Consider the following 65230-nt stretch of genomic DNA (forward strand, 5'->3'; position numbering starts at 1 on the left):
AAGTTCCGATGAACTCCAAAGCCAGTGAGCTCCCAAAAGATCTCGTGCTAGGTAGAGATGAGAATATATATATATATAAGGCTTATAGAATCCACTTCCCTGGACGATGTGAGATGTCACACATCATCTTTAGTAATACCACTCATTTTCCTTCACATATATGGAAATTCCACAATTTAATAAAAAGTAAATAACAACTTTTTAAGAAATCTAACTAATAAATACAACAATTATCACTAAGTAAAAACAATATTGATTTCGTCTTAAGATTGTTAGTAAACATGTGGTGATAATTGCTATATTTATAAAACTTTGAAAACAAAATACAAAATAAATTTGAAATTGTATAAAGAAAATGACAACATAAAAGTAAGATAAACTTTACAGATGATCAAGTTTAGAACGGGGTTTTATCTCCTTAAGACAAAACAGCCTCTTCACATGTGCTCAAGGATTTGCTTGACAAACATCTCCCAGGATATAACGATCAACTTCTTGTGGAAGTAGCACTTCAATATCCGAAAAAAATGAACTCAAAATTGTGTTTGAACTCTTCCTTGAAAAACACTAAAACTATTGTATGAATGCTATATAGAACTAGAAATCTGTGTGAATTGAATGAATGAATATGGCAGAGGATTCTTTATTTATAGGCATTAATACCTCTAATCAGAAAAGGCACACCTGATATGGGAAAGGAATCCTCTCCGGATCCCTTTCTTTTAATCCATTAAATTCGAAAATCCGAACCATTAAAATTTAATTCGACAACTCACTTTAAAAGTTATAATAATTTTAGCAGTTTAATTAAATTTCAATAATTTAAATTCTCAAACTTGATGAATTAGAAGGAAGGGATCCGGAGAAGATTCCTTTCCCCCAATAATGTTGTCTTTTCAAAACCAACCATTGCTTCTTTTCACTTTAGACAGTTTCAACCTTTCACGTTGAACAGATACCATGCTTTTTACATGTGTGTCCAATGCATCTTTTCAAATATAATATATTCAAATGATTTTTTCTAGCAGCCAAGATGCTTTCCAATTTGGTTTTGGTACTGCAAACTGCAAAGGTTGCATTTTTGAAAGTATAATATTTGGGTACTTACTTATGAGTATTGATTATACTCATTGTGTATGCGGTCCAATAATGTAATAACATATCATTATATAACAATCTCATAATTAGGGATGGGCAACAGTTATGGTGGGCAGGTAACCATAGCTATTTACTCATAACCGTTTAAGCTCTTACCCCATAACCGTTTAGCCATTGAGTATTTGCATAAATATGTATACTCATACTTATAACCGTTTCCAAATGGTAAAACATACTTGTAACCGTATACCCGTTTAATCATAACCACGTACCCGTTTATCCGTTTTTAACCCGTTTACTCTTTTTTTTACCCGTCTACCTATTATTTTTAACAACTTGAAAATTACAAAAGAAATTTGTCATAATTTTCTTTTTTTAACAATTAAACACCGTTATAAGGGCATTTAACATGCATTTTTGTATTAATGGCAATATTATTTATGAATGAGTAATGCTATTTTTACCTTGTAATTGTACCATACCATCTTAAATGCCATCTAATGTAGACATCCAAATCATTTAAATTAATCAGTTTATTCAATTAAAATCAATTCAAAAAACTAACAATTAAATGACTGATTTAAAAAACAATCAAAGAGAAGGAGAAGGCAGTCGTGAAAGAGACGGGGAAGGAAGGAGCAGACTCCTTGGAGCTCCAACCGATGGGCTATCTGGGTTGTGCTCCTCCTCTTTGACCCTCTCGTCCTCCCCATTCCAATTTGTGATCCGCCTGAGAACCCCTGAGAAACTCCATCAGTACCTCTCTGTCTCTCTCTCTCTCTCATATTTTTTGTTCATTTAATTGCTTAGTGTTGTTTAGCTAGAAATAATTAAGCTATTTCGATTTAATTTCTACGTCCTCGATTGCATTGTGCGAGAATTTTGTTAGTTGCACTGCATCTACTGAAATTGTTTTGTGCAAAAAAATCATAAATCTTTCACTTTAAAGACTATAACTTTACTTTAATTAGCTTCTGTAATCACTACCCAAGTTCTAAAATCTGAGTACCCATGCTTACATTCGGTCAAAATTTTCCCGAGATTCAAAGAAACAATTGGGTCTGTTGTAATATAAAATTTGAAACAAAGTGGAATTTTGTTATATTAGAGATTGTAGTAAGTTACATCTTTTGGATCAATTCCGAAAGTTTTGGTGTTGAATTACAGAGGTGCAAGCAGCTGAAAAAATTACACATGAAATTTTCCATCATTTAAAAAACCAAGTTGATTTAGATTGTGGTGGTGAAGAATTGAAAGCAGACTCCTCGTAATACCCATAGGGATCGTGGAACTAAACTCCTCGTAAACTCAAGTCATAATTTAAGCAGTTCTTTTATTTATTTTCTTTTATTTTATTTTTTTAATTATTGGTTTTTTAAACTGATTTTAATTGAATAAAAGTTCTGATTAATTGAAATGACGTGGACACCACCTAAGAATAGCATTATTGTTCATTCATTCAATTCATTCAGATTTCTAGTTATATATAGCCTTCATACAATAGTTTTAGGATTTTTCAAGAAAGAGTTCAAACATAATTTTGAGTTCAGTTTTTTTGGAGATTGAAGTGTTACTTCTACAAAAAGTCGATCGTTATATCTTGGGAGATATTTGTCAAGCAAATCCTTGAGCACCTGTGAAGAGGCAGTTTTGTCTTAACGAGATAGAACCCCGTTCTGAACTCGATCATTCATAAAGTTTATCTTACTTTTATGTTGTCATTTTCTTTGTACAATTTCAAATTTATTTTGTATTTTGTTTTCAAAGTTTTATAAATATAGCAATTATCACTACATGTTTACTAACAATCTTAAGACGAAATCAATATTGTTTTTGCTTAGTGACAATTGTTGTATTTATTAGTTAGATTTCTCAAAAAGTTGTTATTTGCTTTTTATTAAATTGTGGAATTTTCATATATGTGAAGGAAAATGAGTGGTATTACTAAAGATGATGACATTAACGATAAGGGAAAATGTGTGGCTCATGCTCTACCTATGGTGATCCCTGCTTCAAGAGAAATCTGAAAAGTTTAATAGAACTAATTTCAAAAGGTGGCAACAAAAGATGTTATTTTATTTGACTACTCTCAATTTGACCCATATTTTGAAACTAGAACATCTAGCCCCTGACAGAACAACCGAATTTGTGGCTGCTGCTGAGACTTGGCACCAATTAGATTTCTTGTGTAGGAATTATATTCTCAATGGCTTAAGTGATGCATTATACAATGTGTATAGCTTATTTAAGACTGCTAGTGTGGAGACTAAAATAATCCTACAAATTCTAGAGGCGACACGTGGACTTTTATTCAAGAATGACAAGATTGCCCTCAATAAATGGGCAGGCTTCTCAGATGCACCCACTCGCAACTCACATCCTTGAAAGATTCAGCAGCTGAACACAACTGCCCACAGCTCACCTGCCATTGACAAGGAATTAAAGATAAGGATTTATTATCCAAATCCTATATTTAATACATACCTAATTGAAGATTGACTCTAATCAAGTAAGTAATCCTAATTTAATTCAATTAAGGATTATTATCCTATTATCTCAAGATATTATCTCCTATTAAATATCTTGGGAATATTTAGAGAATATTTCTCCATTAAACCCTGTATGGCCGGCCCTAGCCCTATAAATACCCCATATTTTACCAAATTGAAAAGGCTTTTGCAACCCTAAAAAGCCTTAAACACTTTACTCTCTCAGAGAAACTAACTTAGGTATCAGAGATTCGTTGACCTAACCCCCCCAACCTCGTGGGCGTGTAAGGCTTAGGTCTTTGATCAAATGTGTTGATTGTTTTGTAGGTGCATTTTCTTCAAGACTGAAGACGGCGGAAATTTGCACCCACAAATTGGTGCTTCCATTGAGAGCTGATTCAAAATACTCGAAGAAGCCTTTCGCATTAGTATCTTGAATTTTCTATTACGTTAAATTTCTCACACGTCATATCAATTAATTTTTCCTAGAAAATTTCTTGATCAATCTCTGGAGAAATGATACAATGGTAAGAAATTCAAAAACTACAACGAACAGAACTTTATACGTGGAAGGATTTGGACCAAAGAGTGGAGACGAGGACATAGCCCCACGATGAAGATCCTCAAGGCTCAAAACGACGGCAGAAGGAACCCTACCACCACGGAGCACCACCTTTGCCGTAACCCAACAGCCGCGACAAGGCCACCAGGCCACGACACCACTCCCACCAAACCCAAGGCAGGAGGCCTAGGTCTACTTCCAAACCCCTGGGCAGGAGGCCTCAAACTTAGTAGCTACCACAACAAGCCCTGGGTAGGAGGCCCAGCCCAATGTAGCAACAGGCCCGAATTTGAGCCCAGAATTCTACAGCCGCTGCTAGCTAAGCAGCTCGGCAAGCCCAAGCCCAAGCCACTCAACTAACAGGCCAAGATGTGGCAGCCCAACAACCAGGAAGGCCCACGGTCATGCAGATCCAAGGTGAGCAAGTGCCAGTCCAACGCACCCTGCGACCCAACCCATTCCGAGCCCATCTTCAACAGTCCAGATTCCAACCATAGGTTCTACGATCGACTCAGGGTTACTTACACCCCACTTTTCTGCAAGAATGCCCGCTCTGGGCTCAAGCTTTGTACCTGCAGTTCACTATACTTCCACCATGCATAGAGACACCCATTATCCGGACTCTTCCAACCTAAATGGTGAGCACCACCCGCCTTAGCAAGTCGCCAATTTGACGAACGCTTTCACGTAGCAGACCACTTTGGTGAGCCAACTCCTTGAGTGTATCGAGATGCAGGTGCCTCAAATGAGGTGCCCTGAAGCAGGACAAGGGTGGAAGAACGTGACTTATTTCAATGACGTCCCGGCAAAGAACCGCTCAGCCTGCCACGAACCTAGCGTTCGGGTAATGCACACTCTAGTTTGGGCTCTCGAGGAAACGTTTTCTCTCGCCTAGATGCACAAAGAAGCGTTCATTCCTGACTCGGCTCACGAGTCAATGTGTATTCAAGGTTGGGTCCACACTTCGATAAGCACTCAAGACCTTCCGGGAGAAGCGTCCATACGAGGCTAGGCCCATAAGGAAATTCTTCTACGAGGCAATGGAGTAGGCAACCGCATGATGCACAGAGAAGAGTACGTTAGCAGTCCAGCTTAAGTTCCATTGGCAGCCCTTGCTAGGCGCGACGGTGAGCAGTATAGCTAGAACCACGTGGACCGCGACCATGGTACAGACGAACATGATATGCCAAAGAGCAACATGGACCAGTAGGTCAACACCGGGGATAGCTGGAGGCTCCGCTACCCCACCAGGCAGAAATCCAGAAGAAAGTACAAAGGCTCGTAGCAGAGCAGCTGCGCAGATTCTAACGTATTGACACTACCGACGATGCCCTCCATATAGACGTGGCCAACTTGAACAGGTCATCCTTTATAGATAAGATCGAGCGGACAGAGCCACTGCAGAAGTTCAACCCGCCACATTTCACCTGGTTTAGGAGAGATGAAGATCCAGACAGACACTTGATACACTACTGAAGTGCCGTGACCCTCAACGCCAACAATGACATTCTCATGTGCAAGATCTTTGCCACGCCGCTACAAGGCGAGGTGCAAGATTGGTTCCACACCTTGCCGCCGCGTTCAATCCAAAACTTTAATGAACTTTCCTTGGTTTTCACTAAGGAATATTCGTATTACTGATCGATCAAGAAGAGGTTTGGCCACCCTTTTAGCGTGAAAAAGGATCCGAATGAGTCACTCTGCACCTATGTCATGAGATTCAAGGTGGAAAGGCAAACATCGTCGGATGCGATAATAACATCTCATATTCAACTTTCCGAAAATGACTCCCAGCAGATCACCCACTTTTTAAAGAATTGATTGTGGGCAAGAACTTGTCCCTAGCAAACTCTTATGCTTTAGCAGAAAAGCACTCCTAATGGGATGAAGAAAAACACTCCCAAAAGCCGCTTGAGCAGCCGCGCAAAGACGCAGAATCGACTTAAAAGAAGCTTAGCAACAAACTACTTGATAACAAAAGCAAGCTAGGTGACAAACGTAGGGACTGAACCCCAGCTAAGGGGGGCGCAGTACCCAAGATGTACACCAAGTTCTCAGTCCCAGTCAACCAAATCCTTTGCGACCTCAAAGATAAGCCATGGTTCAAGCTACCGCCACCTTTAAAAGGCAACACCTCTAAGATGGACCAGACCAAATATTGTGCATTCTATAGAGGTCCTGAACACACAACCAATGATTGCACCACATGGAGGAAGTACCTTGAGGAAATCATGAAGGAAGGCAAGTGCGACCATTATGTCGATAGACTAGCTGCCCGGCCAAGGCAAGAAGCAGATGCCGATGTCGAACCCTCAACCAAGACAATCCGAATCAATAGCCGAATTCGAGCATCTGGGGGCCACCAATAACTCAAAGAATAAGAAGATCCAGTAAGCAAGATCGGTCAATCAGGTTCAAGCCATAGATGTTGTACCTGGACTAATCATCGACTTTACCGAACAGGACGTTGAGGGAGTAGACTTTCCCCACGACAACACCCTGGTGATTTCTGTACAACTGGTTTATGCCATCGTTGACAAAGTCATGGTAGAGAACAACTCAATCAACCTTCTACAACTTGTCAGTCATCCAGAAGATGGGCCTAGAAAGCACGATCCAACGTAAAATAGAGGTCTTAACCGGATTCAACAGACTTACCTCAACTGCCATTGGCACCATCACACTCGATGTAACCAGCCCACCGATTGTTTCATCGCAGACCTTCAAGATCGTCAGCGACCCATCTCCCCATAATGGGATATTGGGCTGACCATGGCTAGTGAAGATTAGAGCTGTAACCTCGATTGAGTACCAGAAAATCCAATTTCGCATCCCAGGAGAAACAGTAGGAGAAATCAAAGGCGACCAGGCCATGTCCAAGTGATGCCACTGTACAAGTTCTCAAGGAGTCGCAAAAGAAGTCTTTCCCCCCAGTAATAGCAATTGAAGTGTAAAAAGACAACTTCACCTCCGCCAAATAGCAATAACAGCAGGCAAGTCAAGAAGATGGCTTCAAGGTCGACAATGCCCTAGAAGATGAATCAGGATGGAAACCCAAAGAAGACATCGAGGACATCGAGGACATCATTCTTGACCTCGACTAGCCTGAAAAGACGGCTAGAATCGGCTCACGTCTAAGCTTAGCAGATAAGGAAGAGCTCACAGCTTTCCTTAGGGAAAATTACGATGTCTTCGCATGGTTACCCTCTAACATGCCCGGCATTGATCGAGCGATAGCTTGTCATAAGTTGCACGTCGATCTCGCTGCCAAACCTCTGATCCAAAAAATGTGACATTTCGTATCCAAGCGAGTAGCAATCATTGAGGCGGAGATCAACAAGTTACTAGAGGCTGGATTTATTAAGGAAGTGGCACACTCAGCATGGCTGGCTAACGTTGTGCTAGTAAAGAAAAAAGAAAAGGGCAAATGGAGAATGTGCGTGGATTACACTGACCTGAACAAGACATCCCCTAAAGACAATTATCTGGTTCCCCAAATCGACCTGCTCGTTGACTTAACATCCGGGAACCAGCTGCTCAGCTTCTTGGATGCATACTCAGGCTACAACCAGATTGCCATGCACAAGCCTGATAAAGAAAATACCGCATTTGTGATCGAGCGAGGCACATACTGCTATAAGGTCATGCCTTTTGGCCTTAAGAACGCAGAAGCAACCTACAAGCGACTCGTAAACACAATGTTCAAGAAGCAAATCAAAGTCACCATGGAAGTCTATGTCAACGGCATCATGGTAAAGGGCAAGCAATGGTTAAACCACATTTGCAACTTGGCATAAACTTCTGCTATTCTCCAAGAATACAACATGAAGCGCAACCCAGCCAAGTGCACATTTAGCATCTCCTCAAGCCGATTCTTAGGGTACCTTGTAGCCCAACGAGGAATTGAGGCTCATCCAAGGCAGATCAAAGAAATCTTGGACATGAAATCACCCACAACTCTGAAGGAAATCAAAGATTTGACCGGACGAGCAGCCGCACTCAATTGTTTCTTTTTGTGATCTACTGACTGATGCAAGCGTTTCTTCAAAGCAATCAAAAAGACACAGAATGACAAGTGGGACGATGAGTGCGAGAAAGCATTTCAGAACCTAAAGCAATACCTGACATCACCTCCACTACTATCTAAACCGAAAGCAACGAAGAACCTATACATTTATCTGGCGGTATCAGAAGTAACAATGAGCTTTGCCCTCATACGAGAAGAGTTGGGGGCCTAATTGCTTGTATTCTACACATCCAAAGTTCTCTTCGATGCAGAAACCAGATACCCGAAGATTGAAAAACTAATTTTGGCGCTAGTTGTTGCAGCTCGGAAGCTCAGACCTTACTTTCAAGGGCATTCGATCATCATCATGACCCAGTACCTACTGCGATCAGTCTTGCACAACCTAGATGCTTCTCAACGAGTTATGAAGTAGGCGTTGGAACTTGGTCGATATGGCTTAGCATACCAACCCCGCACATCGATAAAAGCCCAAGCATTGGTGGACTTCATAGCAAAATTCACCCCAAGCTTGAAAGATGCAGCAACACAGCCCGAAAACACCCCAGAGGTAGCCAAGCATGCCATAGTTGTACTTGCCCCACCAGATAGAGATTTTTGATGTTTGCAAGTTGATGGATCATCTAACCATCAAGGATCGGGAGCAAGTCTAGTTCCACTACCCAAACTACTTGATGCTGGAGCAGGCAATCACTCTGAGCTTCAAAGCATCAAACAATAAGACAGAGTATGAAGCCCTACTAGCAGGTCTCCAATTGGCAAAAGACCTAGTGGTGAAGAAGCATACGATATATTCCGATTCCCAGCAGATCACCAATCAAACCTAAAGGAGGTATGCAGCAAAGCATCAAAGGATGGCCCAATACCTCGAAAAGGTATAAGAGTAGCTAGAGACGTTCTAGACATACACACTTAATCAGGTTCCACGAGCAGAAAATGCCCACGCCGACACACTGGCAAGTCTAGGCTCTGCGCTAGACCATCAGCTAAGGCGCTCCATCCCGGTCGAGTACTTGGAAAAGCCAAGCATAAATGAGGAACTGGTAGTCGAGGTGGCACAGATTAGCACAACCCTGAGTTGGCAAGATCTCATCATCGACTACATAGTTAATGGAACACTCCCCGCATATAAATGAGACTCTAGAAAGCTCAAAATGAAGGCAGAATGCTACTACATGTGGAATGGCAGGCTCGTTCAAAGATCCTTTTTAGGACCACATCTTCGTTGCTTATTGTCTCCCGACGACCTGAAGATTCTTAGCTCAATCCATGAAGGCATCTGTGGAAACCACTCTAAAGGCCATTCATTGGCGTAAAAAGGTCTCAACGTTGGCTATTATTGGCCGACTATGCATCAAAACGCCAAAGAGTATGCACAAATGTGCGATAGCTACTAGTGTTTCAAGCCCATGCCCACACTACCTGCCAACGAACTCCACCCATAGACGAACTCATGGCCATTCATGCAGTGGGTGATTGCCTTAGTAGGACCAATGCCACCTGCTACTGGGGCCAGAGGTATGATGATCGTAGCAATTGACTACTTCACAAAATGGGTCGAATCCGAACCCATGACCACAACTACCCAGACGGACATAGAGCACTTCATATGAACCAACATCATCTGTTGTTTCGGCATCCTACACTCCATCGTCACCGATAGTGGTCCATATTTTGTGGGCAAAGACTTGGTGAAGTTCTTCAAAAAGTATGGCATCAAGCAGCACATGTCCACTTCCCGATATCCATATGGCAATGGGCAAGCCGAGGCATCTAACAAGATCATCCTCGATTGCCTCAAGAAGACCCTCTCAGACAAAAAGGGCAAATGGCCAAACGAGCTCCCTGGTGCTCTATGGGCATATCGCACCACCAAAAGGAGAGCAATCGGCGAAACTTCATTCTCCCTGGCATATGGTTCTGAGGCAATCATTCCTCCCAACATCATAGTGCCAAGCATTAGCATTGTACTACCGAACTTCGAGCAAAATGAAAAGGAGATGGCCACTAATTTAAACCTGGCAGAGGAGGAGCGTGAAAAGGTTATCACCCGCATTGCGGCCTATTAGCAACATTTCCTTTCCAACTACAACAAAATGGCAAAAATCCGGCAGTTCTAACCATGAGACTTAGTCCTAAAAAAAACTTTCATCACCGCCCAACGGGAAGGCTCCAAAAAGATGGATCCTATCTGGGAAGGTCCGTACAAAATCAACTGAGTAGGCAAAAGAGGCAGTTACACCCTCACCACTATGAACGACAAAGAAATCGACAAGCAGTGGAATGCCTACAACCTGAGAAGGTACTACGTGTGACCTTCTACCACTCCTTGGACTCTGTTCAAGATGAAAAGGTTCGAAGAATTAAGCAGTTCGACGGACAAAGACCTCGCATGCTGAGGATTATCAGTTGTTATGGCATTATTGCCTATGAGTAAAATCAATAAGAGACTCTATTTTTCAATGAATATCGAATGAACTATTCACAAACTTTGGCCAAATGCATAAACAAACTGACCATCTCCTGCGATAAGCTAAAACACCCATTGCCCTACAGACATGGTGTAGGACACCCTCTGCTCGGCGAACATGGTGTAAGACATCCACTGCCCAACAAACATGGTGTAAAATGCCCGCTGCCTGGTAAACATGGCGTGAAAACGCCCGCTGCCCAACAGACATGGTGTAAGATGCCCTCTGTCCTACAGACATGGCATGACCACCCTTGTGACAAGTAGAAGACGCCCTCTGCACATTCAGACATGGCATATCCGGAAAATCCAGACGAGGATGGGTAGTATGACTGCTCAGTTTCCCTTTATGTCAGTAACTACCTGAGCCAGACGATTCCCAGAATTGGCCAAAATAGTCTTTCCACGAGAATAGACTTAGCCAACTGAAGGATTCAATTTCGCGGGACCAGGGTCTCTAACATGAAGAGACAATTAAGTGCAGGACCCCTACCAATGAAAGATGTCACATGAACAAGATTTTCCGTCCTCGACATGCAAATCTTTATGAAGTGGCTTGATTTTAAAGTGTTACAATACTAATTAAGTGACCTGCGAAATCAAAGCTGCGACTCGGAAGGATATGTTCTCTGATGAGCGACTTCGCCTATACCTCACGCCAAAAAATGCCTCTGAGAGCCAGGAATCACGCCTAAAGTGGTCATACGGGACATCTACTTCTGTAAGTAAGACGCCTAGCCGACGACCCTACAGCTACAAGCCTAAGGTAACCCGTAAGCCAAGACCTACACCTGTTATTACTACGCGGACTTGCCTGCTTACTTGCAAGTAGCACTTCCAGGCGACAGTCTATGGTTTAAGTTTTAGTGGGACAAAGTCGAATGTCACAACTACAGTAGCTATTCAGACCTCATCTGCTTTCAAAGAGAAGCACGAGTCTGGCCGACGACTTTATAAGTAAAAAATCTTGCAATATGCCTCGGGAGAGCCAAGGCTCAAGAAGCCACAAAGTTGAGTGTCACGACTATAGCAGCTACGTGGACCTTCTCTACTTCCAAAGAGAAGCACGAGTCCGGCTGACGACTCTATAAGTCAAAAATCTTGCAACATGCCCCGGGAGAGCCAAGGCTTAAGAAGCCACAAAGTCAAGTGTCACGACTATAGTAGCTACGCGAACCTCCTCTGCTTCCAAAGAGAAGCACAAGTCCTGCCGATGGTTCTATAAGTTAAAAATCTTGCATCATGCCCCGAGAGGGCCAAGGCTCAAGAAGCCACCAAGTCTAGTGTCACGACTATAGCAACTACGCAGACCTCAGCTGTTTCTAAAGAGAAGCACGAGTCTGGCCGACGGCTCTATAAGTCAAAAATCTAACAACATGCCCCGGGAGGGCCAAGGCTCAAGAAGCCACAAAGTCGAATGTCACGACTATAGCAGCTACGTGGACCTCATCTGCTTCCAACGAGAGGCACGAGTCCGGCCGATGGCTCTATGAGTCAAAAATCTCACAACATACCCCAGGAGGGCTAGAAGCCTAAGAAGCCTAAGAAGCCACTGAGGTCAAGAGTCATGACTATAACAGCTACGTGGTCCTCCTCTGCTTCCTAAGAGAAGCACAAGTCCGACCGATGGCTCTATAACTCAAAAATCTCGCAACATGCCCCGGGATGGCTAAAGCTCACAAAGCTACCTAAAGCCGAGATTCACAGGTATAGTAGCTACGTGAACTCACCTACCTCCTTTGGAGACAACGCGTTCGGCCGCTAACTCTATTAGTTGGAAATCTTGCATTTCTTCCTTTTGCAGGTAAAGCTCTAGAAGCCCCAAAGAGAAAACTGAAGCCTAAAGTGACCGCGCAAGTCAACTGCTCCATCGGAGTAGCCCACTCGGCTGCCCATCCTACGGCAAAATTTTGCAAAATGCCTCAAGCAGGCAAGGCGCCCGAAGCCCCGAAGTCGAAACTAAAACCTAAGTGATGACGTGCGATAAACTACTTCATTGAAGTAAGTTCGCCTAGCTGCACGTCCTATGGTAAAGTTTTGCAAAAGACATGGTGAAATAGGAGGATAAAGCAAAAACAAGGAAAGTTGTTTATTAAATTTCTAACAAATTGATAAACCAACTTGAAGGCCAACAAAGTCCAAGCAAAACAGAACAAAAAGGGAAATTAGAAAACTCCTAAGTATAAGCAAAAAGACTACTTCTTAGTAGCCTGTGCAACCACTGGTTCCTTGACTGCCACGCATTCGGCAGCCATACCATTCCTAGCAGCTAAAGCTTCCATCAGCTCATCCTCAACCGCCCCTGCCTGGATTGCCTGACCTTCAGCTGCTCCACCAAAGGCAGCCTCAAACGAGAAATCAAGCAGATCAACTGGAGAAATGGAGAAAGTCTTAAAGCCATTCTCAAAAAACTCATCATTCGACGGCCTACCCTGAAAATGGTCTACATAGCCAAGCTTGTAAAAATCGACCTGACAAGAAGCAAACGCCACTTTGTTACCAACTTTCTCATTATTTAGCTGCGCATTCTCCTCAACAAGCCCAGTATAAGCACCCTGCAACTCATCTAGCTCTTTTTTCAGGTTCACGCTAGCAAACAGCTCACTTTGTAGATCCACTTCCTTGGACTCAAGCTTACTGGCAATCTCCTTAAGATGAAACACTTCAGCATGAATGAAGATAAACTCCTCGTCCTTGGCAAAACAAGTAGATTGTAGCTCCGAATTGACATGTTCAAGGTCCTTGACCACTAGAGAAACACGACTGATTTCCTTCTCTACAGCTTCCAACATTGCCCAAGTTGCACTAAACCTAGCATTCAAATGAGCGACATCCTTACGAGCAATCTCCAACTGCAAAGAAGTATGGGTAAAGACATCAGACCCCTCTAAAGCGGCGAGTTCAGATTTGAACTTCTCTATCTTTTCAGCAACCGAGTAAAACTGAGCCACGAACGCCACTTCGGCCTCCTTAGCACATTTGACAACATCCTGATCAACGCACATAAACTCAGCTACCAGGATCAAAGTTTTATGCATTGGAGCAATTAGGGAGGACCTCATCGAGTAGGCAAGACGCTTCACAAAAGAGTCTGAACGGACGACAACTTTCCCAACACTATCAACAAACTTAGCACATGCATTAACGTCCTTAAGCAGGTCAGCTTTCAGCAGCGCACAAACTTCAGGAAACTCTTCAGCCTCAAACATTGGCAGCAAGCTTTACAACAGCGATCAGGCAAGCCAACGCCTCGTCCTTTATCCGCTTTATTTCTTCCCTTGGGGGCAAGCCACCTTTCTCACGGCGAAGAGGGCTGAGCAGCCAGTGCCACTCATGGTACTCAACTGGAATGCCCAAGGCAACGTGCACTTTCTTCATATCCGCCAAAGTCCTTGGAGTTGAGCCAAACTTTGAATCTACACAAAGTAAGAAATAAGATTAATAAATTAAAGTGATGGAGCAGCTCAACGAAAATTCAAGCAGAACAGGAATGAAGTAGTTCACTTACCATTGATAAAGGTAGTCGGGATACGCAACTCAGGAAAAGAGTCAGACTCCCACTCTCCACTCACCTCTAAGGTATCTCTCACCTACTCATGGTCACCTTTGCTAGACGCATCGAACAACCTATGGCGAGATCTCAGCTGCCCCACACCCTCCTTATGGCTGATCTGAAAGAAGTACCAAAACTCATTTATGGTCAAGCCAAGCTCAAAGAACCTGCTCAAGTTTGACAATCCCACCATCGCACGAACTACATTTGGGGAGCACTGAGCAAACGCGCATTTCATGGAGCAAATCACCTCTTGGAAAAGACGCAGCTTTGGAAAAGTAAATTCCAACACAAAGTAATATGGATGGAATATGATAGCTCTCTTCCTAGCAGAGGCACCCTCTCTACATGGTTCATAAACACTATCATCCTTCACCCGTTCGACGCCCCCAGACAGAATCGCATGCTTGTATGCCTCAAGAAAATCCCGAAACAGCTCGTCGAAATTAATCTCGACATGCGCAGCCTTAAAGTAACCCACCTTGTCGGAAGAACCACCTTGACAATACAAAGGTGGAGGAAAAATATTTATATAGAAGGTAGTTCGGAAAAAAAAAAATGAATGCATATATATATATGGGTAAATGACAAAAAACTACCTCAACTATTGGTCTGACGACATTTTCATACCTTATCTTTTAAAAGTGACAATGTCATACCTCATCTTACGAATCTGTGACAATGTCAGACCTCCATCAGTTTTTCTGTTAATTTTTCTATTAAATGCTGACGTGGCTTGAGACGGGACCCACTTCCTAGCCAAGTGGATAAAAATATTAATATTTTATTTAAGTATCAAATAAATTATTTTAATATTTTTATTTTAAAACATGTGGGACCCACCCCCCCCAATAATTCTCTCTATTTCTCTTCTTTTCTTCCTGATCCGTACCTATCTCTCCCTTTCTTCCCATTCTCCCATGTGTTTTATCTCTCTCTCTCTCTCTCTCTCCTATCTTTCTCACATCCAATCTCTCTCTCTTATCTCTCTCACCTTCACCTTCACCTTCATCCATTCTTCACCTTCTTCCTTCGTCCATTCTTCACCTTTTTATTTAAAAACAATTTGGACCAAAAAAATCCAGATTTTGTTTTTTTTTTTTTTTTTTTTTTTTTTTGCAGTGGGTTTGTCGGGCCTAAGACAAGATCTGCAAGGCAACGAGGATGCAGGGTCTGAATCGATGGGGCCCGGCACGGAGGATTGACGGATGGGGAGACGGGGTGTGTCCAATTTGGGAGTGGGCTCGGGTAGGGAGAAGGGGGTAGGGAAAACGAACTTGGTTTTTTTTTTTTTTTTTTTTTTTACACTTTTCTGATCAGGTCAAGGGCCGATTTCGACTCCAACATCATCATCAGCGCCTGAGAAAAGAAAGAGGTGAGAGAGAGAGGAGAGAGAGGGTGGTGGGGGAAGGTTGGGGGGAAGGGCGGGTGGGAAGGTTTCTGGGTTTTGGGGATGTAGGTGTGCAGAGAGGGATGAGAGAGAGAGGCAAGAGAGGTCCCACAATTTTATATAAAAAAATTATTTTATTTTTTAATATTTAATTATTAAAAATATATTTAATTATTTTTTAATCCAATTGAATTTGTGAGTGGATCCCGTCTTTAGCCACATCAGCACATAACAGAGAAATTAACCGAAAAACTAACGGAGGTCTGACATTGGCACAAATTGGTAAGATGAGGTATGACATTGTCATTTTTAAAAGATGAGGTATGAAAGTGTCGTTCGACCCATAGTTGAGGTAGTTTTTTGTAATTTATCCTATATATATATATATATATATATATATATATATATGCCCAAGAAAAGTAGCACAAATGCAGCCCAACAAGAAGGGAGGCCCGCGCCTCCTTCCTCTCCTCTCCTTCTCTTCCCACTGCCCAAGCACCAGCACAGCAGACATGGAGACCCAGCCCAAGCCGGTCTCCCCACTGCCAACCAACACCCTTGCCGCACCACCTGCAACCCGTGGCCTCTCTGCCACGCCATTCATGCATCCTTGGCACCCACCAAGCCAATTTTTCAAGCCCCAAGGCTCCCAAAAATTCAAGAAGAAGAAAAAATTCAAATTTTTGTTACCTTGGTATGGCATGGAAAAGAAGAAGAAGAACAACAAGAAAATATTATCTGGCTTTTCTTTCTTGTTGGAATAATAATTATTCTCCAAATTTATTTAATCCCCTGCTTAAGGTAAAATTAAATAGGTATTAGGGGCAATTATTTTCCTTTTCCTAGAATAAATCTATCTCCAAATCAAGGAAGAATATCAAGTTCAAATTGGATAACAACTCAACAAACCCAAGCAGCTTGGGATTTCTACACCTATTACCCTTTCCATGCGAGCAGCACAGTAGGTATGGGGGCATTTGTGGAGCCTAAAATAATCCCAAAAATTCTAGAGGCGACACGTGGACTTTTATTCAAGAAGGACAAGATTGCCTCAATAAATGGGCAGGCTTCTCAGATGCACCCACGCGTAGTACACATTCCTAAAAGATTCAGTAGTTGAACACAACTGCCCACAGTTTACCTGCCCTTGGCAAGGAATTAAAGACAAGGATTAGTTATCCAAATTCTATCTTTAATACATTCCTAATTGAAGATTGACTCCAATCAAGAAATCCTAATTTAATTCAATTAAGGATTATTACCCTATTATCTCAAGATATTATCTCCTATTAAATATCTTGGGAATATTTAGAGAATATTTCTCCATTAAACCCTATATGGCCAGCCCTAGCCCTATAAATACCCCACATTCTACCAAATTGAAAAGGCTTTTGCAACCCTAAAAAGCCTTAAACACTTTACTCTCTCAGAGAAACTAACTTAGGCATCAGAGATTTGTTGACCTAACCCCCCTAACCTTGTGGGCACGTGAGGCTTAGGTCTTTGATCAAAGGTGTTGATTGCTTTGTAGGTGCATTTTCATCAAGGCTAAAGACAGCGGAAATTTGCATCCACAGCTAGTGCTTTGTGGGAGTCATTAGACAAGAAATATCGCACTGAAGATGATGGAATGAAGAAATTCATTACCGGTCTTTTTCTTGACTACATTTTGGTGGACTACAAAACAGTCAAGTCCAAGAACTCCAACTTATTTTGCATGAAATTCATGCAGAAAAGATGTAGTTGAGTGAATCATCCCAAGTGGCTGCTATAATTGAAAAATTACCACCTTCTGGGAAAGATTTCAAGACTTATCTCAAGCACAAGCGTAAAGAGATGAGACTTGAGGATTTGATTGTCAAGCTAAGAATCGAGGACGACAACATGATTCTGAAGAAAAAAAAACAAACTGGTGGAAACTCCATGGGTCAAGAAACAAGAAAAAAAAGGAAGCATAAAGCCAAGGGAATTCAAAGAAAAATAGTGAATTCAAAGGCAAGTACTTTAGTTGCAACAAACCTAGTAACAGAGCAACAGATCGTTAAAAACATAAAAACCAAGGAAGTTTCAAGAAAAACAATAGGAAAACCACACTTTGGGAAACTATTGGTTGGAGCTTCAGCAAAACAATTGCTTGTCATACAAGTAAATATTAAATCAAAAAGAATCATAAAAATTACTACTTTTTTGTCATTGTATATTATTTATTCCCAAGAGAGTTTAGCATAAATAATCGAGTAAAGAAAGGGTCCATACAAAGATTTATTTATAGCACAAACTCAGTTCCCTAAACAGAAACCGAAAAATGGAGGAAAATGAATTATAAGCTTGTAAATAACGCGCATGGAAGAATATAATAGCTTAATTGGCCTGATAAATATGTTTTCCGTTTGTCTATTCAATCTTAGTCCAGTCCGATCCATACTGTACTAGTTATCACATCTTGTCCAGATAAATATGCGAATGAGATATGCGGAACTAAGACAGTGCACTGCCTTCAGTATGGTTGATGATATCTTTTATCGAGGCCTGCAAGAGCGCGAAGTTGTTGATATTCTTAAGAATATCAGGATTGATGTTCTTCAAAGCATTAGGGTGACCTTCGGTGGTTGGGAATCATTATTGGAGAAAGAGATGCATACAAGTTGTCATATATGTTGTTGCTTCTTTTGCTTGTGTTGAAAGTATAGGAGGAAGTGTTGCTGCTTGCACTGTTGCCTGTCTCTTGGTCTTGATTTTAATTGAATTAAAGTTCTAATTAATTGAAATGACGTGGACAGCTAAATCAGATGCCACCTAAGGTGGTATATAATTGTGGTACAATTACATGATAAGAGTAGCATTATCGTTTATGAATATATGTGATGTCTCCCAATTATTTGATGGTCAATCTATTACAAGAATCATGCATGGTTCTAGGTTAATTAATATTCTTCTATATATAGAACTATGCATCAGTCTGCTAATAAGCTAACTTGATAAATATTTGGATTTCTATTTAGAAAGATACGTTCATCGATCCAGGCCATTTAATCAATTTCTAATCTTTGGGTCAAATATTTATTGAAAACTCAAGATCAATTAAATTAATATATACATATATATATATATATATATTTAGGTACGCATTAGCCGGCAATAGCATGCTTTTAAAGGCTCAAGGTAATCATTATCTTGAATACTAGATTATTCGAAGCTCCAAAACAAAACTTTTGAACACTCTTAATGCTTTAGCACGTTCAATCACATTTATTAATCATAGGCCCATTTATATCAACTATATTTTTCTCTCAAGTGAGGCATATATAGATAGATAAAGAGAGAGAGAGAGAGAGAGAGAGAGAGAGAGAGAGAGAAAGATATATATATATATATATATATACACAAGCCCCTTAAGGGTAGGGATCCCCATTTTTCAAAAAAAGTGGGAACACCCTCTTGACCATTAGATTTGACTTTAATGAAATTCTGTGGCTGAAATTAAATCACAGGCCACAAAATCTCAATCACAGGATTTCATTAAAGTCAAATCTAACGATTAAGATGATGTCCCCATTTTTAAAAAAAATAGGGATCCCTTCCCTTAAAGGCTTCCTCTATATATATATATATATATATATATATATATATATATCAAATAGAGCGGAAACTAGTGGAAATAATAATGATGAGGACAATTATACTAAGGGCAATGATGATCAGGATTGAATGAACTGCTAAATGAATTATTCATGGAATTATATGAAATTTGACAAGGAGGATACCCTAGATTAAAGATGCCATAGAACCAACTGTTATAAACAAATAGAAAGAATTGGACAAATGATTGGTCGGTGTTTACCTTAAACTTGAGATACTCAATGAATTGACTGTGAGTAAAAATTTTATGCCAATTAAAATCAATTATTATGAAAATATTCTTCATAATGAAAATAATGAATTCAAAGTAATGATGCGGATATATTTGAAAATAAGTTTTATTGAAAACTTACTTAGAAACTTACAATTGATTTACTGACGATTGGGTCAGTAAATGAGAGACTGACTAATGAAAAGGATATTGGTGCACGCAGGCATCCTTAACATTTGAAAATTAAAAAGTGTTTACAAATTTCATGCTAAGAAATTGATAGCTGAATATTGCTTTTGTTCTGATATGAGAATGTGCAGAAGTTTCAGCCTTCTCTTCCTAAGACCCGAGCTTTGCTTTTGTAGACTTGGAGAATTATTGAATGAGATGATTGAGGCCAGGAATCCTGCTTTCTTATGAGATGGAGGATAATGATGAAAGCTGATGACTGTTCAATCACACAGCTCATGTTGGGAAGCAGAATGATGATTTGCTTTTACTGCTGATGAATAGTGAAAAATGTGATTTTACCATTCATGAATAGTGTTTTGTCTGTAATGATTGTTAATAATTGCTACTGCTTTCGGTGTTGAGATTGACATATTCTGTTTAATCACATAGGTTGATTACAATTCAAATGGGTCTTGGGAATCCTGATAATCTGCCCACTTGGTAGGTTGTTGCGATGATGCATCTAAAGATTCCGAGTTTGAGTCTTCTATGTGGAGCATCACTGCTTCTGCAAGTAATTATTGGGCTAGGTCTTTGAGCTGGGTGGATTTTTCTTTCTTTTCAAACTTGCTGATTTGGATGACTTGGTTATTCCTTTGAGGGATGAGGACGAACTAATGTCTGATAAAGATTGTTCTGGAATGATTGGCAATGCCATTTTTTATTGAACCAGAATAACTAGAACTGGGGTTGCTGGGATAGCTGGAGATGGAGTGATAGGAAACTTCGAGATGACCAAATTGATGATTTTTTTATGGTTGAACTTATCCCACCATTTGACTGATCTTGAACGGTAGACTTCACATGTTTCAACTTCATAATTCCACTTCAAAATCCACGGAACTTTGTACTTGGCCATGAATCATGTAGTTGAATCGGCTTCTGTCAAATTTTTTTTTTGGAAACCAGCTGAGAGGACTTGCCTAAGTTTTTCTGGTAGAAGACTGGTTGTTGGGCCGTGAACTGACCACCATTTTGGGAACCATGCAGGAAAATTGAGTCTGAAACTTTTGTCAAAATTAATAAACCATGAATGACTAAAGTCTTCTATTTGATGGAGGAAAATGTTAGTCCAAGCTTGAATATAATCAAAATAATTCTAATGGTTATTGGGAATGAGAACATGTTGGGTATGAAGGGGTTTAGTCTGATAAAGGGGGAGTCCCCAATCTGATTAAGTTAAAAACTTTCCAATGTACAAAGAATGATAAAGAATTTTGTTTTCATGAGTTTTGCTATAAAGTGGGTTAATTGAAATAGATTCAGTCTCACTGAGAATGGTTTGGTAGTATTTGAGGTTTTATATGATTCAGTAGGCTAATAATGAAAATTAGGAAGGAAAACTGTTTTGGCTATTTTCTCTAGTGCTTGTTCTTGATGAATGTTGAAAGAGATGTTGATATTCACTGGGGTTTTTCTTGACATATGGTGATGTTTTAGTGTAACTAGCTAATTAGGATGATCAAGATGGGTGAGTTGAAATTGAATATGGATCATATTGACTGACTAATGCCGTTTGGTAGTTTGGACGGGGTGTTTGGTAATTTGGTCTGAGGTTTCCTATTGTGGAACAAAGGGAGTGAATCTGTTGGTACTGGCTAAGGCCGATGAAGAATCTGGGCTTGATTCTTATTTGACTGGTAGTGGTAGAGTGGCTGGAAGCCTTCTCTATTCAGTTATTTTGTCTGTCATTCTTCCCATGCAAAAATTCGCTGGTTAGAAAATTAGGGATGCAATTTTGGCTGTCTTTAATGTATTCAATTTCAAAATAAAAAATATTTAATATGGCTTGCCATCGTGCAAAAATCTGTTTTGATATAATGTTTTGAACATCTTTTTGTAAAGCATATTTTGCAGATTTACAATCGACTCTGACTAAAAACTTCTGATTTAATAAATCATCTTGAAATTTGCTAATGCATAATACAATAGATAATATTTCCTTTTTAATAGTACTATAATTACTTTGTGCTGAATTCCATATTCCTGAATGGAAACGAACAATTTGTTTAGGAGATCCGGAAGAAATAGACTGTTTGAGAATACCTCCGTAATATATTTCAGAGACATCAGTTTCAACAATTTTGAATGAATTGGGGGTTGGAATGCCAAGACAAGATAAAGTCTTAACATGTGATTTGATTTGCTTGACTATGGACATATGAGTGTTGGACATGGCGAGGGATTTTCTTTGAGACGATCAAACAAAGGTTTGCATTGCTGTCTAAGATGGGGATAGAATTCGGCAACATAGTTTAATGGCCCTAGAAATCTCTATAATTGGGTTTTGTCAGTGATTTCATCTGGAAACTTATAAGCAAATTGAATTATTTTATCGATTGGTTGAATGGTTAATTGGTGGATATTGTATCCTAAAAACCTAATCTTGGTTTGGAACAACTTGATTTTGGTTGCTGAGACAACTAATCCATTTGACTTAATTATCCTAACAAACATGTTTAAGTGTTTCCAATGCTTATCTATCGATTTGGAATAAATGAGAACACCATAAATAATTGAGAAATGACTGTATTGATTAAATATTTCATTCATGATATTTTGAAATTCACTACAGAAAGGCATTACATTTCATTCATAATGATCAAAAGGAGTGACAAATGCTGTTTTGTATTTATCATCCTCATGAATTTGAATTTTCCAAAATCCAGACTTCATATCAAATTTTGAGAAAATTACAGCTTGACTGAGTCTCTTACTTAAATCTCTTTTGTTAGGAATTGGATATCGTATCCATTTCAGGACTTCATTAAGAGGTTTGCAATTGATAACTAACCTAGGGGTTCCTCGTTCTAATTCTGCATTCCCTTGAACATAGAAAGCAGGACATGACCATGGTGATTTACTTTTTCTAATTATTCAAGAAGCTCTTGAATTTCTATTTTGTAGAATTCCATAACTTCTTGACTCATTTGGATCGGTCTGGCTTTAGTGGGTATTTTCTTTTCATCAAAATCCTTATTGTAAGGAAGTTTGACAATGTGTTGTTTTCTGTGCCAAAAGGCGTTGGGAAAATCCGAACAAATTTCATTAACAAGTTTCTTTTGAAAGTTGTCAATGCTTTGTAACAAAGATTTGTTTGTTAATTGTTCTTCAATTATTTTGTAATTAACTTCTTCCTTTAAGAAATTAATTTGTTGTGATTTTTTGGTAACTAGATTGATGGTTTTTGAGATGTTATCTTTTTGTATTGTCTTAATTTTTTGAGGTCTGTTTCCATGCGGAATTCAAATGTGATTTTTTGTCCTAACATTCTGGTAGTTATCCTATTATGGTGTACCTTAAAGGGATATATGAGAGCTATGAAAGGGAGACCTAGAATGATTGGATCTAAAATGTTTTTTTTATTAAAACGAATGGGGTTTTAAAACAGACATCGTTTTGACAAACATGGGCTTTTGGAATTTCGTATTTTAATTGCATTGGTGATTGGTTTGTAGCACTAAGTATCTCTGTTGATTTATGAAAATACTTAGTAGGAATTAATCATTCTTGAATACAATTCAAGTCTACTCCTAAATCAATCAAAGCAATTGTTTCTAAGTGAAAATCTTCAATTATTACTTTGATTTTAGAATACCATTTCTGAATTCTTATCTTGTCTAATAATCCTAATATTAAACCTTTTGATGATTTTTCTTCAGATTGAGAATCTAAATTGTGACTTGAGGAAGAACTAGTGTGTTCTTCGTCATTATTGTTGACAAGTGTTTGTGTATGCACTCTACTGAGATATGTACGAATTTTTAGGTTTTCTGATTTTAGAAACCTAATTTCATCTTTGATTTTATTGACTTCTCTTTGTAAGTCCTTAACTGTAATCTCTTTCTTAGACTTATTGAATCTCTCTAGGGTTGTGCTAAGGCTAATTTTTTGGGATACTTGCGATTGACTAGTACTGGTCTCTTCCTAGGAGACTAGTTTCTTAAGTTTCTTTAAATAAAATGACTTTAATTCAGGGTCTTCTACTTCGCTAATTAATTTGATAAGAAGATCTTCTTGTTCTTCTTATTTATTGAGTATTGAAATCATTTTACAACAAGTGCCAGTGCATCCTATTTTGATGTTGGGGGATGAAAGACTACTTGATGAATTGTTGGAAGAAGATGAATTAGAACTTAAATCATCTTCGGATTGACTATGGTCTGTGTCTCTTAATTCTAGGACTTGAATTAACTAGGTTTTCTCTTCCTCAAAGATTTTCAATTGGTTGATTGTTCTCTTAACTCGACATTTATTTGCATACTGACCAAATTTGCCACATTTGTAACAATTTCCTTTTTGTTCTTGTTTTTTGGAGTGGAATTTTCCTGAGGGTTTCCTCTTCCACTTGCTGGACTTGGGTTTTTCATAAAATTTATTTGTTTCAAAAGTGTTATTTTTGAATTTGTTATGTTTGGGATATCTCCTATTAGGATACCTATTTGAATACCTATTGTAGGCTTCTGATTTTTTCTTTTTGTTGGAAGGAGCAATATGAGGTAATCCATATTGTTCACAGAATCTTCCTAATTCGTATTTGGCTATTGACTTGTCTTTATTAACTTGTTTTGAGATTTTCATATCTATACACATTTTCAATCCTTCCTTATAGATAATATTAATGATATTTCCATAAGTAAGGGTATGATATGGTATGATACCTTCTTCATTAACTAAAACATTTCTAATTTTATGGGCAAAAAGGTTTGGTAATCCATTGATGAATTTTTGTTTCCAAAATGGTTGATTACTATCTTCTCTAAGCATGACTCTAGACATAAAAACATCTTTGTACCATCTAAAATCATTGAGGGTTGGACATCTTAAGTACTAAGTTGGTCATGAATTCTGGAGGTGACATTACTGGGAATACCTATGAAATGTTCTATGATGGTAAAAAGTAGGGTATTGACTGCATCTGGGACTCCTTGTCCAATGTGTTCATCAAAGATGGGTGTTCCATCTTCATCTTTTTTTACCGCATGCTTAATTTCATTTCTAGACTATTCAGTGAGATGTTTTTCCCACCAAGAATGAAGCATTCATGTGAATGCAGTGACCAAAAGGTCGACAACTTGTGTTTGACTAAGGTTATGATTGGTAATATAATTCTTAGCAACCATAGAGATGTGTTGTAGTTTGTTCAAGAGTTCTTTTTCTAATAAACCATCTGTATTCCATTCATAAAGTTTATCAGTTGAGATTTTGGATGTTTCTTTCCTCAAACTGAATATCCAGAGGTGTTGACCTTGGATACCAATTTTTGGTAAGAGTTGTTGGATTGACTCTTTTGTTTGTGATTCGTTTTAGTTCAAAATTTTGAAAAGCTTGTTCTACTTTCCTAATGGAATCGGTTTCAGTTTCATTTTCTGAATCCCATACTGTAGAAATTGTTTCTACATGAGACTCATCTGGATGTTGTTGTAAAACATTGACTGTTTTTTCTTGTTTTAATTCATGTAACATTTGATCTATTTTTTGGCTTGTGGACATTGTTTTCAAGGCAATGGTGCTGGATGAAGATTCTCGGAAGTTCACCAATGGCTTTTCTCTTCATGTGGGTTTTGGTTGGGAAAGCTTATCTATTTTGTTTTCAATTTTGTCTAATTGTTTTCCTATGGTATGTAGGCTTTGGTTTGTAAAATTGTTTTGTTCAATGATTGGCTTGACTCCTGCATCCTCTTTTGGAAGTTTGAAAGGAGTAGCTAGTACTTATGTATTGGCGATTGAGATTAAAATGGTTTCTTATGGAGGGTGGCTAGAAGAAATTAAGGTTTTGTCTTCTTTAATCCAGTTTTCTTTGGTAATGACTTCTAATTTCTTTTTAGACTCATAATATTTTTCAACAAAATCGAAGAAAAATACTTCAAATCTGTGTGTTTGCATGAAATGGGTCCATTTATCGTAAATGTCTAATTTTTGTTCTTTGGTATAGTTATTTCGGAAAATGTCTGATTCAATGTTAGTATTGAGTTTCTTCCATCGAATTTTGAATGGTTTGTTTAGGATGAGTAATTGGTGGTTGACTTGACTTGCGTCAAAGTCCGAAGCTGTTGGAGAAGTTTGTTCTCCTTGGTCTTGAGTGTTAGGTTGGTAAAATGGATGGGTAACTTGAGAAGTTGTTTCTATTGATTTCAATTTGATATTAATCAAGTCATTGATTAATTCTTGTTGAGTGACAGTCGAACTTGTTTCTACTGCCTTTAATTTTTTGTTGATTAAAGAATTGATTAAGTCTTGATATTGATCTGCTATACTAGCAGATGTAGATCCTGAAAAAGAATTCCTACTAGGTGCTAAGGATTTATGCAACTGAGGAAATTCTTGTGAATGAACATTTGATTTTCTGGCTGAACGGTCAAAGTTTATTTTACTTGTTTCGTCAAAATACTATTCTATGTTATCTAGATTGATCAAACTATTTTGAATACTAAATGGTTTGCTTTCATTAATCAAACATCAATCTGAAGGTCGACTGATATCTGACCACCTAATGGTTCTGGGTATTTTGATGTTGGCATTTTCTTGGTTTGTTTGAATGATGAGTGTGTGATCTGTAGGGCTTTTAACTAAGGCTTGGAAATTCATGTTTGTTTTGGTGACTTTGTAATAGAATCTAAAAATTAAAGCTAATGGTTGGACTCCTTCAAGGACTTGGTACCCTGAGGGGTATATATGGAAGATTAAATAGTAGGCTACCAATTAAGTATTAAAAAATAGGGAAAGGTGTGGGAAAAGTAGTTAAGGGTGTGTGAAAATCACAACCCTTTATATTTAATGTGAGTGCTTTCAGCATGTGGGGGTCTGAAAAACTTATTGTGAGATCTGGGAAACAATCAAAATGAATTAGTCCATTGTAAAGACTTGACTCAATCATTCCTAAAATGTTATCACTAAAGTCAGTGAATCTTGCATCTCGGAGACATAACAAAATAGAGGTATTAAGGCCTCTTCTTGTTAAGGGCTTAACTGCTATTTGGACTAAGCTTATGTGAATGTAATTGTAACCATCTTTTTTATGAGTTCCGATTTGTTCTGGTGTGAATAATTGACAAGTTTCATGTTCTTTGCTAAGAGCATATGCTTTTTCAACTGTTTTGACATAATGTTCGCTTCTAAAAGAGGTTACTGACCATTTCTTTTTATAAATGTTTTTACTAGAAACCTTGGGGATATTCCAATCTCTAAAGTCGACACTATCATCTGTTTGAAATTCTAACTTTTGTTCTTCATTTACCATATCTGGAATTGTTCCTAGGCTGGATCTAGAGTTAGTGTTGGCCATTGAATTAGATCTAAATAATCTACTCATATTATTCAAAACACAGACTTACAAAACAGAAATCCTACTGACTTACCTTCCTCGAGTATTTGCTAAACTCTCTCACCGCTCATGCCAATCCTATGGACTTATTGTTTAGACCATGCCTTACTATTTGGTTTTAGAGTGAAACAAGACAGCTTAGAAGATGAATGAACAGGATATACCGAATGGAAAGTTGTGTAATGAACAATTAAGATGATTAAATAAATAACAACTCAATAACCACTCACTTGGCTCTGATACCAAATGGGGTGGAAACTAGTGGAAATAATAACGATGAGGACAATTATACCAAGGGCAATGATGATCAGGATTGAATGAACTGTTAAATGAATTATTCATGGAATGAACTGTTTTACATATATATATATATATATATATATATATATATTATATGGCCTATTTATAACCATTTATGTCTCGAGATACTAACTTAGCTAGATACTAATGTTTTTTTTTAATCTTACATATATTAAAATAAAGGGAGTTTTAACGAAGCACTCTCGGTACTGTTCACTTTAAACGAAAAGGGTATTTTTACTCTAAAGAGTCACTCCTGATACTATTCACTTACAACACCTTTTTGTCCTTTTGATTAAAACTTAAAGTTTTCAAGCTCTTTTCATTAGTTTTCCTTAAAATAAAAGGTTAAATGGGTACCCGTTTATAACCGTGAGTAATACCCATAACCGTCCATTTAAATTTCACGGGTAAACGGTTATATCCATAACTGTTTATTTATCTAAACGGGTACTCATAACCATAACCATGAGTTTTAAATAGGCGATAACCGCAGTTAACCATACATGTGGGTATTTTGCCCATCCATACTCATAACCCTCTAACAAAACACAACAGTTCTACTATTCCACCAACAAAACACCCTTCTTCTTCTTCTTCCTCTCATTGTCCATCAACTTTTATTCAAACCAAGAGAAGGAAGCAGACCTTCACTACGAAAACCTGTGAGTCTGGTCTAATCGTGACAGAAAAATCAAATCTCCGCCACCAAAGCCATGTCTCAGTATCTCAAGTCATGGCTTCCGTCTACCGTCAATGACCAGGACAATGACGATCTGGAATTCTGATTCGATTTTCCGCCTCATACGTTTCTTTGGTTTACTTGGTCGTCCTCATTAATCCTCATCATCCACCATGAAGGATGACAAGTTGCAATTGTTGTAGAAGAGAAGGAATAGAGGTGTGGGTTGTCGAAGAAGAGGACTGGTGCCTTTGGGGTCGCTAGAGCAAAGAAGCCATGGTTGACATTGCATGGAAGATGCTCAAATATGTTGGAGAAAAGACGAAAGGGTTTGTTTGGTCATGTGATTAATAAGAGAATAGGGTGTTTGGTTACTTGATTATAAAACTTAAACATCGACATTTGTCTTAATTTTATTGGGCCACATTGTTTGGTGAGTAAAATGGGTACTGACTAGTCAGTACCTAAGTATTATCCTTTTTGAAAAGTTGCAATTCTCCAAGCCAGGTTGCATCTGACAACCATTGCAATTCTCAAAGCAAGGTTGCCTATAACAACCACGATTGGCTTACAAAGGTTGCAAACCAGAATCCATATATCAAAAAATGGTTCAAATAGAATCCTATAATTTCCATTCACTTATTAGAAATTAAACTTTTAATATTTAATTTTCTCAAACAATTTCAAGTTTTGACGACTTTTGGATTTTTTGAGTCATGGTAGAGATCACTTTCTGGACAAATTTGGTGCATGTTTGCGTTTGTATTTTTGGTATCCCAATTTAAAGTTTGTATTGATTTGAAAGTTTGATACTTTCTCGTCGAGGTGGAGATTGTTGTGATTTATAGCTCAAAACTAGGATGATACAGAAATTAGGTTTTTGTTACCCATTTTGTTTTGGTATCTTATTTGGGTTTGGATTTGACTTCTTGGTTGTATTCTTTGCTTGGTGGTGAGATTTTGTTTATTACCTATTTTATTAGGATTTGGATTTACTTCCAATTAGGATTAGGATTAGGATTCTCATGGTAACCTAAGTCATATGCACTATAAATAAGACCTTAGGGTTAGTTTATTTTGTGTGTCGTCACCATTGGTTTAGAGAGTTTTCTCTAATTGGGTATTAGGTTGGAGCTCACGGTTTGGAGTCATGAGTGTGTGGCAAACTCATGGCTCATTCTTTTGGAAATTTGGTGAGAATCCGTTTGTGAGTGATAGGAGCATATTTATGCGACTTAGTTTGCTTGTTTTCGTGCATTTATGATATTAGTTCTTAGTTATTTTAGTTCTTTAAGCTTCTTATGTGTGTTTTCAGGTTCATAAGACGTATTTGGCAAAAGGAGGCAATTTTGAGCCTTTTAGAGCAGTTTTGGGCTTATTATGGATAGCTTGTATATGGAGCAAGGTGGATGGACGAATTTGGAGACAAAAGAGGTTAGAAACATGCTACAAATCAAAAAAGGAAAGTTCATGACAAAGAAGATAAGGAAAGTGCAAGAAAAGAGGAAACATTATCCAAAACCTTATCCAACCTTATCTTATCCAAACCTTATCCTATCTTATCCTAACCTTATCTTGTTCCCCTTAATCCTAGCTGCAAGTGGACCTAAAAACCTAATTTCTAGAAGCCTTATCTGACCCTAAAAGGGTGGCACGCCTCTTCCCCTTTTATGCCTTCTAGAACACCCAAAATCAGCCATAAAACACTTAGTTTCTAGAAGGCCCAATTTTGGACGAAAATTCTTAAGCCTATTTCTGATTGGATTCTGATTTTATTTGGCCCTTTTTCTCTTGGATTTGGATTGTATAAGTCCATATCTGAGATTGATTGGGCTAGGACTTAATTCCCAAACCCATGCCGCAACTTAGGGGCCCAAAAACACTTGTATCAGCTAGGTTAACCCTAAATCTGATTGCTAGGGTTTCGGCCATGCTATATATATCTATTAGTGTGCCGCACCCCCTTACACACACCCTAAGAGCCATTCATCATTCACCACAGAAATTCGTCCATTCACTCCCACACGCAGCCAAACACCCCAAAACACCATTCTAGAGCCCAGAAATACAACCAGCCGCTCCACCTTCTTCCACCCTCCTTGCCGAGTTCTCCACCACCTTCCAACCATCAAACACTCATCCACACTCAACCTACACCCCTTTCCGTGCCTCTACACCCCCCAAAATCCATTCTACATCATCAAAACAGCCCAGAAACCATCACCATCCAATCTGCCGCAAGCAAAGGAAAAGAGACAGTTTCACACAATTGTTTAGCTCTTCATTCTGAGTTGTTCAACAATTTTAGGTGTATTCTATCTTATATTTCAATGTCTAATTCATGTAATCTTTGTTTTGCTTTGAGTATGATTGGCTAAATTCGTTTTGGCTAAGGGTGTATTCAAAACCATGATTATATATGTGAAATAAGTTGATTACTTTCAATTATCGTTGCATAAGTCATGAATACAATTTGCTTAACCGTTTGATTTAGAACTTATTCTTGTATGTTGATTGAGAGTGCACGCTTAATTTGCATGCTTGAATATGGTGCTAGGGTATAAGTTTGTTTCACCTAATCGTTATGAATTTATATTCGCAAGTAGTGAAGGTCGCTAGTCACAATCGTGTTAAGTAGATTCCTGGCAGGAGTATCATGCTTTTCATAGTTATAAATGCCTTGTCGATGCTTATGATTTCCAAAGAACGTAATGATTCTAACTTGTGTCTTTATCATGCTGTTCATATAGAGAACATGTTAGGAATAATTTGTTTGCAATGCATATTCATCCAATTCAATGATTCTAGGGAAATCTGAAGGTTAATTTAAGCGGACCTAATTACCTTGGAGTGTCGAGGTTCATAACTTATTGAATTGATAACTGGAAATTGATTTACGTTGCATATATTTCATGTGTGGAGAAGAACCCCTTAGCTATTCCATCATCCATTGATTCATCACAAATTTGTCTTACAATCTGTTTTCTTTACAATCTGCCCATTTAATTTAATTTCGTCCAAACACAATCCCCCCATATTTTGTTAAGTCTTAGTCATTATAATTTGTCTTATTTTGTGTTTTTAAGTATTTGGAGTCACAAACACTTTCAAATTCGTCCAAATCAAGTTTTAGTTTCTGTTTGAGTCAATTTGATTGTTTTAGGCAGTTTTGAGTGTTTCAAATCTGTTTTGAGTCATAGTAGTCTTGTTAGAGTCTTTAAGTTTAGTTTTTGTGTTTTTAAGTCAATTTATATTAGATTAGCACACCTAGTTAATCCCCGGTTAGAACGATCCCTACTTACATCAATACTACAATTGTCACAAATAGGGTTTAATTTGTGTGTCACATTCGTAACGCATCATGCAGCATAAGGCTGTTTATATAGGCTAATTAGGCACACTTAGTGAAGGAGAAGGATTGCACAATCCCATTAAAAAAGGGTTAATTCAAGCAGAAACCTGAGAAGATTGATGTAAATATGAAACTAAACACCCACATATGTTTATAACAAGGAAAGCACTTTTCTGGAATGTATATGAATATGATCTCATGAAAGGAATGCTACTAATTAGATGCAAGAACCAAGGACACCATATGCTTACATCAATTCCAAACTCCACATTATTGAAAACATAATTATCAAGATTGAAGCATAAGGGTTGTAACGGGCTAAGGGTGATTGGCTATCAATGAAAGGTAAGGATAACAAACGTTCTTTAAGCAATAGCAAGCAAAGTAATGAAATTTGATACTTAGAATCACTTATAATTGCAGAAACTCTCTTAGACACACAAGGGGAAAATTCACATAACTCTTAGGGCCATATTCCACGTTTTGGACCCTTTCTTCAACTACCACAAACATGTGAGCATATTTTCACTTATTTCATACTCTTTTTCTTTCTTTTCACAACTTTTTCTTTTCTTTTTCTTTTTCCACGATTTTTTTTTTCTCATGCCTTATTTCTTTTCGTGGCATATCAACACACACACACACACACAAATTCCCCCACACTTGTTGTTTTGCATAATCGAAAGGATTCCATCTAAGTCATGCTTACTATGCTTCAAGAACAAGGGTATGGGTGGTCCTAATCTAGGCTAGGTAGGGATGATATGGGTAAACACAGGACAAAGGCTAACAATGGCTCAATGGGGGTCATGACCTACAATATATAGTGCATGGGTTGGCTATTTGGTTGATGGCTTCACTACACACTTCATCTTGATATTATGCAATCAATATCATGCTTTGAATGGAATGGATGCAAGTTCTAGCATTTGGAACTAAGTGATGAAACGCCTTCTAATTAGCAACCAAGCAAGAATAATGAGATCATGCAACGAGTTTGAAAACAAGAATCACAGATTAATACTCTCCAAAGAATGTTTAAAGCTCAAGTCTCTCCGGGTTGTAATGTTATTCTAAGTTCCTTCCTTCAAGCATATTACAAAAGCTTTTCTTTTTTTTTTTTCTTTGGGATTAAACATGAATTCATAAACAACTATAACCAAGTATAAACCAAGAATATATCAAACTTCCATCCATGTTTATAACTCTCTTTCACAGCCATGCACATAAAAATCAAATCCTCATCATTGTGTTGGAAGGTATCCTAAGACACAAACACACAAAAACAAACACAAAACTGACTCAAACTGACTCTTTTTAGTTGTGTCAAACTGTTTTTTCGGATTTTTTCAAAGTAACACATAAAAAGACTTCAACACATGTTAAAAACACTTAAAACAGTGGGAAACAAGTTTAGACATGTTAGGTGGTAATACCCTACGAATTTCATGCAAAAATAGCTCAAAACAGAATGTTACCAGTGAGTTAGAGAAAAATTTAGAAGAATCTTTTCTGTTTCTTATGGGTTCTCTACTTGTTTGGTTTAGGGTTTGTAATTTGTGAGATTTGAGTTTTGAGAGTTAAACACTATTCTGTAATCTCCATTTGTTTAGTGATAATCCTCACCGTGCTTCGCCCGTGGATGTTGGCTTTTATGATGAACCATGTAAATCTCTTGTGTTATTTTGAGATTGTTTGTTCTAACTTTCGTTACAATGTTGATATTTGGTACTTTATTAGAATTAGCTACCGTTTGCACATAAAAGTACAACAAAGCTTCCATCATAAAACCAATTGGCAATATGAGAAATAGCCCATCTTACTTATATAAGTCCATGCAAGGTCCCTCCTCCCATCAATGTGGGATTCATTCTCAACACACCCCTCATGTGTAACGATGTCAAGCCATCACGTGGACAAAACAATAAGGTGACATGGAGCACATGTGGATGTTTGCCTTCACACATTGGACAACGTACTCTGATACTATGAAGAAAGTTAGGGGTTCCACCTAGGGGTGGGCACTTGGAACCGAAATTTAGGAAGTCTGACATTGCAAAGAATTTGTAAATTGAGGTATGACATTGTAAAGTTTAAAACATGAGGTATGAGATTGTGGTGCGACCCATAGTTGAGGTGGTTTTGTGTAATTTACTATATTAGATGTCATGTTTTAATTGGTTGTTTGTTAGAGTCCATATGGACTCAACCACACAAGAATTTCATCTTTTTCTATAGTCTTGGACATAATAACAAATTTCAATATCATTACTCATCTATCTCTCTCTCTCTCTCAAAACTTATATGAGAACTCATCTCATCTATTCAATGACCTCAATGTTCTCGATGCTCGCATCAACTCTCGATCTCAAGAGATACTTTGCAAATCCTTCCCCTTCACAGAAGCTCTACACATCAGTTGACCTCAGGCCCTCAACTATCATCCCCCCGATCCCCTTCATCCCCAGGCCCTCAACTCTACAAATCAGACTTGGCAAATCATTCCGCTCCGCTTCATTCCATCTATATTTGGTTAGAATATACATATGTTCCCCAAGCCTACAACCCAAAAGCTCTAGACATAACCATGTTATATTATGACAATGGGCCTTGGTCACAAGATGCCAATATGTATATAGGAGCACTACTAGAAGAGGAATTTTGTAGTGAATTAGCATAGAGGAAATTCTTTAAACACTATGGCTCATCACGTCTCTAACTTTATCAGAAATTGTTTGAAATTGTCTTATTCATAGATAGGTGTAAATTTAAAACTGTATATTTTTTTCTTAAAAACTGAACCGAAATCGTTTGAAACCACATCAAATTGAACCAAACAGTTTCCTTTCATTTCGATTTTGGCCAGTGTTCTTAAAAATGGTTGAGGCAGCCACCTTAGCGACAGCTGGGTGCTAGGTTATTAAGCTGCGCAAGCCGGTTGCTTGGGCAGTTTGCGAGGACATTGGGCGGACGTCGGGCGGCTTAGCGATGAGAGAATGAAAGACAGCACACCATGCAAGTAGGAAAGAGCTCGGAGAAGAAGCGAGGGAGGCCGCTACAAAATTGATTGGAGGAATCTGAAGAGGAAGTAGAAGGGCAAAAATGGATCTGCAATTGCAGAAATGGCTTAATGGTTGACGGCGATAGCTTTTAGAAGCTTTATCAAACTTTAGACTTTATTTAGGGTTTTTTACTAAGCAAGTGACAAACTGATAAAAACAAGGAATAAAGGCCCATCTTTCATTTTATTAATGAGAATAATAGGCCCAACAAAACTTATGGGCTTAGAAAATGATACAAAACTAACTTAAAGTGTCTAAAATTTTAGATATATACTTACCTATATATATATATATATATATAGTAAATTTAATTAATTTTACATGATATATATTCTTGTTTAAAATAACATTTTATTCAAGGTTTATTTATATATTATATAGTAAATTTAATTAATTTTACATGATATACCTAAATCCGCCTAGGCGCTAGGCCCCTACCCGCCGTCTGACTAACTCCTGTCGTTTTTTAGAAACTTGATTTTGGCTTCAAACCTGAACCAAAACGAACCGCAAAAAAATTAGTTTCGGTTTTTCTCAAAGTTGCACCAAATTGAACTATGCCTACCCCTAGTTCTACCATAAAACTAATTTCACAATACAGGGAGTAGCTAGCTTACTTAAAAGTCATGCAAGGTCTCTCTTTCTATCCATGTAAGGTTCATTCTCAATAATAGTAATCGCCCGAGTGCTTTTCCACCCTGAAAATGAATTGTCCACACAATTGGTATTAAAAAAATTATTTTTTTTTAATTAATAGAAAGATAATATTATTTTTAATTTCAAGTATTTATAGGAAAATTTTTAATTTTTTAATTTTTCTATTTTTTTTATTTTTATTTTTTAAATTCTAAACAAATTAATATAGATCGTTGGATTAAATTTTTTTGCAATCCTGTTGCCCAGGTTGTGCCTCCTGGGCATAACAAATCCGTGGAACTTTTTATGATTTTTTTTTTTTTTGTAAATTTAACCCTAAAAGGAGGGATTAATATGGACAATTGGATAATATGTCCATTATAAATCCAACGGCCCACAGCCTGCTTGTGTAATAGCGATTGGTTTTGAATCCAAATTTTTTTTACCGTTGTAAATCTAACTGTCCAAATCTTTTACCGTCGGAAATCCAACGCATAGAAATAGGCCACATTGCCCCTATTTTTTTTTCTTCTTTGAGTGCATTGCAAGAAAGGGCCCCACGTTACTTTTTTGTGCCTCTATCATGCGTGCGTGTGCTGCGCGCCCCTATCGCAAAAAGAAATATATAAATTAAACAAGACTAACGTCAGCATGACATCATGATGACATCAGATCCACTCGAGCGCTGAATCGATTGGGTGGCTAGTTAGGCAAAATTGGGCCCACCAATTGCCTTAATTTTAGAGATGGGCTGATGCTTGCTTTTCAAATTTTGGGCAATATTGCCCAATTGCCAAGGCAATTGGGTAGAGGGTTGAAAGTGCTTTCAGGCAATTTGGGTTTTAGTTAAAATAAAAAATAAAAATAAATAAAAAGAAAAATTTTGAAAACTCACCTATACAAATGAGTTATAAAATTGTTAAAATGAGGAAATAAAAAAATAGTAAAATAATAAAAATTTCACTAATTTACCTTATCCCTTTTGAGTGAAAAACTTTTAGTAAGGCAATCCTGATGGCAAATTGATACATCAACCATCGAAGTACAAATTTACCTTAAATAATTTGCCTAGTCTCTTGGAGATGTTCGGTAGAGAATACTTGTATTGGTAGGTTCCATCTCTAATAGAAAAACGGTAGAATATAGTAAAAAGAAAAGCAAAAGCACAATGTTTATATACAAAAAAGAAATTTTGATACATAGAAAACGAAGCAATCTCATCTGCACGAACATCTTAATATGATCACTAGATTCAATCCCTAGAAAATCGTCCATTACAATTAACTAGGCCTTGCTCTTGACACAAACTATACGGTAAATGGAACGTTACTTGACCTTCACAAAGTAAAAAATCGAAATTAAAAAAAAAAAAAAAAAAAAAAAGAGGAAAAGGATTTAGTTTAGTTGATTACTCATCGTAGAAGGTGTCAACAAACTTGCTCTTGATCCATTTAAAACTGTTGCGGAACGACGACTTGAACTTGCCTTCTGTGGCATACATGTTGTAAGATGCCACCCTCTTCCTTCTCTCCAGCTCTGGATTGCCAGATGTTGACGACAAGTCATCAGCCTTGCCGTAGCTGACAGGACCATTGAAGCTATATGATTTCGACCGGTCCTCAAATCCAAGTTGGACCTCCTTGTAGTTGCTCGAGTAGCACCCGGAAAATGATTTGCTCTTCTCCATTAAAGAACGGACTTGCTCAGGGAGAGGGAGATCTTACAAGAGTACCTTTTCAAGTTCCAAATACATATGCAGCATGAGAAACTCAAAATATATAACATATATGCAGCCCAAATAGCCAAGTGCGGTATGTATGTATGGGCTATGACATGCCTTACTTTGATAATTAAAGAATTGAATATTGTGCGCAGGACAAAATATGGTGGTGGACAATTAAGAATATTACAGGAGCTAATTTCTTACATAATATATTACGGAATATTCCATAATATTACAAGCATCGAGCATTATACATCCATGAAGAAAAACGAAATTTGGATGCCTTAACTTGTATATTGCTTCTGATAAGAAAAAAATTATAGATTCTGTGTTTGTACTGTGCATATAGCTATTCGAAAATCGAAGGTTGCAATTAATAATTCACAAAAAGAAAGCAACAATTACTCTTAGTGGAGAAGTTTGGCAATACCATAGTTGGAGTAGGTACTCTGCTCATGGAGTGAAATGGAATCATGAGAGAGGGCACACTGGTGGACCTCCTCCTACTATTCAATAGATTAAAGCCACTTGTGATGTGTCATTTGGGTATCAATTAATGGTGGGGACAAACAAGTGTGATTGTGGCCTGGTGGAGGTTTGAACCCACAAGACTTTTGGAAAGAAGCTCAATGGCACCATAATTTTCATAGAGGTGGAGAAGCCCACACGGGCCATTTTCATTTTAGAATATTCTCAATTTACTTCGGGTTAAAAAAACACTTTCGATCCTCAAAGGTCGCATGGTCAGTAACAACGAAGTAAATAGCCGCATTTCAATTTTGAGTTTGACATTGAATGGTTTTCTAGAGTTGGTACTAAATTAAACTGACTGGTAAATACAGTATGCAACTTGTAATTGATCCGAAAAGAACATTTTGCTAAAAGAAATGGCTCCGCTGCAGAATAAATTAAATAAAGAGGCAGCATATGCGTACCTTATTTTGCCCAGATAAATGATATTCAATGCCGGAAAAAATCAGCACCATCCTCGACATCATCAGTTTTGATGCACCCACTTTGTGCCATAAGTATTCTGTACACTCTCTTGGAACAAACCTCACCTAATCTTCTGTCATCACCAAGTAAACCTTCTGTTGTCAAGTCCTTGAGCAGAAATTCCTTTTCATGAACCTATACATAGAAGTAATTAGAACTGAAAATATTCATTGTTCGACGGAGGGAGTACACTGAGTCAACAAGCTGAAAGGCCACACTCAGGAAAAAATACAAGACAAAACAATGTGGAGTTCTGCCTTGATATTAGCTATGTGCATACTGAATTGCTGATCGATGTAAGCATGCCTTGTGAAGTATGCGATATATCATATATGTAAACAAATATCAATCTTGTAATGATAACAATTAACATTGCATACTTAACCTCCAAGTTGTCGTCACTACAAACTCTATCAAAGCCATTTTTTTCCTTTTTTGTTTTAAGAGACAACAAAAAAAATGATTTTCACAATGACATAGAAATGAACACTCAATAATCGAAAGGGCTTTCCATATGTAAGCCTATGATAAAATTATATTGTACGTTGAAATCTCATGGTTGTATTACAGTTAATTCTCAAGCAAATATATATCACAATGAAAAAATGTATTGCTCCGTTGTCATATTGCAGAAACCATACAAGGCTCTCAAGGAAACATAATAATCATTCATTTTATTAGAAATACATGCTTGGCTTAAGTGTAGCAATGGCCCCTGAACTTGTAGACGAGTTACATTTTAGTTCCTCAACTAGCTCCAGGAGTCCTACTCTGCCTAATGACATATAACTCCTTCCGTTAATCCTTTAGTTTTTCTTATAAAATATGGGGACAAATGAGTAATTTCACCTCACATTGTAAACCAATCAATACACTCGAGAAAAATCTCAGTCAACCCTTAGCTCGAACTTTTCCCTTCCCCATCCCAATCAAGAATAATTATCCTAAAAGGAACGTTCCTGGAATGTTTTGACAAAAGATGTCCCCAGAGACATAAGTAGTCTAACTCTGTCACAAAATTTTCCCTCCATCCTCCTTACCCAAATTTCTCTCACCTAGTTAAACCTAAAGTTAGCCCAAATCCTTTTAAATCTGTTTGGTAAATGAGAGGATGGTGACTTTTAGTTCCTTTACACAATGTTTCGATTAGGGACTTTACCCTCCTTTTGGATGAAGGAAATAAACATGGAATCTCAACAAAACTCAAAAAATTTAACAGACATACCCATTTCCCTCTTTTGATTCATAATCAGATAGATTTAGAAGTTTTGTGTGGAAAGAAAAAAAAAACTTGGAATTTGAAAGTAATAAATCTCAACTTTAAGATCCATATAAACAATTGTCATTTATAATTCCACAAGGTTAGAGAACCCATACATGCCCACCACCATCGCTGCAGCCACCAACCCTGCAACTATCATTCCGTCTCGGTCCCCACCACCACCTCTACTACCACCAAACTTCCATGACCATCGTCCGCACTCCCGGGGACGCCGCCACCACCACAGTACTACCACCATTAGTCCATGACCATCACCTACACTCCCACCCCACTCGTTGGCACCACCACCTCTTGTTTTCCTACTACATTACCTGCACTGCCACCACTAAACCCACCAGCACATTTTCCAACTCTCTTTTATTAATTGGCATATTAAATTTTGTATTTAAGTAAGAAACTTTACAAATTCGAGGAAATTAAATGCCCTATAAGGGTCACTACCAATGAACTACTCAAGCACTACAAGCTGTTGAGAATATCGCGTTTAAGAATGGGAAAAATGGAACAAACTCCGGAAATTGAAAACAAATAACCAAGATAAATAACACCAAGAATTTACGTGGTTCGGCAAAATGTGCCTACGGGACAGCAACAACAATCTTTCATTATATCACTAATGAGTACAACCAATAATCTTGCCAAAGCTCTAGAACTAGGAATTGAGGAAAACCCTGAAAGAACTAGAACAAGAAATACACTCTCTTTTCTTTTCTCTCGCACATACTTTACAATATTCTCTCACTCTAATCCCTTGAGTGGTGTACAATTTATTGTTTTGCTCCCTTCTCAAAACTAGTACAATAGTCCCTTTATATAGACATAATAAAGGTCTTCTTCAATAAGGATTACTAATCCTAATTGGAATCTAGTTATGAATTCTTCTCCAATTGAGAAACTAACTCCAATTGGGAAAACAACTCCAATTGGGAAAACAATTAAATCCTCTAAGACTATAATTCCTTATAGACGCAGGACAACTTATCATGGGTTGGAAAAAACCCAACACAAGCTACTACCAAAACATTAGAAATGCACCACTAAGATACTAAACAAAGGACTTCCAAAACACCAATCAAAGAGTCACTCGAAAGTTCTCTCACATATATTACGTCTAGTCATTTTTATGTCGCTCTGTCTAATTTTGGTAGTGCATTCCTAACAAATTTAGCCTCAATTCTAAGAAACATTAAAGTACCTAACAAATCTAAGGTTTAGAAATTGGAAGTTTCATTATAATGTATTGCATTTGTTAATATCTCGGTTTCCAAACACAGACTAGTGAAATGTAACCCAAGATTACAGATGTTATCTTCCAAACAAGTCCTTAGGGCTCCTATACAACAGAAAGGATGAGCTATGTTCAAACTTTAACTTGTTACTACTGTATTGGTCTACAAATTTTTACAACTTTACTTCTCTGTTAATAGGAAATAAAATCTCGTTAAGAGAGCAATAGTGCAAACAATGGACAAGATATCCACTGGAGCAAAGAACTAAATATTTCTAAAACAGCATCAAAATTTTAAAAACAACAGAGAACCAGCTAAGGAACCAAAAACTCAACAAACTCCATTCCAAGTTGAAAAAAAAAAAGTTGTAAAGAAATAAGTATCCTTACACTCCAAATAGACCGAAGCACATACATCAAAACACTTAGAGAGAAAGAGGCATATTTCACTTACTGATATATTTGGGTCCATGTAAACACTCAAAAGAGATTTCATGGTAGGGTACTTCTTCCATATAGCAATAGCAAATCGCGGTTGTACCTTAGGGATAGCTACCAAAGCTTTTAACCTGGACGAATTAAAATAATTAGTAACAAAAATAAAATGCTCACAAATAAAATTGATATAAATATTAAAAACATACAAATCAAATTAATCTGTACAGAGAAGGTTTAGTTGATAACTAATAGAAGAAAAAGAGCACGTGAAACTATTTCAAACTGGTGTTTGAGAGCTTTATTTAAATAAGACTTATTCAAAGGCATAAATTCCAGAATCTGGTTTTAGTTTGGAAGTCCATGGTCCAATTCTGTGGGGCAATTGTTGGAGGGCTTGAAGGAAGGCAGATTGCCCCAACCAACTAGACAATTAGGTTGCAGGTCCTTCTGTATTCTCTCCACTTTAATCGTGCATGGTTCTTGTTGTCCTTTCTGTCCTAGAGTGCTGGGAACAATAATGAAAGGTCTAATTGACGGTGCTTTTAGAAGCACTAAATGCACTTCCACAAACCAAATGCATCTTTGGCAGCGTTTGATAAAGTTAATAAGTGCTTTCAACTACTTCTTGAGGAAGCAATTGAATTTTCAAAACAATAATAATAATTAACAAATCTCTTATGAGTATAAGTGTTTCGTGTAGAAGCACTCCAAAACAGGCCCTACGCAGTTCAGAGTTGAGACCCCTAAAAATAAGCTTCATCTTATCACTGGTTACTACTTTCATCATAGGAAGCCGCAGCTTATTATTTCTTTTCACAATCCATCCTTCTCTGAATCTGCTATCTTTTTATATTCTAATTCTAGTATAATGATCAGTTTATTAATATCATGTTACTCACCATGGGCTCTTTTTAATTGAAGTTCGGTCAATGCAGTCCTTAGGGACAAGAGATCCATTAGCATTTACATCCAGTCGCGTTAACTTCTTTCTGTAAATTCATACAAGATGCAGAATCAGAATATTGATCAGTTAAAATGTGAAAATGCAAAGGGAAAGCGAATTTGCCTATTTAACAAGGAAATGAAAACTGCATCAAGTGATAATACAATCATTTTCTACATAATTAAGGGCTTGTTTCGATGGTGGTTTAAGAGAGGTAAAGCGCTTCTTAATGAGTAAAAGCACTACATTTTGAAATTGATATTGTGGAATTAATCCTCAACAATTAGTACGAATTCATTGACAAAATCCACTTGCAAAAGTTCCAGAGAAATTAATATTTCAATGGAATTGAAGAAGGCCACATGAAAAATGGAAAACCATTAGAAGAAATTGAAGAAAGATTGCCTAGATTCACTATGGGTGGTGCGAGACTGGTTATTGGGGAGAAGAGGAAGATATATGGTTGTTTATTTGCTTTTTGATTAATTGTATATATTTTAAGTATATTTATTGGACAAGAAATTACATTGCAATTTGCAGCAGCACATTTGGAAGGGGAGGAAAAAATTGGATCTGTTGCTTTAGTTTTCTGCTGGAGGTTGGTGTTCAAAGTTCAAACAGAGACAAGTTATAAAACATTTGCACACTAAATCAGAAACCTTGATCTTTTCAAAAAAATCAGAAACCTTGAAGATTTACATCGACCTTTCTCATGTTTTTCAAATGAACAGTGCATATCATTATGATATGAGATGAAGTTGATGCACATCTGGTACGCAGGAGAAACAGGAGCTCCTTGGAAAATACTGTCCTTAACTTATCACCATACTTTAGTATCAAAAGCACTTTTGTGCAATGTAGAAGCACCTATTTAGTTGCTTGCCAAACAACACACTGCTTTTTTGTAGAAGCCTAAAAAAAAAGTGCTAGTGAGAAAAAACGCTTTACAGCACATCCAAACAAGCCCTAAAAATAGAGCGAAAAACAAGTGATAAGTTGGAACATGAGTGAAGCTCTGTGATCCTTGGACAGAATTTTTTTTAGAGGAGATTAGTGTGTATAATTAATGTATAATGCATTTAGAAAATCTTGAGGCCAGAAAACTTGTATTTAATGGGAAATAGATTTTAACAGCACACTTAAACTGCAACAAGGTTCTGAGTTCAGTAGAAAAGTAAAAGCATCAAATACCTAAATTGGCAAGATGACAGGCTGCATGTTAAACCAACAACATGTTCAGCAAGTTCAGCCTCGTCTGCGCACTGCCTGGAGTGTACTTTATAAAAATTAGTGGTCAATTTTGCCAGCACCTGTTAGAAAGGAAAAGAGGTCAAAATACTATGAATTTAAGATTCACTGTCAGAAAGTATTAATGTCTTGTAAACCCAAGTCTTAGTATTCCAACCTCCTCAACAGGTGGGCGTCTCCAGCTATTATGAATTGTTGGATTCTTGTACAGTTCTTGTTCCCTAACATTGTAAAAAAGGAAAAAACTCAATGTGATGCAGCATTATGCACGAATCCAAGAAGTAAAAATTATTGTAAGGTGGAGAATAGCTATTGCAACTGCCATGCCATCACAAACAGTAAATTTTATAGATCACAATTAAAAAACAGTAAATTTTATAGATCAAAAATAAAAAAAGACATAAGATCTAACAAAATCTTACAAAATATTGTTGCATGCTTCTCACAAACAAATTTTAAGAATTTCTATGGATAACACAAATGAAGACATGTTAATAAAGCTAAATATTCTATAATTTGTTTAAAAGTACACCAATCTGAATGGAAACACAAAATAAATTAGAGTAACTTTTTTTAACATCACAAGTTGTTTTGTTGATGTGATATTTAACAGGTAATCATAATAAAATGATGATACTCAACAAGGATATAAGCTCTCTCCAGTTGAAAAGAAGAAAGCAAAGCATATCCTTTCTGATAATCTGTTCTTTTACTTATCAATTGCTCCTATTTGAATAGAATGCTAATTACTTACTGAAAGGGATAAGAACACTTCAGACGCATAATCAACTATGTTGAGCTACCACCCAATTGATTAGTGAACTCAAGTTTACCGCTTTTGTGTTTCTTCTCTTAGAAAAATAAGACAAAAACAGTCCATGTCTGTAACCTTTCATTTAATACGATGTAGAAATCAGCGTCCAAGTTATAATATGGTTTCTGTACTCCACTGAATTTTGCATGTTCTAATGAATTAATAACCAAATAGATAATGAGAAAGAAAAACAAATAAGTATGCTCACAGGGCAGGGCACTGGCCAAGGGAAAGCAACAGTATACAACATTAGTTAATCATCCATTGACTAATTATCTAAATCACGTTCACCGTTCATTTTTATTTTCATTTTTCGATACATGAAAATTTCAGTGCAATATCTTTAGCTAGGTAAAATTCTAATACAAGATACAGTACATATTATTAGCAATCTCTCACCTTTTCTTAATGTATGCCATCAACCTGTTTGTAAGACAACACACTGTATAAGATGGATATCGACTTCGAACACTAAGAACATGATCCAAAAGAGATTCATTGATGACAACATTACAAAATTCTTCAGCTTCATACACGAGCAACATGTATTGAATTTCTGTTTCTTTGGGCGAAAGCTGCAATTAGATATTGAGGTTAATAGATGTATAATATTATGCTAATACATGGACGAAGTGGATGCATATAAAAAAAATTCTAATTCCTTTATTTAGCGCAAAAAATAATATTTTGTCATAAACTTTAACAAGAAGTGTAAAGGCATCCTCTGAATAATTAATCTGAGAGGCAGGAAGCTCATGAAATCCTTAAAGAATGATCTTGACCTAGCCACACACATAACCCATGAAGATGCAACACAACAGTAGTCAATCATTATATCATAGACCTTTGGTAGCGACTCATGAGTCTTCCAGCAATACACAATATAACACCCACAATTATCCTTTAATGATGTGGTTTCTATTTTTATACAATAATTGAATTGGCCTAATTTTATGATCCATTAAGCTACAAAGGCTAATAATGTTGAACCACACAGAAGTTATTCGAGGAAAAATTCCAGCTAGTTTTGCTATTATGAAACCCACTAGAGTCCGAGATGATATGATAACACTACGGCTAATACGACAGCTTATTACCTGTGAAAGATGTTCTGGAACAGTCATGGTCCAGACAATTGATCTTTCAATTGGATTTGATGTTATACGATATGTTAACCCTTTTTCAGCAAACCTTGTAAGCAAATTTCCTACAAAAAAGTTTAAAAAGGTATCAGCTACCAGATATAAAAGCACATACAAAGTACTTCAGCAGAAACGAGGAATGACACCAGACCTCCAACTGACCCCAACTCCACAACTTTAGAATCAATCTCAGCCACGATGGATTTTAAGGCAAACTTCCCTTTTTCCCACTTTTGCTTTTCTTTTTGGATTTTTTTCATCTCTGCTGCCTCAGCTTTCAGAGCTTCTTTCTGCAACTTCTCCTTCTGTTTTTCATGGATATCCATCAGCCTATTGTTCTGTTAGAAAAAATCAAGTTCAAATCATAATAACAACTTACTAGCTTCTTGAGCTTCTTTTCCTCCATTAAGCGTGTCCGTTCCTCTTTTGCCAGCTTCTTTCTTTCTGTTGCTTCTTTTGTTGTATTTTCATTATCAGTAACAACTTTAGTTTTTCTTCTCGGTTTTGTAATGTTGCCCATCTGATCCATTATATTTTCTTGCTCAGGATAATCAAGTACCTGATCTCGGCATGTCATTACATTGAGGATAAATACCTAATTGAAGGTGTGAAATAGCAGCAAAGAAGTGAAACACCTTCATATAAAATAAGAAATTCAAACAAGTGAACCTTTTGTTAGGTTTTGGCTCGTCATTTAGTGTCCTTAGGGAAAAAAAAGGTGCACCGATTCTTCTCCTAAAAGGGCTAGGAAAGAATCTTAGTTTCCTTATTCAATTTAGATTAGAGATCCTAGAAGTCTATTTGGACTAGGAAAGGAAGTCTAATTTCCTATTCCACTTAGAATAGGAATTATAATCTGTAAAGGACATGTAAACTGCACCCTATGCCTATAAATAGGGTGCGGCAAGGCTTAAATTTCAAAGAGAAAAACTGTGACAGCCGAGACAAGTGTGAGAGATTAGTTCTAGGGTTTGCAAAAGTTCTGTAATCTCACAACTGGACATAGGCAAGAGTATTGCTGAACCGGTATAAGTCTTGTGTGTTTTCTAGTTTTCTCTATTTTGCTAAGTTTTAGTCTATTGCCATTTGTTAGATTAAAGAACAAAGTCTAGTGAGCGTTTTTCAACACCTTTATGGCTGGTCATGGAGATTCTACACACATAATAATTGGATTCAGAGAGCACAGGCCCACTCAAAAGAAGAGATTTGAAACATATCCAGTTTCTGATTAGAAGATAACTGGACTAATATCTTCTAATGTGAATTGTCATCCATTGGAAACTGCATGATTAAACTTTCACCATTCCTATCTGAAATGTCTTCCTCGATCAGTTTTTTTTATCCAAATCAGAAATTCATCAAGTTTCTGATTGAAAGATAAATAAGTACTCTAGTAATGTCTCATGTTTATTATTAGGTGTTACTTCATAGAACTTTTCCTCATCTTTCCTAACATGGGACTTTACTCACTTCACTTCTTACAAGCTTTGTACCATTTGGAACCATGTATTGTCTAAATTCTGGAAAATATAATGCCTCACACAGAGATTATACCCAAAAAAAAAAAAAAAAAAAAAAAAAAACATGAGTAACAAGGCAAGTCTCCGACCAAACAAACATAATTATTAAACAAGAAAGGTGAGGCTGTCAATTGCACAAACAGAAATTATAACATCTGACCTTAATTAGGAACACAAGCCAAAGGTGTTGCTGACTCCACAACCGTTTAATAATCTTTAGGGGATAAAAGTTACCACAATGCATCAGGTCAAAATACCTGATCAATATCATCTTCCAAAGTTGGTTGTGAAGAATTCCCCTCAGACATATGTGCTAGATCATCTCCTGATAAGAATGTAAATAGGTGTCAATATTAGAAGGAAAGCATCTTCCAGAGAGTGGAATTATTTTGTTGAATATTTTCACACTCAAAACCAATAAATAAAGGCCATCCCTCAAGCCTGATCAAAGGAACTCCAGATACAACATTAACATACCAAGAGGACATGTGGACTCGACAAAACTAAACCTCCAATCTAAGTCCTCCACCACACCAAAACCACTAGTGACCGATTCATTCTCTTTCTCCTTTTGCTTTCCACGACCACTTTCAGGTTCATTATCAGATTCCAAACATATCAATCCATTAACACCTGAATGAAAACAAAAGACCAGTGAAGTCAACGTCTATCGGTACGAAAAGTAAAAGTCTAATATTGACAAGCAAATAAAGATTTCAACATTAATACTCAAAATTTCAGCAACCAAAGTGAGGAATCACAAAACAAGTGACATATTTCACAAAATCCATAAAACCCCTTCAACATTAATCCTCACGCAGTTCCTCCAAACTGCCAAAACCCTTTCTCTCTGACACGAAATCCCTAAAATCCAAGTCCACTTGGTCATAAGCTTTTCTGGCCAAAACACTTCTTTCTAACCATCTTTTGAAACAGTTTTATATTGTGCTAAAACTCGAGGATTCACCATCAAGCATTAGGACTTAATTCCAGCATTTTCAGAGAAACAGAACTCAAAACTAATTCCAATTGATCCGAACAGAACAGTAAAACGCACCAATTACTTGAAGCAAAACAGTAAAAAAACTAATTCAAAAATAAAATTATCACAAGAAGCAATGGATAAGGAATTATATTAAACAAAAAGCAAAGTAAGCATTTCCAATAGCAAGAAATCAACCAACCAGAGAAGTTGTGAACGGAGTCTGAAACCCTAGATTGGAAGTCAGAAGGGGCTTTCGTGCATTTCACAATTGCGAGATCAGACATGGGGGTCTCCGGGACGAAGATAGGCGTGGAGGTGGGGCGGGGCTTCTGTGGGGTTGGGTCGTCGTCGAGGACGAGAACCGTAGGGTTTGGGTTCGGGTTCGGGTTTGAGTTTGGATTTAGGTCTGGTTCGGTTCGGCGTTTCTTACAGTGGAACAGTTGGAATGGGGATGAATCTTCTTCGTCGGAGAGGACGATTGGCTCCGACATGGTGATTGGAAATGAACGAAGTGCTCCCAACGAGACAGTGAGGTCGGGTTTTGGTTACGCCGCCTCTGCTTCAAATAAGCGCGGGATTGTGTTCCTGAAATCAACACAGTTCCTTTTTTTTTTTCTCAATTTTTGGAGCAAGTTTCAAAATTTGGCTTCTATTCCACCCCCAAAACACTGCAACCCTTGGGTCAAAATGAGGTTATGTGTTTAAAATTTATAAATTGGACAAATTCCGACAAGGATTTGGGCTAAGATTACTGATGTGTGGCCCACATGTGAGAGTGGAAATCCAGCGTTGAAGCTCAAACGCTCAGAATTTACTAGCGCACGTGTCAGGCGCTGCAACAGGCCAACCTCATCCACATGAGCTTGTCGCCCACTTGTCTATTGTAATAATGATCCCAACGGCTCTTTTTTCTAATCCTACGGCCACAATTTAAATGGGTCATTGGTTATCCAATGGTCCACATCTAATTTATTTAATTTTTAGTTTTATATTTATAAATTTGTTTGAATCCAACAAATGAAATCTAATGTGATTAAATATAATGGTAAAAAAAAAAGATCTAACATTCCAAAATTATATCCAATGGCTAAAATTATTTAAAATTTTATTTTACTCAAAATTCACCCAAAAATTCTATATTTACCTCTATATTTATTCAAACATTCACACAAATATCACTTTTCTCGTACAATTCTTGCTATTTTTCTTTCTACCATCTTCCAAAACCATTTCTTCCCATTTCCAAATTTTTCAAGATGGCAAAAGATCATATTAGAGGTTGTAATTGGTCATATGAGGAAGATGTTGCTTTGTGATTGGCATGGATTTGTATTAGCGAAGATGGTATCATTGGCACGAATCAAAATAAAAAGATTTTGTGGGCTAAAATCGTTGATAAGTTCAATGAAAACTCCAAAATCACCCAAAGGGAAGTTGGTAGTGTTTACGATTAGTGGAAGGTTATCAATAAAGCATGCCCTTTATGGAAGGGAAGTTTGGAGAGAGTCGTTGTGACAGCCCGCCCCGGACTTTTCATACCGTAGGGATGAAATGACGATTTTGCCCCTAGCAGGGTTGTTTCGTTGTGTGGTTATTTTTGGGTGTTGCTTGGCTGGTTTTGGACCACACACACACCACACTCACTCACTCTCTCTCTCTTGCCCTATCCCGAGCCCTCTCTCTCTCCCATTTCTATCCTTCTTGTACGGACGACAACCAAAACCATCTAAACCTTCACAGATCAAGGAAACAAATTACAAATTCATGCTCGTGAGGTCCGTAGGAGTTCAACCATACCCATTTCAGGTAAGGATACCTTCGTTTTCACGTCGAACTCGGATACCCCGATTTGGTCACTGTTCATGCACACGTTAATTCTTGTGTTTTTGGAAATTTCAAGCTTGTAGAAAGCTTGGTGAGGTCCTTAGGAGGCTCGGGGTGGTTCGTTTGAAGGTTTTGGACGTCGGGATCATGAGTTTCAAGCTTGGCCAGAGTTGGTAGTGTTTTCCCCGTGAGATTCTGTGCGTTTTAGTGCTTGAAAGTGGTATGGATTTGTTCCTCTTGTTGTAAGCTTCATTTTGGTACCAACTTTGTGAAATTTGGTTGAAAAACGAAGAAGATACAAGGTTTTAAATTTTTCCCGATTTTCCGGCATCGGAGCTTCGCCGGAGAAGATGACGGAATATTCCCTCGGTTTGGACGGAATATTCCTAACGGCGTTAACGGAATCCCTTGGAGTTAACAGAATATTCCTGACAACGTTAACTAACGCCGTCAGTGTGCCAGGCACGTGCCTGCCCATGGGCGGCGTGTGTGGCCGTGCCTTGGCCGACGCGTGGGGGCGCGTGCGGCGATGGAAAATTTTTCTAAAAATATGGGGATGTTCCTGAGGTTGAGTAGATCACGTTGGTGTATTCATACACCCCATTTGAGCATTGTATGAGAAGTTATTTCGTGATGTGGTTATGTGTTTTAAAATTAACGTTTTTATAGTTGTTTCGCATATAGGTGAGACCTATCCCGAGGACGAGCGTGGTCACTCGAGGCAAGGGGGTTACGACCCTTCTACATACCAGTGAGTGGGCTTTTGGTTTTCCTTATATACCTATATACTTATGTTTTTCCCAGAAAATGAATTGAAACGTTTATTCGTTTTATGTCATGCATTATGTTGCCGTTTGTTTATGCATTGTTAGTAGCCTATATATATATATGTTTGGTGTTGCGGACGCACAGGTAAGTGCCAGGTGAGTATGGTTTATGCTTATATTCAGTAGTGGTTTGAGATGCATAGAGAGCTCATAACTTGCACCCCCGGTGTTAGTGCTCCCGCCCAGAGTTGGGCACAGTCCTTCATGTGATGTTCACCTCCTACACCACACGCTCATCTTGGATCCAAGTTAGGTGCACAGTCCTGTCGTACAGACCACTTTAGGTGGTTCCGACTCGTAGGTGACCTGCGATTATTCGCCCAACCTTCACATAATCGTAGCACTTGAGCGTACTTATTATACACCCAGTCCTGTCGTACAGACCACTCTAGGTGGTTCCGACTCGTGTGCAGGTATAGTTAGTGAGATGAGATTTGAGCTCTAGATTCAGCCGTACAGGTCACGTTAAGTGACTCCGGCTGACAGATTACATGGCATTGATTTGACATTACCTGAGCACTTGCATTTTATTTCGAGGCTTTTGGCATGGCATATTTCTGAGCATGACTTATATATGTATATTATATTTTCTGGGAAGTATACAGGTTTTATGTCGAGGGGTTAGAATCTTGTTTATGAAATGGTTTTTGAAAAGCTTTGTTTTTGCCCACTCACACTTTTTATTTTGCGCCCCTCTAGGTTCTAGTTGGCTAGCACTTTTGGTGGCTCCCCAAAGGATTTCCCCGGCATATCTGACAGATTATCACCAGTGTAGGACCACATTTGGGTGTGTTTTTGTAGTGTTATTTCTCCCGGACTGCATTAGGTCTTTGAGCTTTGAATTTTGTTTTTCACACTTACACTTGCACATGTATGTCCTTACGTTGTGTATAGCTGGTTTTTATTTATTTGTACTTTTATTATTATTTTATTTGCTTCCGCACTGTGCACATGGTTACGTCACTTCCACGTAACGGCCAACATGCTCTGATCTCGATCGGGGTGTGCCAGTTGTGGTTGACATGGCTAGTGGAAGGAGCATCATAGAAGTGATAAGTATCTTTGTTGATATTTTATTTTGTCATGTACATAATCTTATTTTGCAACTAATTGTATTTTTGTATTCCGTGCATAGGGTGACAAAGAAATGGTGATTTACAAGATAAGAACTACACCCAAAAATCAAGCTTTTTAAGTTACACCATGCTTGGGACGTCCTCAAGGATTGTCCAAGGTAGGGAGCCAATGGAGACCAACAATTGGGAAAATTATTTGGTAGTGAAGCCAGAAGCACAAATGTTATCAATGGATGTGTTCAGTGACCCCAACTTCTTCTTTTGCAAGACCCCCGGGAAGAGATGAGCAAAAGCAAGCAATGAGAAAAGGGAAGATGCAAGATCCGGTTAGTACAACGATTTCTTCTGGATTTGCAAAATTGATCGAAAGCCATAGCTTTTGGGGGGAAGAACTGATCCGAATGTGCTTGGCATTTGAGAAGCAAGCATAAATGGAGTAAGAAAGGTTCAATTTTGATATGATGAGGGAGGACCTCAAAAAATACACTCCAAATAGGAAGAAGTTCTTCCATGATAAGCAAAAGGAAATTATGCGAAAGAATGCCACAAGGAGTATATTTCAAGATGATGATTTATCTCAAGCTTATATTCGAAGTCAACCACAAAATCCACCACCAAATCAAAGTGGTGAATATTATTATGATCACTAGTTGTTTATTAATTTTTATGTAGTTTAATAATCATTATTTGTATTAATTTTATGTGGTTTATTAATTATCGTTGTATTAATTTTATATAATTTATTCTATTAATTAGGTGTTATTAACTATTGCTTCTATTAATTATGGTTTATTCTTTCAAGATCCGATTTGTGCTATTAATTGTGCTAATTATTGTCTTTATTAATTATGCATTTTTATGGTTTATTCTAGATCCGGTTTTATGACTTATTAATATAACATTTTTTTTTGTTTTTGGCTTATTCTAGGTGTCTTCAATAATTGTTGGACACATTGATGCACACATTGCTATACACTAGATGCCTTCAATAATTCAAGGGTGCCTTCAATAATTATCAACAACGTACTACACAAAAGACTTGATGCCATATTGATGTACACATGTACTCACTTAAAAATATTGCCAATGTACTAGCACCCATTGGCTAGCATCTGAAATACAGATGTGAGCTTCTGATGAGGTGATAGACTTTGTCGGCCTACGACATCTATCTTCCTCGCAAAATAGTGGTCCTGATGGACAACTGTGTTCAAGGTGCTTTCAAAAAGCTCTCTTCTCATCTGATACCTCCTTCGAAAATCATGAGGAGGATACCTTGGACGTTCAATGAAATAGTCTTTCATTATCCGATCATGATACTTTTCTCTATCACGATAACTAGATTCAGCATGGTGCCCATATTGCATAAGTGAGTTTGCAAGTTCGGCTTCTTCATTTTTCATTTCTGCTTCCCTAGCTGCAACATTTGCTTGGTATTGTGTCATCTGCATTGACAAGTTACGTCTTATTGTGTCACCCATTGACGAGAAATTGATGATTTTGAGGAAACAAAAACACTATAAAAGTTGGATAATTTTGAGGAATCAGAAACACTATGAAAGATGGATGATTGGTGAATATGTTTTGTGATGGTTAGATATTCAACATATGCTTGTATAGAGGATGGTTGAAGGTTGTGTTTCATGTGTTTCATATGTATTTGGTATGTGTTTTGTAACAACCCGTCCCCAAAAATTATAGTCTTTATAATTTTTAAATGTGTATTTACGAAAATGTCCTTCGAGGCAATGTGTTGGCTTTTGTTGACTAAGGTGTCGTGTCACGTAAGACTCGTTTTCTTGGCATATCCTCATAGTACTCGTCACTACAAACGCATGGACGCAAGCGAAACGTGATTTGGAATTATACCGAAGAATATATTAACGTTTAAAATCGGGGGCATTTTAGTAAATTGGTTATTTTTCTAGAAAGCTCAAGATTTTTGGAGCTTAATCTGGAAAGCCACGTGTGTGGCCTAGATTTAAAGAAAGAAGAAATGGACGGTTGGGAGAAAAGATAAAGGAGAGAAAAAAGGGGTGAAACTGGACCAGTGAGGAAATGAGAGATGAGAGAGTGACCAATCAGAGAAGAGAGGAAGGAAGGAAATGAGAAAGGAGGAAGAGGAGGGGAACCAAACCAGATTCCCCTTAACCTGCGAACTCGGTTGCAACCCATAGGTTTCTCCAACGAAATTCATCATTTTTTTGATGGATTGAGCCGATCTACCACTTCCAATCATCATATAGACCTTTCTTCTACCATTTCTATATCAAATATGAGGAGATTAGGTTCAAAATTGAGAAGAAATAAACCTATGGGTGTCATGAGATTCATGGCGAGATCCACCAAATCTGATACGTGTTCTTCCAATTACCACCACCATTAGACTCCCTCGGAGGTCTGTAACAAAGCCCATGCATTGGCTAGGGCGTCGGAGTTGTTTTGGAGTCGAATAAAAAACACCCAAATTCGAGGGTTTCCGGTGATTCGAGGCTATTTTCAAAGGTTTCCAGACCGAATTGGACTCAGCCCATGTATGAAAATTTCTCCTTTCATTGAGATTTACTTGCCTATAAACTTTGGTAATTTTTAGAAATAGTTGAATTTTCCAGTAAGTCGAGGCAGCCGACCGCCACCTGTGGCGGCGCGTGGCTAATGGGTCGCCGATGCTATTTTACGCTAAATTGATATCTTGATCTCAGGTTTGATATCCATATGATGTGATTTGATTATTGTGAATCTAGCTTGATTAAGGTGTGTTACTTGATAATTATATGAATCGATGATCCGACCGTTGGATCATCACCAAACCTTGATACATTATAGTACGTAATATTTAGAAACTTACGGGTTGGGAATCTGACATACAGATCTTCCCAAATAGGATATGTAAGTTATGTGTTCTATTGATAAGGATTCTGAGATATGGTTTGATAATTGTTCTAGGTGTTGATCGTTCGTGACACCTCGATGTTTGTGCTAGGGAGTCGTAGCGCGGACTCCAAGTGAGTGGGCTTTTGGTTTTCTTTATATACATATATATGTTTTCCATTTTCCCAGAAATGGTTTTAAATGGATTTACGCTTTTAAATGCCATGTCAATTGCATTACATTTTAGTATATGCATTAGTATAGATATGCATATTATTGCATGATGATACGCATTTAGTGCATATTGATGATAGTAATTGCAGTGTGAGTGCAATTTAGCTTACCTACAGACGCCCAAGGAAGTTTCAGGTGAGTGCATATTGATGATAGTAATTGCAGTGTATGGTTATGTTTAGATGCATTTAGTTCACCTCCCGCACCACATGCTCACCTTCGATCCAAGGTAGGTGTCAGCCTGACGTACATACCATATTAGGTGGTTCCGACTCGTAGGTGACTTATGATACTTCACACAGCCTTCACGTGACTGTAGCACTTGAGCGTACTTTTTACACCCAACTTGTCGTGCAGACCACATTAGGTGGTTCCAACTCGTGTGCAAGACTAGGTTAATGAGCTATAGGTTCAATTGTACAGTTCACATTAGGTGACTCCAACTGGCATACTATTTTATATTGATTTCACACCTGGCTTACATCTTTTAGTGCTGAAACGTTATGACATGGCATGTTTTAGTTTTTTACTGGCCTTGTGCATTGGTATTCATATATATGTAGTATTATTTTCTAGAAACTATACGGGTTTTACAACGAGGGGATATAACGTTTTCAAAAAGTTTTTATTCAAACTTTATTTTCAAGCCCACTCACCCTTATTTTTCACCCCTCCAGGTTTAGCTGTTGAAAGTTCGTATCGACGAGGATTCTCCGTAAATCTCAGTATAGGTGGCTACCTCTGAGGGTATGATCCTCACCCACACTACTATACTTTACTTATGCTCTGATGTCGCGTGTGGAATGAGTTCATTCCCGCTCACAGCGCACTCTTGTCTTTAGGCATTTTTAGTTTAAATTTATTCACATTTTCCACATCACTATACTTTATGACTTCGTCACTTTCCAGGTGTCAGCCAACACATCTCGTTTCGTAGTCCTACTGGACATTCCGGGTCGGAGTGTGTCATGTTTCGTGTGTTTCATGTGTTTGGTGTGTTATACATCTCTATCATGTGTTTTATATGTGTATCATGTGTTTCATACGTGTTTTGTGGGGTTTTGTGTGTTTCGTGTCTTTCATATGTGTTTCATGTGTATATATATATGTTTCATTTGAATGGAAAACTTAATAGAGTTAGGTGAAATAACAAATTAATGATTTCAAAAAATTCTTATGACAAATTGCTTAAAATTTAATTCATATACAAATTTAAATATATGTATAAATTTATATGACACTTCAAAAAAAAAAAAATCTTTATGAAAATATGAAAATACTAGAGAGATTGGATTTAGGGCTAGTTTGATATTGTTGTGTCTTTTAAAAAAATTGCTTCTGCATTGTGAGAATAAACAACTGTAAAATAAAGTTGTTAAGTGTTTTGCAAACCTGTTTTTTGTAAAAGTGTTTGTAAAAGTGTTTTTAATAAAAAAAAAAAAAACAGTGTCTGATTGTTTGGTAAACTTTTATATAAATTGTTTTGAATATGTTAAATGAGTAAAAAAGATATAGTATTTAATGTGATACCATAATTGCCAAGACAATAATGTAAGGGCAAAGATTGTAATTTTGTAAAACATGTGGGGTTATACTTGTCATTTGAAAAGTTTATTAAATGATCATTGATTACTATGCTTTGAATTTGAAAAAAAAAAAAAAACAAACTTTTTTTTTATAAGCATGGTAGATTTTGCTTCTACTTTTCTATGTTTTTCTACTTTCATTAACTGTAATTTTTTTAAAAAGCATTTTTTTTGTTTTACCAAACGTATTTAAATATTCCAATTTTTTTTAATAAGCTGTTTTTTTTTTAATTTATAAAAGCACCACAATCCCAAACCAACCCTTTACCATATGATGTGAAAATTAATTTAACACACAAATTAACCCTCTTTTGAGCTGATTCCTTATCCTCTTTGTCTTGACTTTAATTTCTTCCTCTTCTTATCAGATTCCCAGCCTTTTGAATTCCAAATTCGTCCATCCATCTTGGCCCATACATGTGTTATCCATTTAGTGCCCAAAACTGCTCCAAAATGCACCAAAATGCACTTTCTTGATACCTTAACCCTTTGGACCTACAAACACACGAAAATGAGTTGAAATACTACTTTAACTAAGAAATAATAACACAAATGCACAAGAATAAGCTAGCTAAGTCGCCTAAATATGCTCTTATCAAATTCCCCCACACTTAGCTTTTGCTAGTCCTTGAGCAAAACAAAGAAACAAAAGAAACAAAACATATAAGCTAAACCTTCCAACGCTTGCCTCAGGGATTTAAGCTCAATTTTCACTCAGATTTTCTGACTACACTCCCTACACTAGATATATGTGAGAAGATTGATGAAAACATGTAGACGAGCCACTCACATATGTATAATGAAAGAAAGCACTTTCAGGAATTATTAATGCATGTATATATATAATCTCATGAATGGAACGCCATTACTTAGATGCGAGAACCAGGGATACCATATGCTCAAACCAATTTTAAACTCCACATATTGAAACACATAACAATCAAGATAGAAGTCAAAGGGTTGTAACGGGGTTAGGGCATTGGTTAACAAACAAAGGTAAAGGAAACAAACGTTCTTAAAGCAATAGTGAGCAAAATAATGAATTAGGCACTTAGAATTCCCTTTAGAATGCAAAAATTAACTTTGAACACCCAAGGGGAAGTCACACAAAACTTAGGGCTATATTCAACTTTTTGGACCCTTTCTTTAACAACCAACACTTGTGAGTTCGTTCTCACTTATTTTCAACTCCTTTTCTTCCTTTTCTTCCTCTTTTTCTTCTTTTTCACATTTTTTTTCTTTTTTTTTTTCCTTTTCCCATGCCTCTTTTAAGACTTTGGCACACTCATACACACAAAAATTCCTTCCCCCACACTTGTTTTCTGCAAGAATGTCACTCAAAAGGAATTCCTTCTAAGTCATGCTCCACTATACTTCAAGAATAAGGGTATGGAAAGTCTTATTCTAGGCTAGGTAAGGGTGATGTGGTTAACAAAGAAAATAGGTTAAACAAGGCTCAAAGGGGCTAATCCTACAATACAAATGACAAGGATGGATTCGGCTATTTGGCTATGGTGGTGACTACTACACAACTTCATCTTGTTATTTGTTATGCTAATCAATTTCATGCTTTGAATGAAACGGGTATGAGTTCTAGTATTTGGAACTATAGTGATGAAACGCCTTCTAAGTAGCAACCAAGCAAAGAATAATGAGATCATGCAACGACTTTAGAAAACAAGAATGCACAGATTACTAACTCTCCAAATAAATGTTTAGGCTCAAGTCTCTCAGGGATGTAGCATTTGTTTGAGTTCCTTCCTTCAAGCATGTTACAAAAACTGATTTTATCCTTTGTGATTACATATGAATTCGTAAACTATAACTACAACCAAGAATAAACCAAGGAGCAAATCAAACTTCCATCCATGTTTGTAACTCTCTTTAACAGTCATGCATTAAAAACCAAATCCTCATCAATGTGTTGGAAGGTACCCTAAGACACAAACAAACACACCAAAATAGCTCAAAATGCACTAAAAACACTTAAAAACAGTGAGAAACAACATTAAAGTGATAGGTGATAGAATCCATGAATTTGCATAAAAACACTTATTTACCCCCCCCCCCACACTTAAATCAAACATTGTCCTCAATGTTTCACATAAAGACTCACACAAAAGCAGACAAATAACAAACAACTAAGCATGATAAAATAAAGCAGCAAAGAGAAGGGTTTAGAAACGTAAATCTAGGTTTGGAGTGGAAGCTCAATCTTCTCCTTGTTGAATACATGGGTTGCCTCCCAAGAAGCGCTTGCTTTAACGTCTTCCAGCCGGACGAATATGTCATGCTAAGCTTCACTAGTACCCACAGCATGAAGGGGTACATCATCCACAACATGCTCCTCGAAATTCTCATCGTATGGCTCTATGAATGGAAGGGGATAGTGATCCTCCCTGATTGTGGTGTTTTGGTTCCGAAAGTCCATGTAAACGCTCCCACCACCTTGAAATCGATTGGGTACCTGCACCAAAGAAGGTAACAACCTATTAGTTGAAATGGGATTGGAATTGGGATGGGAGACTTACTAGGATGTTGTGGCAATGCCCCTAGGGCAGCCACCATCTCGCCAATTTTATCACTAAGCACGCCCAAATTGGGTGTTTTTAGGGTAGTGGCGTGCTCCTTGTGCTCTACTCCAATTTCTTCCTCGATGGTGGTTCTAGATGCATCCTTCTTGATTGGTGCTGAATGTTCCTGCCCTATATTTTTAATTATACCAATGGTAAAACAAGAACGAACATCATTAGGATTCTCAATGGATTCATAAACTTTAAAGTTAATCATATCACCATCAAATTCCATAGTTAAGGCTCCCTTGGCCACGTCAATCTTGGTGTGAGCTGTTTTCATGAAAGGTCTTTCAAGTAAGAGTGGCAATGATGGACAGTGGGTTGAATCCTCCATGTCAAGCACATAGAAATCTGCAGGAAAAATCAAGTGGTCTACCTACACCAAAACATCTTCCAAAACTCCTCTTGGATATGCATTAGATCGATCGGCTAATTGAATAATAACACCATCATTTTTAAGCTCTCCTAGATTCATAGATGCATAAACAGAATATGGTATGACATTAATTGATGCACCTAAATCTAGCATAGCATGTTCAAACCTTGTATTACCAATTACACAAGACCTGGATCTTTGCATTTAGGTGGCAGCTTTCTTTGCAAAATTGCAGAGACATTCTCACTTGCATGTACTACCTCTTTCTCCTGAATCTGTTTCCTTGTTGTACAAATCTTCTTCAAAAACTTTGCATACCTCGGAATTTGCTTTATTGCATCAAGGAGCGGGATATTGACATGCACCTTCCTAAACATCTCTAGGATGTCTTTTTCATCTTCCTCTGTCTTAGATTGCATAAACTTGCTAGGAAAAGGCACATTTAGTGGAATAGAACTAGACAAATTCGAATTTGGACTTACCTTAGTGGTTTGGGATGGTTTTTGTGCACTAGGGGCCTACGGCAAGGTTTGTTCCACCCTTGCCGTGGCTTTTTCCAATTTCTCCTCTTCGAGCAGCAGCTTTTCGTGCTCTTTTGGACTTGATTTGGTTGGTTCGAGTATAGTTCCAACTTCCTTGCCACTTCTTAAGATGATAGCCTTAGCGGTTTCAAAACCTCCTTTTGGATTGATGATGGTCGAGCTAGGCAACTTGCCTTGCTCTCTAAATTGGCCTATGAATTCCGCAATCTGCCCTACTTGCTTTTCTAATTCATCAACCTTTTTGTCCCTATTTTGCATTCCCTGCGCCATAGAGGTTAGTAATTGAAATTTTTGATCATTATCTATGGACGAACCTGATTTGGGTTGTGTAGGTTGTGCTTGGGGTGGTGTGGGTTCATACGGCCTTTGGTAGAATCTCGAAGGTTGTTGCCTAAATGCGTTTTGTTGTTGGGGTTGTTGGGGCTCCCTCCATTTGAAATTTGGATGATCTCTCTAACAAGGATTGTAGGTATTAGAGAATGGATCATTCCTTGGTTGATTTGGACTTTGGTACCCCACAACATGGGCACTCTCCCATCCTTCATTCTCTATCAATTGAGGACATTGATCATTGAGATGTCCTTGCATAGAGCACACTCCACATATGGCCGCACCTTGCATTTTGGATCCTTCAACAACCTGAGACACAATTATAGTGAGATTAGCTAATTGAGATTGAATTTTAGAAATTGCACTTACCTCATTCACTTGTTGCCGTGGGGTATCTCTTTGTCCAACGCCTTCATATTGTTGTGCATTCAATGCTCGGTTTGCAATTAAGACCTTGGCAGCCATCGGTGTTTTGTCAACCAAAGCACCTCCCGCTGAAGCATCTAGCATTTGTCTCTCAATTGGAAGGAGTCCCTCGTAGAAATATTGAATTAAGAGCTCTTCCTTCATTTGATGTTGATGACATGATGCAACAGGAGTCTTGAAACGCTCATAATACGCTGGAAAATACTCCCCTTGATTTTGTTGAATTCCGCTAATCTTTTTCCTCAAAAGAATCACTCTTGAAGTTGGGAAGAATTTCTCCAAGAATGCTCTCTTCATGCTTTCCCAAGAAGTAACGGTCCTGGGTGCCAATTCATAGAGTCAATCCTTAGCCGTTTCCAAAAGAGAGAATAGAAAGGCTTTCATCTTCAAAATATTCCCATCGACAGTGATGGGTGTCATGCTTGAACATACCACTTCAAACTCCTTAAGGTGCTTGTTTGGATCTTCCATGGACAACCCATGGTATTTGGGAATGTGATGCAACAAGCTTAAATTCAATTCAAAGTCATCGGTCTTGCCTTGAGCCGCCCTAGGGTATTGAATGCATAATGGCATGGCATTGTCTAACCCCAAGGCAGAAAGCTCCTTGATTGTTCGATTATCTGCTTCCATGACTTGTTCTTCTTCTTCCACTTCTTCTTCTTCAGATTCGGCCTCTGAACTTGAACTAGGTGGATTAGGTTATGGTTGCTTCCTCTTTCTTCTCAAAGTTCGCTCAAAATTGTCGTCAAACTCTAATATATTTTCACGAACTGGACGAGAACTACGAGTCATACAATTGTACCTAGAACAAGGAAACAAAACAAGTTAGCAGGTCTCTTAGAAGGCACGACACACAACCAAACACTAAGAAATAAGTCACGGCAAAAACAAAAAGAAAGAACAAATAAACACACGACACTTTTGACCTTAAGACACACTTTGACACGACACAAACACAAGGGATTAGCAAGTTTGCTAATCCCCAGCAACGGCGCCAAAATTTGATGTGAAAATTAACTTAACACACAAATTAACCCACTTTTGAGCTGATTCCTTATCCTCTTTGTCTTGACTTTAATTTCTTCCTCTTCTTATCAGATTCCTAGCCTTTTGAACTCCAAATTTGTCCATCCATCTTGGCCCATACATGTGCTATCCATTTAGTGTCCAAAACTGCTCCAAAATGCACTTTATTGATACCTTAACCCTTTGGACCTACAAACACACAAAAATGAGTTGAAATACTACATTAACTAAGAAATAATAACACAAATGCACAAGAAAAACTAGCAAAGTCATCTAAATATGCTCCTATCACCATATCTCTAATAAAAGTAGGACATATTTGTAGTGAGGACCTTACTACTATTGGAATGATGATTTAGATATGGTCTACAAAATGTAGTCTCTGAACATTATATTTTTCAAATATTGGGTATTCAAACGGATCTTTTGGATTATCTCCAAAGAAGATGTAAAATTAAAAACTAGAGGTCTTGGGTTCAAAACATGTTACTGGTGTGACTTGTGGCCAAGGGAAGGTTAAAATGCTTTTGTGAGTCTTCTTGGCCCTCGGAAAGGGTGGATAACCGTGACTTGCCATCAATTGTCCCCTTTTTTTAGCATAAAACAAAAAATAAAATAAAATAAAAAAGAAAGAAGAAGAAGTCAAATTTTAAACCCTAAATTTAAATTTGAAGGCTTATGTGGCACTTTGATTTTATTTTTAAATTTTGCTCTTTACCCGATGTGTCAAATTTAAACTATATTTATTGCATTATTTATTTTTTATATTTGTAATAAGTATTTTTAGAACAAAAGATAATACTTGGGTACTCACCAGGAAGTACCCAACTAATTGATCATATTATGTGGCCCAATAAAATCATAACATATGTTCATTTTATACTCCTTCAAACTATTGCAATCCTTGTAACCAAACACCAACTCTCACTTTTGAACATATAACCAAACACTCCTCTTATTCTTCCCTTTTTCTATGACATGGTAAAGTGGTCATCCCATCCCTTCCTCCAACCTCTCATGCATCGACCCTACCCACATCTTGCCTCCAACCTCTTGGTCGGCCCAACCCCAAATCCATCGTATTCTTTTATGTTGAAACCTACCCACATCCCCTTTCAATCCCTCGGTCGGCCTCACCCCAAATCCCTCATATTCTTTTTGTGGAAGCCATGGGAGCAGCTCTCCATGTTGTTGTCGGATTGCACATATGTCTTTCCTTATGCTTGCAACTTTTGTGGCCAGAAAATATTCCTCCAAGAATGCTTGCTTCACCTGATTCCATGTGTTCATTGATAGCGAAGGTAAATTGTAAAACCACTCATTTGCTTTAGCTTCTAATGTAAATGGGAATGCCCTCAACTTAACTTGTTCCTCATCCACATTTGCTGGTCTCATTCCCGAGCATACAAGGTGAAACTCCATGAGATGCTTGTTGTCATCCTCTGTTGAGAAGCCATGGAACTTAGGCAAGTAATGAATCATGCCGAACTTGAGCTTAAATCCTCCTTCTGCATTTGATATGTGATGCACAATGGTTGTTGATTCGTATTTGGTGTTGCCAATTCCCTCAAAGTATGGTTATTAGCTATGCCTTCTTATGGTTCTTCCTCCTTTTCTGAACTCAAATGTGGTGGAGAAGATGGTGGTAAAGACACCGATGCATGCTTCTGCTTGATTTTTCCTTGAAGCTTTCAAAGTGTTTGTTCAAGCTCAGGATCATAGGAAGCTAGATCAATGCTCTTGGACCTTCAAGTATGCATATACTACGAAGAGTACTTGAAAAAAAAAAAACAAAAACACTAATTAAACAAGAAAAGAAAGCAATAGAAAAATAAGTAATTAGAAATAACAATCCCCGGCAACGGTGCCAAAAATTTGATAGTTTTAAAAGCACATCACAAGGTAGCACACAAATGTCCTATTGATTTTCCTTATTAACACTAAGATTTGTCAATTGTAGCATATGAAAATAAAGGTCTTTCCCGCAGAAGATTGTTTTATCTAACTACTTAAAATGTCACAAAAATTGGGTCGATGTCCCTATTGACCAGCCACCAAAATATAATTATTAGACCTACATACACTTATCTAAAGTATACAAAATTTTACATGCAAATACTAAACACACATAACTACTTTCACACAAATTTTTGGGATTTTTGGAGTTGATTTTCTATTTAAATTAAATTGAACAAAAACAGGACAAAAACAAATTTTAAATAGTTCACAAATTAAGAAAAACTAGTTGGGGGAATTGCTATCCACCACCAAATAATCATGCAAACATATTATGTTTCATTCAAATTCCTTTTATTTTTGGATGAAGATGCTCAAGTTGGCTCAATGTTAGAACTTAACCTATTACTCTTTCTTATGTGGTATGTTAAGAGAATAGCGTTTTCAACTTAACTTAGTTCCTAGCATGTAATCTAGAATGGTGTGTTCATAAATTTAACAGGTAGAAATCATTAAGAACAAAAAGAGTTTGAGTCATCACAAGGCATCGTAAGTACTAGCGTTGTCTTACTTATCCTAGAAATTGATTCACATGTTAATCGCAATCAACAAGTACTACTCTAGAACATATGTAGGTCCTCATTTGACAAGGGCAGGCACACACATATTCATAGCATTAGAATCCTAAATATGCTTACTAAGTATGCATCCTTAGAAGACACATAAATTATTCATCACTAAGACAAGTAGTTAGCCAATTTACATCCATTCATAAAAGTAATTCAACGAAATGTCATAACACATTTGCAATCATATTCGGGGCTTCAAAACAGCCCCTAACTACTAAAAATTTAGTTGCACATTGTTCTCAAATTAAACCAAAAGTAAAACATAGGTTTGAGAAGATAAAACCAAAAGAATCGAGTCTCCTTTTCTTTACTTCCTTCCTCAATGTTGTTGCCTTCTTCCTCGTCTAACTTCTTGCTGTCTTGCTTTCTTCCCTTCCATTTTCGTTAGCTATACCTTTCCATTTTTTTTCTTTGTTCTATTTTTTCTTTCCTATTCCTTCCATCTTTGCTGCTACAACCTGCAGCCTTTTTATTCTTGCTTGCTGCCCTAGATTCTTCTCCATAACTCACCCCACTAGTAGCAATTTAGTGATGACAATAAGTGAGAGAAAATGGTGAAACAATTGTAACTCTTTAGGTAGCCTTTATGCTAATTACTCCCTCTTAATCCTTATCTTTAATTCCATTTCCTCTGATATTTGAATAGGCATCAACTGGCTTGTTCTTGGCTGCATTAGTTTTGGCTGCTAGATTTATTGGGTTTATTGCTTTCATTGCAATTACAAATTGCTTAGTCTCTTGTGAACCTTTCAGTATTAAAACGACCATAACGTCTTCTAGCAAAATGATATTAACAATCCGCGAATGCTCCAGAAAATAGACATCTATAGATTTCCAAGCATATAAGGCTCATTCTCTAATTCATTCTAAGTTGTTCATAACTTGCTTCCAAAGTCAGCTGATCTGCACAGGCAGTTTTGAAGAATTTGTTACTTAAAATCCCACTTCTGCTATTTTTCTGTTCTTTGCTTGATAAATCCTACAAAACACAAAAACAAAGTAAATAGCTAAAAAAATATAAGGAACCAACTAAGAAAAGACAAGTGAATTTGATGTAAAATATATATAAATATGAGCTTATCAGTATGACTAGTAGGGAAGTTGGTTGTCTAGCAGATAGTGCAACCACGCACACTGTTTTGCATGACCCACCTATTACAAGCCCATCCAACCTGATTGAACGATACGGTAAGGCACATCTAATGTTGTTCAATGGTACAATTTTGACCATTGATGAGGCTCTTTATTCTCCACATTTCGGAACAACGTTGTTAAGCTTTAAGGACATTAGAGATAACAATTACCATGTTGAAACCCACATAGAAAACAGAGTTGAACTTCTGTGCATAACTTCCTACGAATATAGCCAAAAGCGTATTCTGGAGAAGATTGAGCATATCCTGAGGGGTCTGTATACTACGACCATACACCACATAGAAAGCCATTATGTAACCGGCTCTACCTCTAGGACCGTGCATAAAATTACACTTTGGTATGATCATTTGGGACATCCTGAACGAATAGCGATGCACTGTATCATTAAATCATCACAAGGGCATCCACTAACCCAAAGTTTAGGTTCAATTCAAGGAATTGTATGTCAAAC

At 37.5% G+C, this 65230-nt stretch overlaps 2 protein-coding genes across 7 annotated transcripts; both read right to left on the minus strand.

Moving 5' to 3' along the window:
- Positions 1–35004: 35004 nt before the first annotated feature.
- Positions 35005–47993, minus strand: LOC103926667 (crossover junction endonuclease EME1B). Of its 6 annotated transcripts, none has more exons than XR_007257474.1 (14): positions 47542–47990; positions 46835–46990; positions 46615–46682; positions 45217–45396; positions 44989–45142; positions 44793–44902; positions 44095–44270; positions 43039–43102; positions 42825–42943; positions 41590–41679; positions 40707–40821; positions 37682–37877; positions 36436–36755; positions 35005–35085 (listed from the first exon to the last, which is right to left on the minus strand). XR_007257474.1 is itself a non-coding variant. In XM_009335479.3 (13 exons), exons 1-12 carry the CDS (start codon positions 47831–47833, stop codon positions 37707–37709), a joined length of 1695 nt encoding a protein of 564 aa, XP_009333754.2. In that variant the 5' UTR covers positions 47834–47990; the 3' UTR covers positions 36170–36755; positions 37682–37706. The 6 variants fall into 6 exon arrangements, 3 of the variants coding, with proteins under 3 accessions (XP_009333754.2, XP_048437847.1, XP_048437848.1); XR_007257475.1 differs by lacking the exon at positions 35005–35085 and adding an exon at positions 35614–35629; XR_007257473.1 differs by lacking the exon at positions 35005–35085 and adding an exon at positions 36170–36358.
- A 4167-nt stretch (positions 47994–52160) lies between these two features.
- On the minus strand, positions 52161–52550 carry LOC103960057. Its single transcript, XM_009372446.1, has one exon. It carries the CDS (start codon positions 52548–52550, stop codon positions 52161–52163), a length of 390 nt encoding a protein of 129 aa, XP_009370721.1.
- Positions 52551–65230: the final 12680 nt, after the last annotated feature.

This window comes from the organism of the source record quoted next, unplaced genomic scaffold (assembly GCF_019419815.1).
Source record: "Pyrus x bretschneideri cultivar Hongxiangsu unplaced genomic scaffold, Pyrus_bretschneideri_v1 Contig18, whole genome shotgun sequence".
NCBI lineage: Eukaryota > Viridiplantae > Streptophyta > Magnoliopsida > Rosales > Rosaceae > Pyrus > Pyrus x bretschneideri.

What these genes read in the sequence shown, in the direction of transcription:
- LOC103926667 (XM_009335479.3), bottom strand. Translation starts at nt 47,833, where the DNA reads ATGTCGGAGCCAATCGTCCTCTCCGACGAAGAAGATTCATCCCCATTC. An exon ending in GGAGTTGGGGTCAGTTGGAG is followed by an intron (nt 44,903 to 44,988) that starts GTCTGGTGTCAT and finishes ACTTTTTTGTAG; the next exon opens with GAAATTTGCTTACAAGGTTT. An exon ending in CTGTCATCTTGCCAATTTAG is followed by an intron (nt 41,680 to 42,824) that starts GTATTTGATGCT and finishes ATGAATTTACAG; the next exon opens with AAAGAAGTTAACGCGACTGG.
- LOC103960057 (XM_009372446.1), bottom strand. Translation starts at nt 52,550, where the DNA reads ATGGGTGACACAATAAGACGTAACTTGTCAATGCAGATGACACAATAC.